The following is a 72,089-nucleotide window of genomic DNA, read 5'->3' on the forward strand; positions in this document are numbered from 1 at the left end:
GAATGTTATACTCGTACTATAGGTGCGAGATAGCATGAAGAGATCTACGGACGGTGTTGGAAGCCGATCCTATTGAAAAGGTGAATACGCCTCACTTTTACAAACTTGTTTTCAAACAAACAAACGTATTATGTGTAAAACTTTACATGAGGCTACGTGTCTCTAAAAACATTATAAATAAGAGTATAAGCCAGCCCTCAGGCTATGGTATACATTTGTCTGGATCCTTACATATGTGGAACACGGTGGGCACATCACACCACGCTTGGTCACGACCTCCAGCCACGATGGGCCGGACCTAAGTTACGTCCGAGTGGGGAATGGCCATGTGTATAATTATGGTACCTAAGTTATGTCATAAACGCTGCGGTGTTTCGCTGAGGTGACCTAGTGCAGAGACTCGAGTTTATGATGATTGTTTTAACTTGATTATTCCTAAGCCAAGATGGGCCGAGACTTACGTGGTCTCGAGGGGTAATTAAGTAAAGAAAATATTTTAGCGTCAACATATTCACCAGCATTCGTTGCTGACGTATTTTAATAACATTTTGCAGGTAATCAAGATTAGAGCTTGAAGGACGAAGAAGCTCTAGAATCCGATGGCTCGGATAATTTTGTGTAAATATTAAAATATGGTGGTTTTGTAAACTATAAACAAGTAAATACTAAACGAGACTTTTGTTTCGTCTTTTGTAATGTAAATATTTTATATTATTGATCCTTATGTTTTTATAAAGACTTCCGCTATAACCCGTTACTCTGATTTATTTATAAATATGGTACCAACTATGGTTCATACTTCTAGGCCTAGAATGGGGGTGTGACAATAGTTGTGGATAGTTGTGGGTAGAGACAAGCAAAAAAGATTGATCTTGTGGTGTGTGATACACTCATGGTGATGTTGGTGTATAGGTGAAGAGAGAGAGAGAAAGAGAATACAGAAAGAGAGGAGAAAGATAAATTGATTAAAAGAAAATTAAAAAAATAAGAAAAATGACTAAGTTACTAATTTACCCTTGACTTAACGGATAAATTAAACGGGGTTACGAAAAAGTATTAAAATAGCCAGTTTTTGAAACATGGAGTAGCAGTTGCGAAAAATTCAAAAAAAATATTAAAGTTGCGTAGTTGAAAAAACCACAAGTACTAAAATGACACTTAACTCTAAATTCTAATAACAATTAGAATAATTATATCATAATTACATTAATAAGTTACAAAATATAAAAGTCAATATCAATGATTTGAAATTTAATTACATTAATAAGTTACCAAAATATAAGCGTCAATATCAATAATTTAAAATTTATTATGAATATATGAAAATTATAAATATGAAAGGTGAATGATGTGGATGATATAGAGATAGCCTATAAGTAAGGCGTGTGGCTAATATGATATTGCTTTAATAGATTAGTTATAATAAATTTATATGACGATCCATTTACGTCCACTTTTGAGTTTTGCCGATAAAAATAATCACGCCTTTCATATAAATTGTACAACCATTCCAAGTGGTATCCGCTAGACACGTGGACTTGTGGAGTGACTCATAAAGATAAAAATAAATAATAATTATAAGTTATTATTATTATTATTATAAAAGTTGGTCGAATGATTACCGACTCATTGCGTCAGTAGAAAGTTATTAGATTGTTCTCTACGAGGGCATCGAAGCCCCTTCAAGTATCACGTTAGCGTTACGTGAGCACTGCGGGCATCAAAACCCTAACCTATAATGTTATGTTATGGTTTAAAGCACATTGACGTCCCATTGTATATATACACATATGTATGTACGTGTGTGTGAGAGATGGAGAGAGAGAGAGAGAGGGCGCACAAAAATTACCAAGCCCGCCCGACGTTCGAACGACCCCAACCTTCATCGCGCCCCACCAAGGGCGCCCCTTAGTGGTGTTCCTTGCCCATCGGTGCCTAAATTAGATCACATCAACGTTCATAGCGGCCAGTCTTAGCAATGATTTACCTTGTGAATGATTAGCAACGAGCTTGTTCCCAGTCAAAATTGGGTTTGGGTGGAAATCAGTTTGTAGGCCCGTGAAACATGAACCTGTGAAAGCATCTAGATTCCGTTCGAAGGACAATCCGTATAAGAATCGGTTTATTTAAAAAAATTATATTTTTTTTATCGTTTTCTAACAACTGTATAGGCGTTGGAAACCGACTACTGAGAAATGGTAATTTTTTAGCTGGAGCAGAAGTGGACGAACAACACCTCCTTTCCTTGCATTAGTGCCTGCTTTTCCACATCCACTTCTGGGAGAGAGCAGGTATAAATCATAGCTTTAGGCTTTCGAGTCTTTCTTCCTAGGACAGAAGCCTTTACTTGAACTTGAGCGGTTGTCTGGAACTGATGCTACACCTTGGAGCTGCAGTCCCTTCTTCTTAGCACGGATGTCCTTCTTCAATCCCCTGCTCCTACCATTGAAACAGCTAGGGGCTAGTAAGTCCTGCCAATATCAGGGAAAGAATAGCTCTCGAAGGGCTTCCTTCTTTATCTAAGCGACTAATAGGCTTGGGTGGCTAGGGCACATGCTATCGAGGTTACACGCCTGGTCCCGAAACCACATTTGGCAGGTGCGATTCCTGGATGTAGTTGGATGTGATTATCGGTGAAAGCAGAGAAGGATCTCCTGTCAATAGTCACAGGGAATTACATTATAGCTTTAGGACCTGACCTGTAATAGGTGGTGTAAATGTCCTTATTTATTATAAGATGAAGATGATTCACTCTAACCCCCAAATAAAAAACTTTGTTAACGCAAAAACACAATAAATTAACATAAAAAACATGCATTGCAGTTGCGAACCGATGACACTTCGGTTGATATCTTGTTACGACCCAAAAAATAAAGTAAACCATAAATTTGTCCACTCTTAAATACAACAATTTAACATATTTAATTTTTTAAAAAATGTGGCGAACAAAAAAACACGCACGTTGCAGTTGCCAGCTGATACGAATTCGTTGATTATGGAATTGAGGGACAAAAAAAAGTGATAAAAAAACCCACGCGATGCGTTTGCGAACTAACGTGAATTTAGTCGGAATCGACGTTGTCGAGACTAAATCATTAATAGAAAACCATGTGTTGAGGTGAACCGACACGAGTTCGGTTAGTATCAAGTTACAAATCCGAAATTTAAGCAATAAGTTAATTCGTCTACACTCAAAGTACAACAAATTAACATATTTACATAAAAACGACCACGGCGAAAATAAAAAATATAGGCTCGTTGTGGCCTTGACATGACGTGGTTCGTTCAGAATCGATGGACTAAAATAACTCACGATATCAACGAAAAAAAACACGTATTTTACGACAGCAAACCGACATTATTTAAAAATGTGTAAAACAAATCAAAAGTAAATAAGAAGTTTGGCGAACAATCACTTGATTGTGTCGCCAAACTTTTGAATTATTATATACCGAGTATAATAATAATAAAGGTAATCAATTAGCATAAAATATAATTTTTAATATATTATAAATTTATAACCTTCTAAAAACATCAAACGAAGTAACAAACATACTACAAACAACAGTCAAATCAAACATGGGCAAGACCAATCACCAAAGACGGATAGAATATTTAGCAGGCTAATTGCAAAGGTTGGATTTAAAGTTTTAAACACCTTGGTGAAATTGGATGCATCAGAAAGCATAAAAAGATGCATAAATAAGATCCCAAATGCATTATCCCAAACCCTTTGGTTCAACAATCACTATTGTTTTGACACAAAAGCAAATAAAAGGAAAGTAAGAACTAGCTAGGACTCTGATAGAAAGAGCTTGGAGGTCTGGACCGACGTAACAAGTTCTCTAATCGATCCAGCAGCCGCAATAATTGATACAAACAAGCACATCAAGCTAAGAGCTCTCAAGGAAATCCACCGAAACGAATACGTTTGGATCTTTGCCTGCACAATGTACATTTCTATGGGGAAATACACTGTCAATGGCCAAAACGTTGTTGAGCCAATTAGAGCAAGAAAAGCATTAAAAAATGGAAACATCATTGCTACTAGTGTTGCGAGTATAACATATGTCGACCTCCAGATTAACCTGAAAAGATTGATCCGAAAGTAACCCATCGTGTATTCCTTGTTGACGAATCTGCTTTCTGGCCACTTTCTGCGACTCAAGTTCTCCACGAACCCGAAAACAGGTTGGACTATTACCTGAAATAAAATGTCACGAAGAATAAACATATATATGAGTAATTGAGTAAATGAGTAATGAATTGTAGTAGATTAATTAAGTACCTGGTAAGCACCAAGAAGGTGTATAGCAATGCACAAATTCGCAATGTCAACGAGCCAAAATGGGTCATAGAAACCAAACCCAGTTAAGTAATTCCCTGGTGCGTTGTTACCGAATGCCGCATATCCAAGTAGCCCGCACAACATGTAGAAGAATGTAGACGCTGAAATCCCAATGGTGGTAGCCGTTTGCATGACTTTGTTTTCCGGAGGACTTTGTTTTAATGTATCCTGCATTCAAAAAGGAATCTTTTACTTATATTTCGTGTCTACACTAACGAGGTTTGTACACTAGTTCTATGTGATTTCAATAAAAATGTACAATGGTATATATAGATCGACTTAGACGACATCCTAACGTAAACCCCAATTGGCTAAATTGTAATGGGCTTAATCCAAATATACAAAAAGCCCAGATTACAATATTTATTACAACCTTGCGGTTACGAAGATGATTCAAATTGGAGCGAAAATTGGCAAATAAAGATAAACTTAAAGTAATTCTTAATACGTTTGGTGCATTGATGTTGCATCGGGTTAGTGGGCATGTAGTTGGCACAATTTATCAAATTAGGCAATGGATGGATGAAGTAAATGAACCTCAAGAACTAGAATATGGATCAAACATGTCTCAAGGAAACAATTAGCAAACCGCGATATTTTGCTTCAGCACTGGAACGAGATTCAATGGCTTTGTACCTAGATGACCAAGATAATAAGTTATCTCCCAAGAAAACACAAACTACCCATTTTGTGTATGAATAAGCTATGAGATACATATAGTTGTAGCCTATGATCTAAAATTCCTTTAATGTAATGGAGAATGTGCTTGAGAGCATTTAAGTGTGGTTCTTGTGGATAAGGTATGTATAGACGAGCATGTTGAATCGCATAAGAGATGTATGCATTAATGAACAGGAAATATTGTAATACACCTGTAAGACTTCGATATAACAAGAGCTCAACTATGGAGCTCGTAAGTTGGTGTCATCAGGGATTTGACCGACTAACACTTAGACACCTTTTCATGATCTAAAAGTCTTGAGTGGACGAGGGATCAGTTGGGGACTGATTCACCACCCTAGTATGGGATGGGGAGCTAGATGGTTGGGTGAGGGAGGGTTCATGAGTAATATGTCTAATGATTGCACCCCGCAGTGGATGTGTTGGGAATGTGAGACCCTAGAAAGGCATACGATAAAGACTATGGGGAAAAGAGGCAAACGGAAATGAAGACTCGTAAAAGATAACATGACTAGAAATGATAATTATATTTGTTTAAAGATCTAGACGTCGATAGCCATGATGATGAGATTGATAACCAAGAAAGATACAAGGCGATGTATGAACCAATATTGTTTACTATGGCCACTAGGAAACATATAAGGAAACTTATACGATTCATAAAGATGGAATATTCAGCCTTTTGTACTAACCGGCCAATATTGTCCATTTTACCAACTAGGAGCTTGTGTATTAGTTTTTGGCTACCCTGATGGAGATTTGAGATTTCCCAAGAGGTAACCTATCTTGATACTACTTCCGATTAGGTCTGCCCCAACAATGTAAATATAATGTGAGATAATTCAAATTTATTAAACTGTTAGTAAGTTATACGTAATTTCAACCATATCTTATATCAAAAAATATCGTATTATAATTCATAAAATTTCATTATTAACTATTTAAATTATATCTTAATCCATAATATGTGTGTGTTTAAAGAGAGATATGCCTGTATCTCAACGAGAACATCAGCGAAAGCATAGGAAAAGGCAATGTCTCCGATTGCACAGAAAATGTTCCATATATTATCCTTGCTTGACATATCTTCTCTAGGTGGCATTCCAATACTTGTTTTAGCAAGGCCACCTCCTGTATAGTTCAACATTTAAAAATTGATAACAAAAAAAATCAACTTATATATACAGAGTTGTTAATTATAAGTTTCTGTCATTCAAAAATAAAAATTATAAGTTTCGGCTATCACAATGTAAGCATATCTATTTGAAGAATGTATCAACTTTTTTCCTTTGGATGTCCTTTTTATGCTATAAAGCAAGTGTCTCTTGACCAAATTTACACTTATAATTAGCAATAATACAGATCGGCCAAATATTATTGTAGGATTTTGATATATAAATAGATAAAAATGAATTTCACATGATATTGATTAACTATCTAAATCATGGGTTCAAATCTTGTGGCAGTAAAAAAATATGTAACTTAATAGTATGTTAGATAGTATGTGAGTTGCCGCAAAAAAAAGTAAGCAACTGGTATAGCATAGTTGTACAGGGTATATCAACTTGAGTCAAGTGCGAGGCTTACGTGTGATTGTGATATGTTAAAAATCTATTATGTTTTCTAGGAACAATAAAGTAAATATACACTGTAAATTAAAATTTAAGTAACAGATAAAAAATATATGTTTATGAAAACAAAATTCGGTCTTCAATTATTTCAAACAATGCAATTAATATATAAAAATATATCCCCATAAAACACATTTTTATACTTGTTAATGTAATGGTTGAGTGAGAATAGATTGCTATACTCGTTAATTTAACACATATAAGTGATATAACAGATATTTCATGATGAGTTTGAATGATGTTTAACCTGCAAATTTGGCAATGGAGAGCCCCATTCCAATGGTTGAATACACAAAAGACATGATGGCCGCAATGATGGAAAGGAACGATAGCTTGTGGAAGTTAGGTAGTTGGCTCAAAATGAGTTCTATACCCGCAAAGATTAAAAGATAAGGACTGTTCAGCGTATGGCACCCCTTGTCGTGACCATATTTCTTAAAACAGTGCGACCTTTTAATGGCCCTATTCAAACGAATAAATGAAGGCATTAAGATACATCGACAGGTGAGCGATATGTGCTATGTATAGTTTTTTTATTCTTACCCCATACTGATCGACGCTGTGATCGTGTATCCGATGCTTACACCAATGAGAGTTTCGTATTGAGCTATCGCACAATATATGTGTTGACGCCCTCCTAAAAACTCGTGAGTAAAAGTTAGTTTAACAATACATCTTAATTAATGAAGTTTTGGTAATATAACTGGTTGTTAGGAGGTTCTAGGTTATTATATTTTTTGGAGTTCTAAGAAAATATAAACCTATATACATAATCCAAATATAATTAAAGCAAAATTAGCTAGAAAATAAACATGATTCTTACCTAGATTACTCTTGACGGCTTGCATGTAGGTATAGTTTCGAGCTCCTGTAGGAGATCTATAACAGTTGGTGAGTAAGGTGCATGTGTACCAGGAGATGACAGCAAAAATTAGAAGCAAAAATGTCCCCAAAGTCCAGCCCAACTGTGCTAAACACCATGTGAGTGACAAAACTCCCGATCCAACCACCGCAGTTATTATATGTGCACTCGCACTCAACCATGTCCCTTCAAAATCAATCAAGGGATATACGATTTTCTAGTTAAGAATTAAGACCTATAACAGATTCATGGTTTCTTTTTATCTTTGTTTGTTGTAAAAAGAATAATAATAATAAAATGAAATCAAAAGAACATATAAGGATGAATTCATAGCTTGATGCAATAATCATATAAAATGTGAATTCATTCTACATAACAATTAGGAAATAGTATCTATATATTTTTTGGGTTTGATTTTATATGAAAAGAGAGCTCCAATAAAGTGATTTTATAAATGTAATAGAAGAAGAAATGGAAGACAAAAGATTAAGATTGAAAGGGAATAATATTGAGATTATGTGAGGGGCTTTAGTTTCTAATCCTGACATTGGAGAGCATCATGAAAACAAGGCAGGGACTAGTCTTTTTCAGTCCGCCTATGTTTGGAGTTAAGACCCCAATTTTATCAGAATTGATGACAATTGGCATACAAAATTAATCAAGACACCAATTCTATATATAAATATACTTTTATTATTATTTTTTAGCGAGTCTGTTTATCCAGGATAACCCAATGACAAAAAGCGACCTCATATGGACATCATTAGGTAGCCAAGCCCACCATCCCCTACAATATTAGTTGAATTAAAGCTTATTGGTATTTGATAATCAATAATATGTTAAAAAACAGTGAAAACCGCATTAAAACTTGTATAATTTATTTTAATTCTATAAAATTAATTTAAATTGCAATAATTTTATAAATTTTAAGATTTATTTTAAAAAATATATAATATTAATAGGTTTATTAAATGCATATATACGCATCCATACATATTTTTATATTAAGAAAAATCAGAAGAGAAGATAAAAAAAATAAAGAAAGAGTGAGATCAAGGAGATTAACACAATGTGTTTAATAATTTTACCTTTTTAATGTAATATACACGTTACAAACTTTTCATATTCAATAATATTATATTAAAAACTTTAAGAACCAATATACGTACTTATATATAATGCTTTGTTGGTTTAATCGGAGAAAAAAGAGAACAAGATAGGTTGTTACAAAACTGGCTTATCTATTACATTTAAAACAATGTGCACAAGTATACTATGTGATATGATTCTCGCAGTTATCAACATTCATTTGGATTTAATTTGAACGTCACCGTGTAATTTACTTTTACACAATGCTTTGTTGATTATATATACGGTTTATTAATTGGATTTAATTTGAACGTCACCGTGTAATTTACTTTTACACAATTCTTGTTGATTATATATACGGTTTCTTAATAAAATAGCCAAAAGTAAGATGGATATGTACCTGTTCTTCTAATTTGTCCATCATCATCAAGCTCTTGAGCGGCTTCATGACCTTTCTCTAAAGCAAAACTATCTTGTTTCATCATATCAATCGCTCTTGATTAATGTAATTGAAAACACAAAGAACAAGAATGGTGAGAGTGAGTAGATCGAAGAAGGAAAAAGTAGCAACAGAATATTATGCTAACAGAAGAGGAGGTACTGGTTGATGAAGAAGTCAATAGCTCAAGTAAATTGTTACAGGAATTACTCAACATTTGTTGGGAGTCAATATTTATAATTTACTGCCATTTCATGCCACACATTCATTGGGACGCGTAAAGTAAGTATTTATCATTATTTAAATTTACAATAAATTAGAAAAGTCGGACTAATGTAATTTAATGATCAATGACAAACATTAATAAACTCAAAAAAATATATGTACACATTTTTTAAGAAAACAAAAAATTGAATGCTTATTTTGGTCAGACTAAGCTAGTATTAATTTTCATTAATTATGTAATATCTATAAATATATATATATATATATATATATATATAACAATGAGAACACTAGAGTTTTTTTTTACCAAAAGAGAGCTAGTATTAATTTTTATTAATTATGTAATGTCTATAAATATATATATATATATATATATATATATATATATATATATATATATATATCACAATGAGAATACAAAGTTTTTTACCAAAAGAGTGTAGTTAGAAATTTCATTTAATAAAATGGTGTAGTTAAAAGGGTATTTATCATAATAGTGTGCTTTTGTAAAATCCAAGGAGAATCTCATTTATTGTTAGTTTAGTTTCTCACTTGTATTTTTATTGTATAAGTTCAAATCATTAAATAATTATTGTTTTAGTTATTTTTAATATTGTTTTGATTTTATTTATATTTATTTATCGGGTGATTTTTTTTTATTGTATACAGTATTACTCTCTTCGTCACTTTACAGCTGTCATGGTTTAAAAAACACAAAATTTAAGAAAGTTTGAATGATTGCATTTTTTGCTTAACAAATAACTATAATGCCCTTGACACATATAAAAGAACAAAATTTAAGAAAGTTTGAATATTTCATTTATGTAGAGGTATACATGGAAATTACTTAATAAATTTTGAAAAGTTGACATATGTAATTGGATAAAATAAAAAGGAAACGTGGACGCTTTCAAATGAACGAAAAGAGTATTTATTTAACCAGTGACATATATACATTATTACTAATATTATAATAAATATAATACATTATTACTAATATTATAATAAATATAATATTCATTTTATTTGCTTAACGTGAAAAGAAATCTGATTTTTCTAATGTACCTAATAAAACTATATGAAATACTTATTTTTTTTTAAATTTAAAATAGAAAAGACTGTCGTTATTAAATTAAACGTGCTTCAATTCTTTAAATTTAAATCAATTGCCAAAATTTTGCTTTACTTATAGTGCCGAAACTTAATACCGATCGAATTCGTGTTAGTTTACCACCGTAACGAGTGTTTTTTTTATGTACGATCTGGTGCCCATACGATGTCGATTCTAGCCAACTTCGTGCCAATTCGTGGACGTGATGTGCCCTTTTTTGTTTGCCACGTTATTTTTCCGTTGATTTCAGCGAATTCCCCATCAGTTCGCAACTACAACGTGCGGGTTTATTTTATTTTGTTTGTTCACCGTTGTTTTTTGTTTTGTTTTAAGTATGTTATCTTTTTGTATTTTGATAGAACGAATTTATTTATTTAGCTTTACTTTCTATGTCGTAACTTGATGCTAGTCAATGACACCATCAAAATGCCCTCTGTGAAGGGTGTTTACTTATTACATATGCCCTACCAATGTGTTCTCGAATTCTTTATAAAGTGAGAAGCAAAGAAAAGTGAAAAGACACTACAAAGAAAAGTGAAAAGACACTACAAAAGACTTATGTTCCTGAGTTTTGCATGAAAGGAAGTGGAAATAAAGTATTTTAATGATATTCGCTCTTAACTTGCCTCTTAAAATGAATGGGGTTGGAAAAATGGTGATTTAAATGACTTTAATTAGTGTTAGTGGTTTTGATAATGATGAATTAACTTAATGTGACCTAAAATATTACTAGTTCATCAATGATCCTATATGTCACATACATATTCATAAACACTTGATTAATCATTTTTAGTCGACGTTAAACAAATAATTAAAATAACCAGGTGTTAAATAAAGATTTTACATCAAAGAATAAAGATAATGCAAACACAATACCAGCACATTGAAAATTAAGATAATTTTGTAAATTTATGAAATGTAGTTCTATTAACTTTAGTTAAACAAATTATTTTAGGAAATCAAATAATTTTTTAAAGGATAATTCCATGCATAGAATGTCTTTAAGAGTTTTTTTTTTTTTTTTACCAAAATGGGTGTATGGGAAAAACTATTTACTTAAATAGGTGTTTTTAAAAATATTTACCAAATTAGGTTTTTTTTAATTCCTTCTTTATTTATAGATAATTATATTTCTTTTGTATTCTTTTTTATTTTTCTTTATATTTGTAAAACTGCTTCATCACCTCTCAATCACCGTCACCATCGTATTTCCGGCCGACCACCGCCAGTCCATCATCATCGTGAATCACCACCATTCCTGTCACTCGCTATCTTCGCCGAATTTCGGTGCTCAAACTATTCGACAGTCGGCAGGAAGTCGAAGAGAGAGAGAGAGAGAGACGACGTAGATGGTGTGGTTCTTGCCTTGTCAATCAACAACCATCAATCAGAATTTGCAGGTTGTAGATATGGTGTTTGGTGGCGGTTCAGGTGGTTTTTCCGGCGATTGGATTTAATACTAATAATCCAAATCATTATTAGTATTACAAATATAAATAGATTGGTTTTTCAGGTTGTAGATATCCTGAACCGCCGCCAAACACCATATCTACAACCTGCAAATTCCGATTGATGGCTGTTGATTGACACGGCAAGAACCACATCATCTACGTCGTCTCTCTCTCTTCGACTTCCTGCCGACTGTCGAACAGTTTGAGCACCGAAATTCGGCGAAGATAGCGAGTGACAGGAATGGTGGTGATTCACGATGATGATGGGCTGGCGGTGGTCGGCCGGAAATACGATGGTGACGGTGATGAAGCAGTTTTACAAATATAAAGAAAAATAAAAAAGAATACAAAAGAAATATAATCTAACTATCTATATAATTGTCTACCATGATATCCTACGTGTCGCTCTCACATCGCTCCCCACCCTCTCTAGAGCTACCAGATTGCTTCATTCCTAAATGGTGAACTCTCGTACGCTTGACCCGTTTGAGCCAAATGGTCTCACCCAATCCTGATACGGGTCATAACACCTCCTTGCCACTTTCCCTTTTCTCAAACCCTAAACCTTCCTTGCGTATTCACAAACACCTTTTGCTTATCAAATTCTTCAATATACACAAAACCCATATCAAATTCGAAGATAATCAGGTATAAATTTTCTTATTAATCTATTCTTTTGCTTCTGTGATTCTATCCTCCAATCGATTGTCTTTACCATTGAACGTCTCAATTTTTACCTTCGTTTCTATCCATTTTTACCAGATCTTTCATTGATTTCGGATATGTCTTTGCTAATTGATTCGCTTCTTTCAAACCCTAACGTTATATGATATTCGATTTCAGTAATTATTTGTTCGATTTGGAGTTCCAGGGCTTCACCGCTATCTCTAATTCAATATAAAAAGATGTGATGGAAAGACTAGATTGCAATAGATTACATGAGATTTAAAGGTTTTCGTGTTTGATTTGGTAGGTGGGAAATTTGTTTATCAGACTACTAAAAAGAAGGCAACTGGACACTGTTTTCGTTTTTTACTCTGTTAATTAACTTTTGGTTTATGTATTTTTGTTCACAGATGAGTATCTAACTTAACGGGTAACAAGCTTAGAAAGAAAGATCTACAAACGAGTTTGTGTAAGTGGTTTATATAATGTATGCCCCTTTTCATTTGAATATCAAATTTTGAGTATGGGCCTATTGTGAATATGCTTAATCTAATTTCATTGCAGTTGGTTGGTGCCATTGCTGTTGAATTTGGTTGAGGGCCTGGTGCTTCTTTATCTTCAAAATAGTATGGGCTTCTATTTTGATAGAGATTATCTTCTTTAGTTACACACGATGCCTTGATCGAATCGTTTAAGGTTTGTTAAGAAAGCCTTTTGAAATATGTTATCTTTCTATGTGGGTCATGTCAAAATCATGTTGGATCTCCGTATGCACATCTAAATCGTGCACATTCAGGAAGCGCTGATCAAATTTGGACTTTGGTGAATTTGTTGATTTAGATTTATCTTTGGTTTGAAATTTGCTAACTGGATTTGAAAGTATTAGGGCTAATCAATTTCCTTGAACCTAGCTGCCTAGGTTTAGAACATGGTTGTACTATAAATTTCAACATGATTGGCTCTAAATCTGATGATGTTTAGATATGAGTGCTTTTTGGAGTAATATGTATGTATGAAGTATAATGTTTTGTTTTAAGAATATTTTTTAAGTTTGCAAATAATTAGTTGAGGTGTTAGGGTGTCTTTTTGGACTAAACATGTTAGTAGATCCCTAAGTGTTGAATGTTGGGTATGGGTGAATAATTGGTTGTTTCTAGAACAACCATGATGGTATACCCATAGGAGATAAATTTTAGTGTTAAGTTGATGATTCAACTCTAGAAGGTGAACGTTGCTTTAATGAAATTGTTTTTGAAAAAAATTTTTTCATATCATTAATTTTTGGTTTAATGTGGCTTCTAATAGTATGTAGTTCTTTCATTGATTGCGTTTGAGTAAAGTATATAAGAAGGCTATGTTTATGAGTTAATTGTTAATATATGTCAATTGGCTTTTTGACTTTACTTATTCACAATGTTTGTTCTTTGGTACCTATTCTCACATCATGATTATTTGTACTCTAAATTTGGTGTTTGATTATTCCTTTTAAGGTTTTTGTTATGAAACATGTTCATCCAAATGTGATTCTTTTTATGGGTGCGGTTCTTCTGTGTTAGACAGTTAATTTAAGTTTAGTAATAGAAGGATACAAAGTGTAAATATATTTTACATATTTGTTTTAACACATATGGCATTCTAGGAATGCAATTTGTTTGTGTTGAGATCAATTAAATCAAACTTGCAGCACGTTACAAATTTGCAGAGTACTCATTTGGGGTAGTCTGGAAAATTCATTGTACTTAACAAACATGCAATCACCGAGTCAGGTTCAAATTTTGGTTTAAATTTCTGCAGTTATTTCAAGTCCAGTTCTGATTTACGAGTCAAATTTGCACAACGGTTATTTTAGACTTTTTGAATCTGGTCATGCACACTTAATATCAATTGACACGTAAATGTATGTTTTGATATTTCTCTACACTTTGTAATAAGAATTTAAATATAGTCCTTCAAAATCTTACATTCCTAAGACATTCTGTTTTCCATCATATAATATGGATTTCTTTATACACTTCATATGTAAAAAGACTAAAAGACAAAAAATAAATAATAAAAAGTTTTTGTAGAACAGTAGAAGTTGGAAAAATGGCTAGGTCGGGTAACGGGTCAAAACAGGTGGTGTAAGTTAGACCGTTTAAGCTCAAAAAGTTCAAGAAAGCAACACACTGTACACATAATATTATTAGAAAGGTTTTGTTTACTAATATATAAGCTTTATTCCCTTTATACCCTTCATGTTTAAAAAATTTAAGACAAAAAATTACCATTATGTATGATTGTAACTTACTGTAATTAATATAAGATAAGCATTGCATGTACATAAGTATAATATGCTAACATATACGTTCTGGTTTGTAATTATATATTATCTAGCCCGTTACAAAAGAGCACCAATGGATATTTTACTTGATTTCATAGCTTTTGGAAGATAAGTGACGAGTTTGAAACAACTTTACTTGATTCCATATTTTGATTTTGTAAAGTCAAAATGCAATTTTGAATTATAATAATGGTGAAAGGACTTTGTGTTAAATCGAATAAAGGAGATGATGTTTTTGAGTGTCAAACTAAATTTTGCATAACTTTGACTTAACAATATATGAGGTAATATTTTCGCAGAATATTAAATTTTATATTAGGTACAATGACTTTTTTTTCTTCTCAAATATGACTTTTTTAGTGTCAAAAATTAATTTTGCATAATTGACTTAATTTTGTTAAAGTTGATTTTTATTTCGCGTTGACCATTCATAAATGACCTGAATCACTATTTGCATGACAAGGGTTTTTAGACAATGGGAATTATGCTAAGAATTTCAGAATATACATAATTTAAATGATTTTAGGTGAGCATAGGGGCATTCTGGTCCTCGCTGTAATTCTTGCCTTAGGGATCATTTTGGTTATGTTTGACTTCTTGGTCAGAATTGAGATAATCAAAAAAAGATAAGCAGAAAAAAAATGTTTTAAAATGTAGCAAGCAACAAACATATATCTGTTAATAGTTTATCCAATATTTGCGTATTTTTTTCTTATATGATGATATCTACTAAGAATCTAAGATAATAAGATTATTGTTCAATGGATCAAACTTGATGTAGTCAAGCTGCCATGTTTTTGCAAAGAAATGCATATCCTACTTTAAATTACCTTGAAATGTTTCAATTCTATGTTTTTCTTCAGTAAATTGGCGGTAGCTTGCGATAAATCAGTATGTTGTTTTTCCGGTTATATATAGGAGTTAGAACTATTAGAACAAGGTTTAAATTTGAATCTATGGTGCATGGTAAGGTTGGTAAGTTTTCTAAATTTCTAATTTTCTTTTTCTATAACATAATTTGGTTGTAGTTTAATTTTTTACATAAACCCGCGTAACACGCGGGCTAAAAGCTAGTTATCTATAAATAAAGAAGGAATTAAAAAAAACCTAATTCGGTAAATATTTTTAAAAACACCTATTTAGGTAAATAGTTTTTCCCATACACCTATTTTGGTAAAAAAACTCATGTCTTTAACTCGTCCACAAGAAATGTTTTAGGAAATCATATAATTTAAGAAATGTCGTCCACAATCAATTGAATCATCCAAAGTATTTAACAACTCGTCTCTCATGTTAGGCTATAAACGTTGGTATTGTGCAACCTTATTCCTCACCTCTTTGCTTTTACAGCATATACATACACACATTAAATATCTTTCGTAAACATAAGCATTCAATTGATGAGAAGATCAAGATCAAAGAAAGACCAGAAGAAGAGCACCCAATATACAATTCGCTAATCGTTCATGTAATATTGAGGGGCATCACTAGATAGTTGTTCTTGTGATTAGTTGATGAGCTAAACGTAAAACATTATATTAATATAATGTTATCATTCGCTTGGGAATTATATCTTGACAGAGGGTTATTTTAGTTGAAAATTTACACTATCTTGACAAAGTGCAGTAGACTATCTTGATCTGGTACGCTAAAGAAGACGATCATTAATTTCCTTTAAAGAGTGAAACGTGTAACTAGTGATCCTTATCATTTAAGAAGATGCCTAGTGAAAAAAACTCTCAACCTAATGGTTGTTCCTGTGATTAAATAATTGATTATCCGAAGGTAAAACACTATCTTGATATAGTGTTATAACATTGGGCTTGAAACTATATCTTGACATAGGGTTATTTTAGTTGAAAAATCACATTATCTTGAAATAGTGTAGTACGCTATCTTGGCCTAGTGTGTTGAAGAAGGTGAACACTTTCATTGAAGAGTGAAATGTGTAATTGGCGATCCTTAACATTTAAGGAGACGTTTAGTGAGGAAAACTCTCAATCGGAGGATTATGGATATGACCAGAGTGAATTAACTAACATTCAGCTGAACCTCTATAAAATCGATTGTGACATCTCTATCTCATAAAGTCTTTACGACTTTACATATTGCATTTATTATTATTATTATTATTGTGAAAAAAGTTTTAACAACTTTATTAGTATTGTTAAAACAAGTCAAAAACTATAAAAAAAAACCTATCCACCCTCTCTATCTATACTATATATAATACATCAAACAAGGACAAATTAAGACACCTATTTTTAAGTAATTTACAACACTTAAAGCATGAGTTACATGTGTTAGTAAGGGTAAACATGTCTTTTAAACACAATCCATTCAACTTACAAGTTTGGTCCCTCATCTTTAACCATATTATGTTTTTAATTTAACTTGTAAACTAACTTCTCACCCATGATTTTTAAACAACTATAGCCTTTTCATACGTTAATATTTTTATAAACAAATTGCACCATAAAAACGAGCATTTTATGTTACGTAGGGGTGTTCAGTGTCAGTTTTGATGGTTTTTAAGTTAAACTTGTGAGTCCAACCGTTAATACTTATTTTTTGTCGTCCAAAACCAAACTCAACCATTGAAAGTTGAAACCGAATCGTTACTAACGACCTGGTTCCAGTTTGGTTTCGCAGTTTAAACTTTAATAATAAATTTAGTTTAAAATAATTAATAATTTAAATGTACCATCAATTTTAACTAAAAACCAACATAACCGATTTCAACGGTTTCAAGGTTTTAACCGAACCATAAACACTTATATTTATACGTTATTAACAGGTTCAAACACCCGTTGTATCGCGCGGGCATCCTTCTAGTTTTTTACGTATGAGTTTGAAGAGAAACAAATACATACCATTACTATTATTACTAATTAGTATAATTATTACTAATTAGTATTATTGAGGAAGTTGGTGCCACAAAGTGGCATTCATTAGTTTATCTGATGTTTGTATAAATTATTTGGGTTTTGCATTTCAGCAATAGTGTTGGTGTAGTTGGATGGTTGTGTGAGTCATTGCATTGTTGGGTTGTCAATGGTTGGGGACTGAGGTTCTACTCACCGGAGGGAGTTGTAACTTTGGCTTTTTTTTTATTTTGTCAATGGGCAGGAGGTAAACACATAATAACATGTATAAAGAGATGTACGATAATGATAACACCTGTTGGTTCTCGGCATTTTTTTATTTTTGTTTTTTAGTCTCAGCTGCGTAACGAACGTAACAAAAACCGACCGGATGTCAATTTTTTTTGTTTTAGTTACGGTACCGTAAATTTTTTGTTTTTGTTCGTGTAGACTTTTTTGCTTCGTTTTAGCTTTGTTACCGTAACGAAGGTAACGAAAAACGGCTGAATTTCAATTTTGTTTTTGATTTTTTTTTCTTTTTAGTTCCGGTAACGAAAGTGTCGCAAGCCAACCGAATTTGCACCACCTATGGTCGGGACTGGCATTCTGACAACGCTCATGTTTTACAAACGCTCGAGTTTTATCGACGTATGTTACCTTATTGGTCCACTTATGTTTATTATTTTTCTTTTGTTTTATTTATTGTTTTAGTTCCAACACCATAACGCTTGTAACTGAAACCGGCCAAATTCGCTTCGATTTACCGCCTCAACGCCCGAAACTGACAATGTTTAGGTTTTACCATCCTAAGTTTTATCGACTAGCCCCGGCGCAACGCGCCGGGTAAAACTCTAGTTCTACTTAATAGAAAAAAATATGACAAAGTTTAATAAATAAGTATAGTTATAAATTGTAATTTTTTTTTTGTATTCCTTTCACCTTAAAAACGAATAAAATCTTTACTGTTTTTCATTCAAACTCTAAAAAAAACGAAACTATATATTTCACTCCCCCAATTTTCTATTATTGACACTTCCCTTTTAACGGCTTTTCTTTAGTCATGCTTTATTCATACGCCATCCCCTTATAACCAAATAACACGGTATACGATTCGTATAGACTTGTACAAGCCGTATAGATGACAAAGTGTGTCATAAGACGTTGATTAGTAAAATATACAAATCGTATAGAGCTATACAAGTCATATACTTGCCTACACGAGTTGTATATTTCTTATTTTTGTGTTTTAAATTTGTAAAAAGCTTTTAATAGGATTTCTTAATAAATTATAAATAACACATACCTAATTTTTATTATTTTTTACATAATAAGAATAAATTGGATGCGACTCAATGGTAGAGCACTCACTTTATTAATGAGAGGTAAGTTCAAACCTCACTATCACTAACTTATATGGGAGATATGAGAGATTACGCTTGCTTGCCAGAGTTCGTGTCCTGATCTCACCCAGTTTTATTGGCTCCTCGCTGTCATGCCGTTTGATGGGCATGGGGGTCGGGTTTTATCCGGGGAATCCCTCAATAGATGGACCGCTAAGGGCTCCGTTTGTCCGGACTCGTGGCCGACTCGGGCTACCTTTAGCCAATAGAAGGCGCGTACGAAATACCCGATATTACTTAGTTGGTCCTTTAAAAAAACATAATAAGTGCACCACATCTTCCGGAGTATAACCAGTCCAAAATCTCAAACACAACATATACAAACTCAACAGAGTATATATAGTCCTCGTAATATTAAAACAGGGATTCAGGGAAGACTGCAATAATATTATTATAAGGTGAGGGTGCGATTGGATCTGAGAAGAAGATGAAAGGTTTGGGATGGTGGTTAATGCTGGTGGGTTCACTCCGTCTGGCCTCCGTATGGTTCGGTTTCGTCGACATTTGGGCTCTCCGCCGTGCCGTATTCTCCCAAACCACCAGTTAGTAATTATCCAATTCCTTTATAATTATCTTCACGATCAATATTAACTGTTGGGTTGTGCTTCTAATATCTTGAATTGAAATTTTATGCCAATTGGAGTAACTATGATAGTTTAAGAAGTCTAGCAAATGGGACATTAGGGATGGGCTCGGTACGGATCCCCAATTTATTAAAAACTTGGTATGGTACTGAAATGCTCGGTTCGGTACTAGTACCCTAGGCAAAAAAGTACCAGTATTGATTCCGAATTACCCGATCCCGATTATTTTTAAAAAATAAACTTGATACAGGTACCAATATGCTTGTTTTGGTATCGGTTCGGTACCATTTGGTCATCCTAGTTCGGGTTAGAACGGATTAGCGCCGGAATGGGTTGATTCAAAAAAGGGTTATTATGGTACGGGTCGAGGGCAGGTTTCGGGTTCAAACAGGTTGGGGTCGGCACGGGTTTCGGGTTTGGGTCAGAACGGATTTCAGGTTCGAATAGTTTTGGGTTCAGGTCAAAAGGGGTCGGGTCATATTAGGATTTTGGTTTGAACTGGTTCGGGTCAGAACGGGTTTTGGATCAAAATGGATTGGTTTAAAAATGTATTTTTTTTAATATAAAATTACTATACAATTTTGGCTTTGCTTCTGGTTTACGGAACCGGTTACGTGCCTGACTTCGGTTAGGCGTGTTTAAAACAACACTTTTAAAATTTCAAGTAAGATACATCGATGCCCCATGAATATTGGCAAAACTTTGTAGTTAAATTCATGTATGTCAGTTAGTGGAACATCATGTTAACTGTATAAATAGTTGTATGTTATGCAGATATGCTGAACCGTCTTATGTATCCCGGTTAAAATAGCAATGTGTTGTGTTATTGTGGTTTTGTCACTTAGTATTTGTTTTGTGGATGAATTCTTGTGCAGTGTCTGAAATACACGGGAGGACGTTTGGGGTGTGGACACTTCTTACATGTACTTTGTGTTTCCTATGTGCGTTTAACCTCGACAACAAGCCGTTATATCTTGCAACCTTTTTATCATTCATATATGCGCTCGGTCACTTTGCTACAGAGTACTTGATCTACCACACCATGGCCATTCAGAATCTTGCAACCGTTGGTTTCTTCGCAGGTATTGTTGTCATTTAAGTTTTCGTCGTGATTATTCTCTTAATTCTAAAATTCAACCGGATTGAAGTGAAAGACTGATTGTGATGGTTCTTGTTATACTATGTTTTACTAAACAGTCACGTCGATAGTATGGATGCTGGTTCAATGGAATGATCATAAGCCTAAACTCCATTGAAGTATGATGAGTCTGTAGAAGATTTGATTGGTTTTCTGTTGGGTGATAATATCCATCGATTTGTATTCGAGAAGCCAGAAATCACTTATGAGTTGGCTCTTTTCGTGTATTTGTACTAGATATGTTAATTGTATCAGGTTTGTTTTAGTACCAGAAATAACTCTTGTTGGTTTTTTTTTCTTTGTTTTGTTACTTTTTATAGTCCAAACTATTGAATGGCCAACCTTTGCCATCATGCACTTGGCCAGCAAATTGTGTTGCTGATCCACTATGACAACCTTTAGTAGAAACATAGAGGAGTTGATCAACTGACCCGTTTATCATGTTCTTGAGCTTAGTGGTGATGTTTAGTACTAGCATTCAAGACTATATTAGCAACAATGTGCAATGCTCTTTGGATTAGATAGACCTGAACTCATCTTGCGTTTAAGAACGAAACACTGGTCTTTGATACTGTCTTCCAAGAAATCGAAGATTGGCCTTAAGAGGACACAATAACCTGTTACAGATCAATCTTCTGGCCACCTGTAGGGTAACTGATTTGGTTAAAGTTTGATGGAAGTGTTGAAAAACAATTCAGCACTTCCTGGGATTCGAAATATGAGACGACATGGTTCTACTAATGTTTTCAGAATCATATTAGATATTGAATCGGTTGCGTTGTTGGCCGGATAGGATTCGAGAACCCGAAAATGTCAATAAATTAACAAAATATATGCAACTTTGGTGTATAATTACAATTTTACTTTTATGTTTTCAGTGTAGATTTGGAATTACAATAAAATATGAAAACTTCTAACTATACTATTAAAGCAATAGGCTTTATGTTAAAATCCCCCATTCCTATTGGTTGATTTCTTAGTTTCCATTTATATCAAGACCTTCTCTAATTTCCAAATGAATAAAATAAATCAATAATAATTTAAATTAAGATTCATTAATGCTATTGAATTATTATCCTGAACTCTTTCCTTTTAATTTTAATTGATATTACATTTAGCTAAAAGTGTAAACTTATATTAATTAAATAAGAAGACAAAATATTATATTTAATTGATATTTTTAAATCGTATCTATAGTTTTAATTCGAAATATTAAAAAAAATTATTTGAAAATTTTATTATTTTTGTTTTATTTCATTCACCACCTTTGTTATATTTTTGGTTGATTTCATACACCAAAGGCTTCTATCTATTAGACTAACATATTTTGAATTAACCTATTTTTTAATATATGTTATTCTTCATGGCTTCTATATGTTTGTGGTCATTGACTTACTATATAATATATACATATAGCGATATAAAATATGTTAATTCTGTTAAAATAATTTATTATTGGTGATTAAATTAGTCAAATTCAATAGTAAATTACGGGTATTAGGAAAGGATGTTCAAGTGTATTAAGGAAAGGTTTAATTATGCTTTGTAAAATTTTAAATTTGTGTGTTAAGGAAAGATTAATTTACGGATTTGCAACACCAGGTCTAAATTTGACTAAATTATGATATTCCCTCCTTCCTATTCTTCATAATTTTAAATTTAAATTATGATATTCCCTCCTATATTAATTAATTTTGACTAAATTATGGTCTAAATTTGGATTACAATTTTTTTTAATTAACAATCATTAATTTTTCCTATAATTACCTTACTTGACCCATTGACCCACTGATTTAATTACATTCAATTACTTTTAATATCTAAAATTAGGGGTGCGCAAAAAACGGTTCGGAACCGTTAGAACCGAGGAACCGGAACCGAACCGGTGCCTCAGAACAGCTAATGTGTGTACCGGTTTGGTTCTCGGTTCTCAGAATTTGCATTAAACGGTTCCCGGTTCGGTTCCGGGTAAAACCGGCGGTTCTAGACTTGGAACCGAAGAACCGGAATATTCAAAACGTTTTAAATAAATTTACCAATCCCCATTTTTTATAGAGTAACTTATTAACCGTCATCCATTCAAATTTTTTAGTTCAAATCTTCTTTCTTTACGTTCAAGAACTAGCAATCATGATCAATTTTGATTTAAGCTATCGAGGTAATTTAATATAAAATGATATGATCCTCCATTAATCTATCGTTGCTAATGATTTATTTAACTTCAACACTTAGGTTTTAATAAAAAATATAACGGATGATCATGTTGTAATCTAAATTAGTTTTAACGTGAAAGAAGACATACAATTGTATAAACTTGTTTTACCATTTGCAAAGTTTGCATAACTCATTTGATAAATACATGATCGAACCGGTTCTAGCCAGAACCGATTAGCGAGAACCGGATTTAGCGGTTCTGGAACCGAACCGATTTATTATAATAGGTTCCGGTTCCGGTTCTATTTTTCACTCGTTATCGGTTCCGGTTCGGTTCTCGCGGTTCTGAACCGTTGCACAGCCCTATCTAAAATACAAATACATTGACTATTATTTTTTAATAATAAAGGTGTATGTATGAATTTTGATCCAACATTGACTATTATTGTTTTTCTTTTTCTCGGTTTTATTTACTGCAATTTTTTTTCAATATAAAAATATAGACAATTTTTATTTTCACACCTTATATGAATTACAATTACAATACATACTATATTATTAATAACTTACATTTTTACATTATCTAACATTCTATTTTACATGTCTAGCATTACATAAAATTAAAACATTTGGAAATATAATATTGGTATTTCGAATCTCAGTTTGTAAGATTGAATATTATTTGAAAATACATTAATTAATATATCAATTCTATTCATTCTTACTATTATTTCTTTTTAAATTTGTCAAAACTTCCTAAATTTACGTTTAAAAATCAATTACATTTATACCTTCCTTGTATAATTTTCGATAACCCTAATTCATATCCTATAAATATGTACATTTCATACACCAAAGCTTACACCAACAAAGCCTTTTAAATAAAATCGAGTAGCCTTGTGCCTAGGTTTTTAGTTTTTGTTTGTTATATATCTTCCATTTTCGTATTTTATTTTTGAGGATTAAAAGTGTTGTTGTTATTTAATTTATATTTTTTGGTGTTTTTGTTAAATTTTTGTAGCCAGATGGAGCCAACCAATATCACCATGTTGAACCAACTCGATGTTCTTAACAGTGAGTGTATCCTAAAGGTCCGTATCTTGCGACTTTGGCGGCTGAAGGACAACTCAAAGCCCGCCCAAGATTGGTCCATCGAAATGATTATTCAAGACGAGATTGTATTCTTATTACATTCATTTTAATATGTTATATTATTCATATAATAATTTTCTAATCTTAATAATAATGTTGCAGGGCAACAGAATGCAAGCCTATGTGAGGAAGCCTTGCATTCCCAAACACGATGTTTGGCTTGCAGAGAATAAATCTTTGATTGTTCGGAAGGCATCGCTCGGTGCAAATATGTCTACTTACAAATACATCGATTGCCCACACAAACTTTGTTTCACAGCCGAGACCCATCTCTCTAATTCCTATGAATTTGAAGGCCACTTGTATGGGCTTAAGTTTGTTACTTTTGATGACATAAAAGCCAAAAACTTTCCACAAAATGGAACTATAGGTTATTTGAATTTATTTGTTACCACCTCATTATGATTATTACACATTTTCTGATTAACTTTAAACATAATAACACTCATTATATGTATAATTATTTATATATTTATTTCTAGATGTCATCGGACATGTTACCAAGTTTTTTAATAATAAGAACTCATTCTTAAGGGAAGCTCAACATCAAAACCGAAGAACAATGGAGTTTTCTGATTTGCGGTATAATTATTATATTTATTGATTTTATTTTGTTATTATATATATGTGTAGTTGTTTTAATTTACTACTTTTTGATGCAGTGGTAACACTATCTATCTCACTTTGTGGGATGACTACCTTAAGCAGCTTACCAAATATGTTTCCGAAAACCCTAATGAGGAATATCTTATTATTGTTCTCCAGTTCGCACGAGTCAAGTACTATGGAGGTATTATTAAAAACCTTAAAGCGTGTAGTATTGTTTTAATATTCATTGATGGTTTTCATTATAATAAATTTACTTATAAATGTTTATTTTTAGAGAATGTTTATGTCAACAACTCTTATGATAACGTTGTGTCACGGTTACTGATTAATGATTACTTATATGAGGTGGTGGAATACAAGAGAAGGTAAAAGTTAAAACGACATAACTAAAATTATATTACTACATTATTTTCTTGACTTTTTTGATGATATTGTGACTACCTGTTTGTATACATAAGTTTGTTGGAGGTTTCTGGTGAAGTTAATGTGGAAGTAAAGAAACCAGTTGGTTTGTCGATGTTGTTGACTGTGAAAGATGAGTTTCTGAGGAAGGCACCGTTCTATTCTATAAGTGATCTTTGTACTATTATCGAGGTAATTATGAGTATTTGCAATATTATATCAAATTATTTATTGTATCATGTTAATTCTTTTTGTTGTATGTTTTTTAGGCCAAAAGCGTGATTATACTTGGTACTGTGAAGGCAATTGTAACCAACAAAGAATGGTATTATGTTGGTTGCAAACGGTGTGGGCGTAAGGTTTCTTCCTCATTTGTTGATGGTGTTAAGGTCTATGAATGTAAGATTGCAGATTGTAATTCTCAAGGGGTAACTGCTGGACCAAGGTAATTATTAATTATATTTCTAATTTCGTATCATGTATTACTCAATACTTAATGGTTTGTTTTATGTATTTTTCGCAATTAAGTATTGACAACATGTTGATTTATTCAGGTTCCGTATTCCACTACGGGTTCAAGATACAACCGGTGTTGTTTCTCTTACCTTGTTTGACCGTGATGCGAAGCAGTTGTTCAATAAGACGGTCGAAGAAGTTGTTAGTGGTGATGCTAAGGTAACATATTCAACTTCAATAATTAAAAATTTTCATACTGTATAGTATATATTTTTTCCTGTGAATTTTTTACTTTTCAATTAATCGTTGAGTGTTAAATGTATGAGTATTATAAGAATGTATTTATTTGCTTTCTTTTTAACCACTTAACTTTTACACGTAAATATGTCAGTTTTAATTATTTCCTAATATTGCATATTTGTTATTATTCACCCGCCATTATTTATATACAATGTTTTTTTATTTTTATAAATGCAGCTTGATGTCATACAACCTTTACCTGATGATATGAACGTAATCTTAGAAAAGAAATTTGCTTTCGTTATTGATGTTACTAACTACAACATTAAGAATTCGTATGATGTGTTTGGTGTCTCGAAGCTAACTGATGACCACGATGTTATTTCTGAGCTTGAGACTAAGCTTTCAGTTGGTGAGGTAAGATTTATTTTTACTTGTGTTGCAATGTATTACACGTTACATACACATTTTTTGTATATAGGAAATTGTGTTTTTTTATTTACACGGTTTATATTGGTTGTCCAGCCAAGCGAACAACCATCTTTAACAGTTGGTTCACTTTCTGGCCTTAACTCTACCGAGACACCGAACGATAAGGTTGGATTATTTGTGTGTTTACTTAAAATTATCGTTTGATGTAATAGATGTTAAAATTTATAAATATTAAAATGTAAGGCCCCGTTACCGGTAGCCCTACTCTCGTGTTGGATTTACTCATAAACGCAGTTCTAAATATCAGAGTTAATTAAAACATTCGCGGAATATAAAAACTTTCGTAAAACATTTCATAGCAAAACACATCTTGTCTAAAAACAACATCTTGTCTTTCAAAAGGAACAAAACATTAAACTTAAACGTCTTGAATCTTCCGATGCCAGCCTCTTATTCAGTGCCACGTGTCTCCTCAAGCGAGCTGCCTCATCCTACTCACCTGTGTGCATACTAAAAGTCAGCTACGCTGAGTGAGTTTGTTGGTGCATAAATGTCAGTAGTTCATAGTCTAGTGTCTGTAATCGAGTCTGTAATGTTATTTATGTTTTTGTTTAAAGCGAAGTTGTTAACAAGTTCGCCTAGGCGAACTTGTTGAACAAGCGAAGTTATGGACAACTTCGCCTGATCATATCAGGCGAAGTTGTCGTGTATTTATAATACAGTTTACGGCTTGGTTTAGGGTTGTTCAAGTTAGTCGTTTGAGTTGATCGAGTTGACGAGAGTCTGTATCAGTGATTCATATCACGTGAGTTCGGTTATTAATATATAACGTGTTTCGTTTTGTTCGTGTGTGTTTGTTTGGTTTGCTTTCTACGCTCGTAACGATCTACGCAGGGATTCCGCACCTGAGTAGACCGGGATATCTCGTGTGATCCGTCCAGGGAACCTACAATTGGTATCAGAGCGTTTGCTCGATTGTGTGGTTCGGGATATTCACGCGGGTGTAGAAATCGTCCCGTTTCGACTATTCGCGGGACGTGTTTTCTGTGTTTTTGATCATTCTTACCTCCTACCACCGTGTTCAAGCCTTTACACCGTCAAAAACCTCGTTAAAATCCGATTTACAGATCTGCAGAAACTTCGTGTTCATCAGGCGAAGTTGCCGTCACTGTTCGTAGGGTTTCGGCGAAGATATAAGGTTAAGAGAAGTTATCCACAACTTCGCCTACCTTCTCAAGTTCGCCTAATTCAAGCGAAGTTCTCTACAACTTCGCCTACCTCTTAAGTTCGCTTACCTCAAGCGAAGTTAAGAATCAGCGAAGTTAATCAGCAGTGTTATCAGCGAAGTTCTTCAGCGAAGTTCTCTACAACTTCGCCTACTTCAAGCGAAGTTATCCGTAACTTCGCCTACAGTACTTTAATATATAAAAAAAAAAAAAAAATTTAACTTTTCAGGTTTCTTACTTTTCGGGAAAGATGTCGTCGATCAACATCTCTGAGTTAGTGAAGATGGAAGTTGAAGCAGGGTCAGCTACTAAGGCCCCAAGATTGCTGAAGGGAACCGATTTCGTTGCATGGAAGGATCGGTTCATACAGTACGTCAAATACCAGGATGCGAAGATGTGGGTATGCATCCAGGATGGTTATATTCCACCAATTATGGAGTATGAAGGTCGTGACCAAATCAAGAAGTATAGTAAAATGGAAGAAGAAGAGAAAAAGATGTATGAGGCTGAGAGCAAGGCTCATGCTGCTATTACTATGGCTCTTCCACAAGAGATCCTTCATACGTTTAGAAAGTACACATCAGCAAGAGAGCTTTGGGAAGCTCTTGAGAGCAGATTTGAAGGGAATGTAGGAATCCGGGCTTCAAAAATAAAATTGCTCAAAACCCAGTTTTCAGTCTTCAAGTATTTGAAGAATGAATCTTTAGATGATATTATCACTCGATACTACCATCTGATGACTGAATTGAGCAACTATTCCATTTCCTACCGAGAAGAAGAAATAGTTGAGAAGCTTCTAGATGCTCTCCCACCAAAATGGGAGATGTACACTGTGCTGATGAGGGAAGACAAAGACTTTCCCACATATGATCTAGAAACGGCAGTCAACAAGCTCAGAACCTTTGAGCTTAACATGGTCAGAAAAGAGACACCTATGGATCAGGTTCAAGATCCAGGTATGTATGGAGCTAAAGTCAACACTAGCTCAGGATCGAAGACTGAATCGGCTGCCTACTACTCGAAGGGAGAGTCGGGCACAAACTCATCACATGAGGGTCATGTGTCAGTCAACACAAATGGTGATGTTTGCTATGTAGCAGCTGGATCGAGTGGTTCTCAATCCCAGGTAAGCAAGAGTAGTTGCTCTTCAAGTGTTCCCAGCAACAACTACTCCAAGATGCCTATGAGTGTCAAGTCTGCTGAAGAGCAGTTTGGTCTCTATGCTTCTTTTATTGCTTCCTATGAGAACTATATTCAAGGGAAGATTGTTGATCCAGCTATGTTGGATGAAGATTACGATCAGATTGATGCTGACGATATGGAAGAAATGGATCTACAATGGCAGATGGCCATGATTGTGAGGAGGGTGAAAAGGTTTATGAGTAAGACTGGAAGGAAGTTTGTCGGTGGAAAGCCGGGGTTTGACAAGGCAAAGGTGAGATGCTACAATTGTCAACAAAACGGTCACTTTGCAAAAGAATGCAGGAATGAGCGTGTGGAACGAAGTCAGGGTAGGTCTCCACAACAAAGTGAGGGTAGAAAAGATTACAGTGCCATGATGTCTAGAGCAGATGGTGAATACAACTGGAACCTGCTTTCTAAAGAAACTTTTGAGCAGGCAAATTTGGCAAAGGTAGAAACTGAAGAAAGTGAGAAGGTTACCGGAGAGGAAAAAGCTTTCATGGCAGATGTTAAAGATCAGCTCTCCGAGGTATGTCCTAAACCAACTTGTTCAAAATGTGAGAACTTGTCTGAGCAACTAGCAACCATAACAGATCAGTATGTTAGGTTGGATGCTGAATTTAAAACCTTAAAAGAAGATCATCACTTTATTAAATCAAGAGAAAATAATTATAAAATTAAAATAAAAGCTTGCGAAAAAGATGTTAAAAGTCTAAAAACAAAACTTGCTGAAAAAATTGAAGTGATTGATTTAAGTTATGAAGTTTTGGAAGAAAAGACCAAACTAATTGCTGAGAGAGAAAAACAGATTGCTGACCACCAGGTGAAAGTGGTGGAACTGAATCGAAAACTGGAGCAGTTCAGAAATTCCTCTGCTATTCTTGATCACCTTGTTAGTGATCAAGGTTCCTCTGTCAAGAGGGGAGGAATCGGTTATCATGAGGTTCCACCACCGTACAATCACAATTACACTTTTAACCCTAGTGTTCAGAAATCTGTTGACTTTGAGGTTGCTCAGACAGTGCCAATTAAAGTAACTGTTAAAGAACCAAATGTTAGTAGAGGCGAAACAAGTTCGCCTGTTTCAAGTGTTGAAATTTCTGATCAAAGTCCAGTCTCGTCAGATTCGGATAAGTCATCCGAGTCTGGTAAGGCAAAAGAGGAGGTTGTGTTACCCAAGAGTGGAGAAAAAGATAAAACAAATAAAAGGAGTACTCCACTAAACCCGTACGTCCCACCATATGTGAGACGAACGGACGGTAATATAGCCTCGACATCTAAAACACCGGTTGATAAAAAGGTTGAGCATAGGTGTTGTTTTAGATGTAATCAATTAGGACATCTTGTTGCAAATTGCCCTCTGAAACAGCGATTCAGAGGTGTAAGGCCTACTAAAGCTGAGAATAAACCTAATAGTAATTATCATGCTGCTAAAAATGAAAACCACTTAAAATTCAAAAATGTGACTAATTCAGGTTTTCATAGAAACAAATCTCAGTTTTACACTGCTAATAACCAAACCACAGGTTATAATTCTTTCAATTCACAAAGGTTTGTTAGGCCTCACTATCAACCTTCAATGAGATATTCTAATGGAACTTACAGGAATGATCGAGATACTAACTTTGGAAAGCCAAAGTTTGGGATGTATAGATCCAAGACCAATTGGTCTTGGGTCCCTAAATTCTAATCTTTTGCTTTATTGTGCAGGAACAGTTGAACAGGGCTGCCAACAATCTTTGGGTTGTAGATAGCGGCTGTTCCCGGCACATGACGGGTAACAAATACTTGTTACACGATTTGAAACCTGTTCAAGGAGGGAGAGTGAGCTTTGCCGGTGAAAGTGGTGGCAAGATTACTGGAATGGGAAAGTTGATGAGGTAGTGTATGTTGAGCAACCTCCGGGTTTTCCTGACCCAGACTTTCCTGATCACGTGTACAAGTTGAGCAAGGCATTGTATGGACTACATCAGGCACCTCGTGCCTGGTATTCAACTTTATCAGATTACTTGCTTGAAAATGGTTTTGAAAGAGGGAAAATTGATAGCACGCTGTTCGTTAAGAGAGAAGGAAGCGACTTCCTGCTGGTGCAAGTCTACGTGGATGACATTATCTTTGCTGCATCTAAAGTCTCCATGTGAGGACGTCATGAAGAAAAGGTTTGAAATGAGTGCTATGGGTGAACTAACTTTCTTTTTAGGATTGCAGGTTGATCAAAAGAAGGATGGGATGTTCATTCATCAGACGAAGTATGTCCATGATGTTCTCAAATGATTCAAGATGGAGGACAGCACTCCATTCGACACTCCAATCTGCGTCAATCACAAATTGGGTGCTGAGTCAGACGGTGATGCAGATGTGGACCCAACTCAGTATCGGGCTATTATAGGTTCTTTAATGTACTTAACTGCTTCTAGGCCTGATATAATGTTTGCTGTTTGTCTTTGTGCTCGTTTTCAGGCAAACCCAAAGGAATCTCACATGAAGGGTGTGAAGAGGATCTTGCGGTATCTCAAGGGCAAACCGAAGCTGGGGTTGTGGTACCCGAGAGGAGGAGACTTTGAACTAGTCGCTTACACAGATTCTGATTATGGAGGGTGCAATCAGAGTCGGAAGTCAACAACTGGAGGATGTCAGTTTCTTGGTGGCAGATTGGTGTCGTGGCAATGCAAGAAGCATACTTCAGTCGCAATTTCAACCTGTGAAGCAGAATACATGGCAGCATCCAACTGCTGCTCCCAGGTTCTTTGGATTCAACAACAATTGCGCGACTATGGTCTGAATTTCTTACTTACACCTATTTGCATTTATAACACAGCTGCTATCTCAGTAACTAACAATCCCGTGAAACATAGTAAAACTAAACATATTGACATACGTCATCATTTTATACGGGATTGTGCTGAGAAGAAACTGATTTTGCTTGAAAAGGTGGATACGTTTGATAATTTCGCTGATCTTTATATTAAAGCGTTTGACAAAACAAGATTTCAAAACCTTATCGAGTTTAATGGGATGATCAATCCCGAGTAACCATGCTTTTCTTGTTATATTTAAAAAAAAAAAAAAAAAAAACGTCACTATCGCTTAAAATATGTCGGTTACCTCAGTTTGAAGGACTTGTCTTCGGATTTGTTTTGGTCCTCATTTTCTACTTGTAGATTTTGAGGATAGCCATTAACCAGATGACTGAAAGTGACCGGGGCGGTTTATGATGAGTTTTCATTTTTTCGCTTAAAATTAGTCGATCATACTTAGTTAGAAGGACACATACTAGTATGTGGTCGGTCCAGCTGATCCATTGGATCTTCGGGATAGCCGTTCACCTGAAGACTTGATTTGATCGGGGCGATTGAAGTCAAAATTTTTTAAGGGAAATGAAATTATTTTTCAAGTCTACTACTTCGTAAGAAGTACGTTTGCTATGTTAATCAGAAAATTGATCCAACCTTGGAAAATGATAGATATACTAATTCTGTGTGCTTAACTAGTGAAGTTATTAGGCTTAAAAGGCTTTAGGACAGTCATTGTATGTCATGGTAACTTTTTATGGTGCGTAAAAGTATATGTGATACAAACTAAAACTACTTGATTTTACGTGGAAACTCCTTACGAGTTTTGCATGTCTTCATATATATCTTTCCGAATGATAGGCAGAAAAGCGATTACCCAGTCATACACGAGCCCGTAAGTGTTCTGATTCCCGTGAGGATAGCATTTCAAGAAACTGCAGTGATCCAGATTCGGGACTTGCAGTTGGTTACTACTCTGAAGTCTATGTAAATGTTTATCATAAAAAAAATAAATAAAAAAAAATAAAACTTATGAGTTATTGAAACATTCTAGAGTTCAACATATCAAGACTTCTTAATCATGGAATAAGAAAGAGAACGGGAAGGAGATGAAGAGTAATTACAAACTTAATCAGACACTAAGGGTCGAAGTCAATTCGGGGTGACTTGGGGAAAGCCAAATACGCTTTGAGAATAGATAGGAGGCATCATAATCTCTGAGTTGTTGCCCACTTAAATTTTGAGGCTTAATTGAACCTATATCGTATCACAGAAACGATGAAAACCATCTTAAGTTATTTACCTGCTTACAACCTGTCTCTATATGTCATAATACAGCTAAACACGGATCTATGTGACAGTCACGTAGTTAGTATGATTCCTGTTCGGATCTTTTCTAAAACCGTAGTGATCCCTATCGAGACTGAAATTTGATCCCTTATACTTTAATTTTAAAAGTTTCTTGTACTTAGTTAGATTTATGATTTTATAACTGGTTACTTGGACTTGATCGTGTTATTTGATTCTTAAAGGGAAGTTTTAAAAGTTAATTGCAAAATGTTCAAATTAAAATGGTTGATTTTGTAAATATAGGCGATGTTGTTAAACATGCGAACTTGTGAATAACTTCGCCTAGGCGAAGTTAACCGTAACTTCGCCTGTATAACTTCGCCCCTATATAAGGATTTTTAAAAGTCATCTGTTCATAACTTTCAATATCAGCGAACTTATCTCGATTATCACAGCGAACTTATTTCATTATTATCTGATTTTCTTTCTTCGATTTCAAACTGATTTAAAGGTTGGTTGGGTCATTACATCGTGTTATCTGTTCTTTGACGTTAATCTAAGGTTGTTTCGATAACCAGTTGATAACCTCGGCCGATCGATCCTTAAACCCGATTTCAAACCTAGTTTTCACGTGGTCATGTACAAACTGGTCGTCTAGTTATCCTTAAAAACTTGTGTTTCAGAGTCCTTAATCTCCACAATCGTTAAATTCACCAACGGCACGTCGTTCGAAATCCTTACTGTCGCCGATTCAGATTCAGGCGAACTTAAGGTTTAGGCGAAGTTATCTGTAACTTCGCCTGAGGCTCAACTTCGCCTGAGGCGATGTTGTGGTGAGGCGAAGTTATCATTAACTTCGCCTGGATCCTTTTAACTTAACAATAATTAGACGAACTTAAAGATGAAGCGAAGTTGTTCCCAACTTCGCCCCAACTTTAACTTCGCCTATACAGTTTTTATCACAACTTCGCTCATGGTAACAAGCGAACTTGTGTTATGTCTTAATGTTTATCTAACTTGGTTCGTTTGTTGCAGAGATGGCTGCTGTTGCCGGTGCTGGAGGTGCTGGAGGAGATGACGGAGGAGATAATCAGAGGCAATTCTTCCCGGGTCACAACATGTTCATCACCTTAGACCCGGAAGCGAGTGGTGTGGAGGATTATCGCGAGATAATCACATTCCTCCTACGCTCGAGGATATTCCACGCAATCACGACGACACTGCCGATATCCTTACCCAATATCGAGGACTTCTGGCAGACGGTGGAGTACGATTGTCGTGTTGAGCCCACAGTTATGAGAGCAACAGTCAATAATCAAGAAGTTCAGTTCTCATCTGAACAGATACGGGTGGCTTTACGATTCGGTGAGGAGACTAGGGATGACCCTACGGAGTTTGTTGCTCCGTTTCGCGATGGGGCATTTCTAAGAATGGGCTATTCTGGTCCATTGGGCGATACCCAGAGACGGAAAGGGTTCCTACTTGATCAGTGGCGCTTCCTCATGCACGTTATGATAGTATGCATGTCTGGGAGGAAGGCGGGCACTGATGGTATGGGTGCGACCATGCAGTCAGCAATGACTGCTCTGACTTATAACAAACGTTATAGCTTTAGTCAGATGGTCTTTTATGAGATCGACAGACAGAGGAGGGCGATGGCTCGTGAGCGGTTCATAATGTATCCAAGATTCATCCAGATGATCTTGAACCATGTGGCTCCAAATTTGCCACAACGACGCCCGATAAGATACGTGGAGAATATGAGCAAACGTATCTTTGCTCAATGCCGTACATCCAGTGCGAGGAGCAAGCCTGAACTGCGTCCAAGGCATACTCCACTCTTCGGGTACTTGATAAATCCGGGGTATGTGCCAGCTCGGGGGGACGAGTTCAGAGACCCTCAACCATAACAGGCAGGAGCAACTCGAGATGTACCTACTGTGCCTGTTGTATCGGCTGAGGAGGATGTTGACCTTGATGCTGCATTTGGCGGCCAAGGATTCTTCGACATGGATCGTTTTGATCCACATGAAGAAGTGCAGGTCTCTGCTGCACAGGTTAGGGAAGTGAGTGTAACTAGAGCAGCTACGACGGTGGCTGACTCAGATCTTGACGATGTTATGGATGAGGCGAGGAGGATGTTGGTGACTAGAGAGAGGACCTTGGGGAAGAGGAAGAGGACAGTGGATGATAGTGAGTCAGAAGAAGAAGAAGAGGAGGATATACACAAGTTGATCAGACGATCAAGACGTGAAAGGACAGGTGCTGGTATGGGAGCTGGAGAGACTTCACGAGTTATACGTTTTGCTCCATCCGCACTGTCAGGTATGTCGATTGTTCCTACTTCTGTACAGGTTACAAGCGCCGCAGATGTTCCTGTGGTGGCTACATCAGCTGTCGGCATCCCATCCATCACACTACAGACGACGACTCCGGAGATTGTGTCGTTACCACCTCCAACGCTTACTCCTTCAGAGGTGGTGGCACGGTTTGTAGAGTCGACGGTCGTCGCAACTGCAGGGTTGTCGGTCACGATACCACCTGCGGTTACGTCCACAACTGCTTCTGAAGTCCCGGTTACATTCGAGATCCCTCCTCAGTATACTCAAGACACATCTAACATGAGGTTTGATTTCGATGCAACCCTCTCAGAATCGGAGAGAATAGCTGCACTTGAGCGGGTCGTGGCAGAGCAATCGAGGATAAACTTTATCCAGACCCAGGCTATTCAGCGCCTTGTAGCAGAGAATCAACTACAGTCGTCCCTCCTGGTTGAACATGGGCGAATTATAGATGCTATGAAGGAGTTCTTGGCATCTCAGGGGGAGACAGGCTGTAGAGGCGACGAGTTAAGGACGAAGAAGAGAAATGACAGAGACGATGATCCCAATGCACCGAAAGGTGCAGGTGGTGAGTTGCCAAGAACTACTCAAGCTCTTGGGACTTCCACAGCTCAGGGGGAGTCTTCAGGTGCAGTTGGTGGTGATGAGGTGGTGATGGTTGATGAAGATGATGATGTGATAGATGCGTTGAAAGAATTGAATGATGATATGCTAGAAGATGATGATATGTTTGATGATGATGTGCTGCCGATTGAGGAGATTGAGAAGATTGGCGCACAAATTGTGATTGAAGATGAGATTGAAGAGGGTGAGATAGTAGAAGAAAATGTTGAACACGAGATCCCAGATGTTGAGAAAGCCGATATTGGTACTGAGATGGAGAATGATGAGACAGAGTGGGAGGAGCAGCCTAGGTGGAAAGAAGGATATGCTCATTGGTTTATTAAGACTAAAAAGCCTGCTGTTCCAACCATGTTCAAGAAGAATTATAATATCAAAGGCTATGCTGAAGTGAAGAAAGGGATTATTTGCTGGATCTATGATGAGCAGTTGAAGCTCTTTGTGCTCAAACGGTATGACGGCGTTCAGTATTTTAAAAGAATGTTAAGGTCGTTGAATACACTGCCGGAATGTGAAGGGAAAGACTTAGCCAGATTGGGGTTAATCAATCGAAGTGACGATAATATGGCTAGAGTCATTGAGAAAATTGTTTGGAGAGAGAGTATAAAAGAGAAGAAGTTTGAGCTGTTAAAGCCACAAAAGGGAAAACTTGTTGAGGACAAGGATAGAGGTCTAAGAACTGATGGAAAACCTTGGATGGTAATGAAGTATAAACCGATCCGGTGCCTGAAAGAAGTACCGATGAAGCTAATGCCCAAGGATGTGCTTAAAGACCTAAAGTGGTGGTACGTGGATTGTGAGACAGCAGAGGCGGTGATGGAAGACGAGGATGAACAAGAGCTCCTTAGAGTTTACGATCCGATGCATTTGGTAAACTTATCGCAAGCTGATCTGAAGGTGCTTAATGAGAAGAAAATCTTTTATATTCCTGCTTGGAAGGATGAAGCGAGGAAGTATCAAAGAGTCGTGTCAGTTTGTGTTAGAGAAGGAGTGCATGCGTGAAGATACAGGATTACAAGACAAGAGCTTAAAGATCAAGATATGAAGCTACTGCCAAGGGGGAGTCTGTTGGTGCATAAATGTCAGTAGTTCATAGTCTAGTGTCTGTAATCGAGTCTGTAATGTTATTTATGTTTTTGTTTAAAGCGAAGTTGTTAACAAGTTCGCCTAGGCGAACTTGTTGAACAAGCAAAGTTATGGACAACTTCGCCTGAACATATCAGGCGAAGTTGTCGTGTATTTATAATACAGTTTACGGCTTGGTTTAGGGTTGTTCAAGTTAGCCGTTTGAGTTGATCGAGTTGACGAGAGTCTGTATCAGTGATTCATATCACGTGAGTTCGGTTATTAATATATAACGTGTTTCGTTTTGTTCGTGTGTGTTTGTTTGGTTTGCTTTCTACGCTCGTAACGATCTACGCAGGGATTCCGCACCTGAGTAGACCGGGATATCTCGTGTGATCCGTCCAGGGAACCTACAGAGTTCTAGTTAATCATACATTATACAATACACACAACTTATATTCTTTCATTCATACTTTCATACTTTCATACTTTCTTTTGTATTAACTTGCTTTCGTATCTTACGTTATAAAGAGCATTACGCCCTACATTCCTCGAGTATTATTAGGGCTCGGTACCCTCCTTCCTCGAGTATTATTAGGGCTCGGTACCCTCCTTCCTCGAGTATTATTAGGGCTCGGTACCCTCTTTCCTCGAGAATTATTAGGGCTCGGTACCCTCTTTTCTCGAATATTAGTAGGGTTCGGTTCCCTAGTTCTCGAATATTAGTAGGGTTCGATTCCCTCTTCGTTACCATACAACCATACATCATACCTCGAGTATTATTAGGGCCCGGTACCCTCTTCGTAACCATACAACCATCCTTTCCTTCTTTTATTAACTTTATCACATTCATACACATAAGCATACATATCATACTTACCTTATACATAGCGTCACAACCTGACAGTACGTGCAATATCCGAAGATCGTTCACATACCATCAGGCAATCATTCATACATTTCACATTATTCACATAAGGCATACACTTATCTCTTAGGATAAGCGTATTAACAAACATATTGAGTATGCACACAGCCCCGAAAACATAACACATAAATGGGGCTAGAAACTCACCTGAATCCTGTTACGCTCTCCGTTAATCGTTATTCCCTTCTTGAGCTGTGCACGGCTAACTGTATAATATTTACACGTATCAATTAACTACTACTACTCACATTGTATTTCTATCTTTATATAACCCACAACGAACGGGGGTCCGGGGGCAGCGCCCCTGGCAGCGGGGTCTAGGGGCGGCAGCCCCTAGCAGGGTCCAAGGGGCAGAGCCCCTGGCTGGGGTCGAGCTATTAGGGTTAATGTAAAATTTTATTTACATTAACTGTCTTAACACATTTTCCATTAGGTTTTTAATTTACTTTCTAAGCGAACTTAACTTTAGGCGAAGTTAACTTGGCGAAGTTAAACTTAAGCGAACTTAGCTTTGGGCGAAGTTAACTTGGCGAAGTTAAACTTAAGCGAACTTAGCTTTGGGCGAAGTTAAACTTAAGCGAACTTAGCTTTGGGCGAAGTTAACTTGGCGAAGTTAAACTTAAGCGAACTTAGCTTTGGGCGAAGTTATCATGGGCGAACTTATCGCCAGGCGAAGTTACAGTTTGGCGAACTTGTACCTCAGCGAACTTAACATCAAGCGAAGTTAATCAGTTAGGCGAACTTGCTTGCAAGCGAAGTTAAGCTTGCAGGCGAAGTTATGGCTTGGCGAACTTAGCTTGCAGGCGAAGTTGCCCAGCTGCGCCTCTGTTCAATCTTAATCCCCCAAAATCATCACCGTTTTACTGAGAAATCCATGGGTATGGTATTTGACTAACCCGCGATCATTCCTATGGTCGTTTTTGGATAAGGTTTGACCCGAAAACACGTAAAGTTTGGACCTTTAAGTTCAAAAACGCTTAATACAAGATTTACGGTTTATCCTATACGAACAGTATATGTTTATGGGTTAATTGGATTCGTCCTAGCATCAAGTTCGTTACTTTACGTTTCGTTTAGACCCGATCTATTATAGTTTCAAGTTTCATGGCTAACCGTCTATTAAAACATGAACTTTAAGATCGAAATCATACCTTTATGTTTTCGTTTTGGCCTCGGTTAGCTAGCTTATGAACTTTGGATCTTGTATAAATCTTGAATCACGTTTTCTTGCTCGGATTTCACCTCTCTCGGCCGCCGGCCGTGTTTGGTGGTGTGTGGTGTGTGTGTTTTGGATGTATAGAGAACAAGATGGAAATGAATAATGGTTTAGGGTTTAAGGGTGATTTAAGGAGGTATTTATACCCCTTAAGGCTCATGGACCTAAGGCCCATTACCCTTAACCCATCTTAATTAAATCCAAGTCCATGATCTTTTCCATATTAGACGTTAGTTAATATTATTAACGCACGACAATTTAACGCAACTTTCTTTATTTATATTAGAATATTTTAGGATGTTACATAAAACTACGTAAACTCAAATAATGTTTCTTCGCTGTATTTGTAGGTTTCATGTTCTCCTTCATCTGAACATGTTACTCCTATTCATGACCGTGTTTCCTCATTTCACGAAAATGATGATTGTCCTACTGTCATTGATTTAAAGCTCAAACGGAAGTTGGATGAAGGTTATGATATTCAGGCCGAGACGGGCATGTCATCAACCAAATCAAAGAGTGGTGAAAAAGGCAAAAAAAATACCAATGCTGATGAAGTGGTTACCATTGTGATGCCTAACAATTAGTGCCATGGAATTTTCAAGACTATTTTGCAATCCTCTTTATTTTATTTATGTTTCAGTTTGGATGATTTTATTTACTATGGTATTTTGTGTTGACATTTTTGGTTATTTTTGGTGACTTGTTTTGAATTTTGAATGGTGATTTTGGTTTGCTACTATTTAATTTAGTGTTCCAGATTTTAATATAATGTTGTTTCCTTGGTTTATATTGTTTAACTTGCATTTCATATGTTTATATTATATTTAGATAGTTGACTATACATATTGTTATTGATTTAGATAAGAACTATATAGTTCATTTAAGATTTGTATGACAACTTTAATCATTTCAATTTATATACTTTTTACATTGGTAATTGTAACATGTGATGTGATTGATATTAATTTCTTTTTATTTTTTATACATTTTATATTTTTATAAATATCTTACCTTATCACATTTAGTATTTAAATATGATAAAGTATTATTAATAAAAAAATATACATAATGTTTTAAGGTGTCATATATATATATTTGTTGTCAATAATGTATTTAAAATGTTTCCTTTTAGTGATATTCATTGAAGAACTACTTTTTTTTATTCTTTGGACTTATCAATTAGATTTACGTATTTTACCTTTTCACATAACATATAAACTTGATTGACATATAATAAAGACTTGTTTCCACTAATTTTTTTTAATAATTTTGAAGTTTATTATACCTATTATTCAAATATAGGAAACGTATTATTAATAAAAACATACTTAGTTTATCACATTTAGTAATTCTAGTTTTACTAAACGTATTGTTAAAAAAAACAAACATAATTACTTTAGATCATATGTAGTTATTTTTTAGTTTGTATCAATGATAGATATCGATATTTGATATGTTTAATTTTCCATATCAAAATATAAGTATTCTCATATAGGTTAATTAAAAAAATAACTAATTACAATTATAACTAATTTTTATATTACAAATTTATTTAAACATATTCATGGTTAAAAAATTTCCATCATATATAAAGATGTCAATTTCAAATCTAGACCATTTTTAAATATATCAATTTTGCTTTTTTATGTACATTATAATTGGTGAATAAAATCTTTAATACAGTTATCAAAATCTTTTGGCCAAAAGAATCTACAATAATATTAATATAATATTAACATACTTAATACATACCTTTTGTATCATCATCATTCAGTAGAAGTTAACCAAACCCTTCAACTTCCTCTCATCCACCGCACAAAATTTATCAGGTTAGATCTTCTTGAGAATTACTGTTGTTATGTTTATAAGTATCTGCAATCCCGGCTCTTGCAATATTTTTATGTCACCATGAGTTATGAAACTGATCCTCCAATTATCTCTACATTTGTTGAAAATTAAACCAACGGATTTAATAGGTTTGAAACTCAAGTTTATCAACACGAATGTTTTTGAAACTATTGGTGACTATTATTGTTATTATTTTGAGTAAACACATACAATTTTGGAGATTATAAAGTAATTATGATATTTCATTAACCATTTACTTCAATAAAACCTACTGCTACTTTTAGGTACTATAAACCGTAAATATAAGTTTGTTGTATACTTTATGCTATCTTATATGCTCGTATATTCTGTTATTCCAAGTTATTCAACTTATTCATAATGATTTCATGACCAGACAATGATAATGGACGTCACTGCCGTGACCAAATGTTATGATCCAGCGGAAACACATATGGTGTGGCCTTGAAATCATACATATACGTTTTATTGAATACTTTCAATTTTGTAAACGAGTATTCCATTTACATGTTTTTGTTATTTGCATATCAGGTTCTTCCTCCCTCTGGTTGTGAACATTTATTTCAAGGTGAACCAGAGGATCTGTATTTTTATCTTTATCGTTCAAATGATAACGGTCATATCATACGTATTGAGTATATCGACGGTAAATATGTTTTAACTTCCGGATGGAGACAATTTGTTCGGCGACATAATATTATGGAGGGTGATTTTTTTTGTGTTTGTTCCGGATAATTTACATGAATGGAAGTTTCTTTTTCTTCCGTATCAGCCTAATGATAACGAAAAGCATTTGGCATCATTTGTTAAATACCCGACTCTAACGTACCTTGTATGTGTTTTTCGTTTTTACTTTTTATCCTTATTGTTGTTAATATGTTTTCAATTTCTTATGTGTTAGTTTGATGTATTTAATTTTTGTTTATTATGATTTTCAACTTGTATTAGCCGTTGAAAGACGATCAGGTTACTTGCTACTTTGGTAATGCGGCCGATGGCATAAGTCTTCATATATATATCGCTGGCGGACCGTCATGGGATATACCGATTCGTATCTTGAACACCGGTAATTCTACTTTTGCACTTTGTGATGTGTGGGAGGAGGTTTCATTTTATGTTAATTTATCTGTCGGTGAGAGTGTTGTCTTCCAACATATTCGTGATACGACCTACAGAATGTATGTCTTTGACGTCTATGGCATTGAACGCATTGAGTTTAATCCTTTTATGGTGTATTATGGTCCACATTTGAATGCACAAATTGGCATTTTTCCGTTTCCTATTGAAGATGATAGTGATCAAGAAATTCAATCCGTAGACATTATCGATGGTTTGATACTCTATCCTTTGCCGTTTTAAATTTTTTAAAACCATTTTTACAAAATGTGTGTTTCTAATTGTTGGTCTCATTTAACATTCAGTTGGTGATGACGAGTTGGAAGTTAGTGATGAGATGGTTGAAGACATTTCTGATGATGAATTTGATTACGAGCCCAACAACTTTGTAAATGTTGTTGTTAGCAAGAGATGGGTAAGTTATTGGTAAATTATCCGTTTCTTATTATAAATGTTTTTTTTCCACCTTATATTCTGTTAATCTGAAATGTTTTTGACACCTTCCAAACTTTTATTGTTAGCGTTTGCCCGTTCAATTTGCACGTGAGAACGGATTGGATGCTGAACAAAGAATCATTCTCATAAATCCCTCTGGATCAGATGTTTTTACCGAGATACGCATTGAAAAAAATGGACTTGAAGACCGCTACCGGGTTCATGATTGGGAACAGTTTAGGGTTGCTAATCGTATTCCAATTGGACGGCGTTGTGTTTTCGAGTACAACCGACACACCCGTTCGTTGATACTTTATGAAATTCAATGATCAATCCTAACATTTCCTGGTAGAATCCTAAAGCATCTGTTTTTTGCAGTTTGAAGGTTTATGTTTTGGTAGCTTTTGACTTTTGTTTTTCATGTTAACGTAATGACTAAGAACTAACATGTTTTCTTTTGGTTGTTCATTTAATATTTCGAACTTAAGGTTTGATGTGGAATTTTTATTTTACCTATGTGTGTTTATTGAAGCTTTATCTTATTTTATACGGAGTATTTACTTTTTGTTTTAAATCAAATGGTGGTTAAGTGTAACTGTAACATGAAATGGTTTAATAATAAATTATTCAATAAGTATTTTCATGACTCATTATATTTTCTACCATTAATGTACATAATTATTTGAGTTCCTATTATTAATTTTTAAATGTTAGTAACATTATTTTGACTATATGACATGTTATTTACTACTATTTGAAGTTTTTATCAACCTTCACACTAGTTCTTATGGTTAGAAATTAAATATTATAACAATTGTGTAATGTATCTTTATATTTGAGCATACAATTACACTAATAATCTCCTATATCTGTTATTTTAAAACATATATGTTTGTATATACTAGCGAATAATTATATAAGCTGTTAGCATTAGTTTATTAAAATTAGTGATACACCACACATTTTTAGTCTATAAATTATAATACATAATTTTACCAAATTATATAAAATAAAATGTCTATATAAATTCCCTTTAATTCAGACTTTTAGTCAATAATTATCCAGTTGTTAAAACAAACAAGTAATCCTATAAATTAGCCCAAATATTATGCACATGTTATTATATTACGAGCCTCTTTGATGAAACTTCAATTGTATACATATCGATTAATTCCACTAATACTATATACTATAGTTTATTTTATAGAATGTTCAAGAAAAGTTACAATATCAAGGGCTATGCTGAATCAAAGAAAGACATTATCTGTTGGTTGTATGATGAACAGCTGAAATTGTTTGTCATAAAGCGATATGATGGGGTTCAGTATTTTAAGAAGGCATTGAGATCGCTCAACACCTTGCCTGAGTGCGAGGTAAAAGATCTGGCTCGCTTGAGATTGATAAACCGAAGTGATGATAATTTTGTCGACTGCAGACTGCTGAAGCCGTGATGGAAGATGAAGATGAACAGGAGATCCTAAGGGTGTATGATCCAATGCATTTGGTTAACTTGTCTCAATCTGTTGCATGTACTTAATGATAAGAAGATTTTCTATATTCCTGCGTGGAAAGATGAAGCAAAGAAGTACCAGAGGGTGATCTCTGTCTGTGTGAGACAGGGCGTTCATGCTTAAAGACGGTGGGTACGTGATTTTTGGATTACAAGACACGAGAAAGAAGATAGTGATATGAAGGTACTGCCAAGGGGCAGTCTGTTGGTGCATGATGCGAGTAGTTCAGTATCTCATGTTTATTTGTGTCTGTAATCGTTACTTTGTTTTTGTTAAAGTTGTTTGGTTTACTTTTATGTTTAGCGATCTTGTGTTGAGGGAAGTTATGACAACTTCACCTAGCCCGTTTACATTAGTTTTTATAATTATACTAGCGAATAATTATATAACCTGTCAACATAAGTTCTTTAAAATTAATGATACACCACACAGTTTTAGTCTATAAATTATAATACATAATTTTACCAAATTATATAAAATAAAAGTTCTATATAAATTCCCTTTAATTAAGACTTTTAGTCAATAATTATCCAGTTGTTCAAACAAACAAGTAATCCTATAAATTAGCTCAAATATTATGCACATGTTATTATATTCCGAGCCTGATATTGTGGCTTAATTAGTGATATTTTCCTTTTATACCTAAAATCACATTAAACCAATAATATCATCAAGTCTATAAATTATTATTCTACTATTACAGTATTCAGAATGTACTGTTGATTTCTTAGAAGGTACATCATTGTTATTCATGTAGTTTATAAACAATTTTTTTTGTTCATTACTACTTTTTGAATGTGATTTAGTATGTTAAATACCTATATGATTGTTATTCAGTCCTATAGGTATTGAGAATGAGATTTCGTTTTTCACTATCTTAAAAACAATTTCAAATTTAACATTTTACATTGAATTTTAATTAATACACATTCGTTTTTTTAATTTATTTACAATGATATTAAAGTTGTGACTTTTTGTTCATTTAACATGTAACATTTATAATTTTTTTTGTAGATGGATTATCCTGGGTTTTATATATGTTATGATTCTTCTTTACAAGCTAAGGTAATCAAAACATCTTTAATGAAACTTCAATTGTATACATATCGATTAATTCCACTAATACTATAGTTTATTTTAGACAACAATAATATTATTCGAATAATCGATTAATTATGGTTTGATTTGTTATAACGAATAGGCCTTACCCAATAACGCAAGTGTCCAAATATTTGGTCCTACCTTTGATGTACATCATGTTCTTATTGAACGTCTATGGGACGAATGGGTTCTTGAAGTTCAATTAGTTGAAGGAAATTATATAATCATATCCGATTGGGATCGTTTAATTAGCGAATCAGGCTCTGAATTTGGTGACGTTTTGGTATTTATACCAATGGAACAAAAACGGTGGAACTTTATATCCATCCATCAAAAACCACGTATGGATTTCTGGGTTTTTGACTCATTTGTTGTCGACCCGACTTTAAAGTATCTGGTTAGTATCCTTTTATTAATAATTGTTATATTTATATTATGTTATTAAATCATTATTTAATTTGTTTTGTTAATTTTAATTATTTTACCATATAAATTCTGTAGGCTTTGAGGGATGATCAACTAAAGACATATCGTACCTTAAATCACGATTACCAATGTGTTATAAGTACTGTTGATAGAATGTCATGGTATGTCATTTTAACAGTTATACCCAATACTAACAAACATGGATTTACAAGTGGATGGTCTAAGGTTGCTCGTCATGTTAAGTTACAAACCGATGATTACATAGTGCTTGATACCAAACATTACAATGAATTAATAATGCATGTGTTTAGCAAGGACCGTATTGAGCGCATCGATTTTGGTGTGCAACCTGTGTATGGTAAAGCATCCTTAAATCCAAAGTCACAAGGTCAACAATAATTGCTCTCAAATAACGTCACATAAATTGTCAAACATGAGCACGTACAATCAAATGGTTAGTGTTTTATTATTTATAATAATTTTGTTTTTAAACACATTGTACATAACAATATGTTACATACCTAATATAATTCTTTTTTATTACGTACATGACAACGTTTATCCTCTTGAAGATTATCATACCTAAGTTAAGCATTCCTTTATATGATGATGGCGATGGTGAATAAGAATTTTCCATATTAATTTATGTTTAATGTTTTTCTTTTGGTATTGGATTGTAAACTAAAGGCTCACGTTTATTTATGGTATTTTGGTCTTTGTTTCACAGCTCTACTCATAGTATAAACTACCTTTTCCTCCTATTTCCGTTTATTGTATGAATCTGCAATTTTTTTAACATACTACAAGAATTATTAATATTCTATTAGTTATTACCATACAATTTGTACAATGGTTTTTTTACTATAATATACTGTTTAGTATGATATAAACGCGGGATTACACGACTCTTAAAGCAAAGATTAGAACTTTCATACCGTCTAAATTAACACGTACTCAAATTTCCGGAAATTTGGATAAAAAACATAACATTGGTCATTGTCTACATATTCTACTTTAAAATTTACAATATCAAACATCAGTTTTTAAATAACAAAAAAGTATCCCAAAACACCCCAACATCACCTTTTATATTGGTCATCCATCTGCTTCTTCAAACTTAAAAACCATAACTTACTTAAATCCCTTCATCACCTGAAAATATAAAAAATATAAAAAAAATAATATCATTCCAATATGATAAACCATTTACTATATTATCAAACATCCTCATATTTTTAGTAAACTAATTCTGCAAACATACTATCATAAACAATAAAAATAATAATAAAATTAATATAATAAACTTAATCTTAAAACATTGTTAAACGGCATTACCTGATGTTTCATTATCACAATCGAAAAAAGCACATCATCAAAATCGCTTTCATAGTTATCACATTCCGATAACCATTTCACCTTCTTCATCAGTTCATTTTCCAGATCCATGTGTGCAATATCCTTACTTCCGTTCCCAAGTTTCAACACATCCAGCTCTCTAAGCATAATCAAATCATCAGATTCTAACAGTGATTTAGGAGTCATCAACTTGTTTTGTCCATTTTCAAACTTGATCAACACTTTGTTTTGATTTGAGTAGTAAAACCATTCCCTCACATTCACATATGGGACAACCGGCTGGTTTTGCTCTTCAAGAAACTCACGTAAAACAATAATCAGATTGGTTTCTTGTTCACATGGTATCTCTTTCCTAAGTCCTATTTGATGTATTTGATGCTTCCACAGATTGTTGAACAAGAGAACCAACTCGATATTGTCTTTTTGTACCGTCATGAAATCACTTAATACAAATTCGTATTTCCTCAAATACGAACGGTATTTCCAACGAACAATGGTCGTCATTATCAAAATGGATTCTAAAAGGTTTTGAGAGATGAAGAAACCCTTGAAATGCAACTATGAAATATAATAATGGGTGTTCAATTTTACCAAATAAAGCAAATGACGGTTTTATGTTTCCAAGGTTTTATAATAATGATACCTATCTATTAGATTATACTAATAATTATTAACCCTATTTTTCTGATTTCATATTATATAATATGTGTATATTTTAGATATTTTCACTAAGTCTAATTGAAATACTACATATTAACTAAATATAACATATTATCAACGTTAAGTTTATCACAATGGATTGTATTTGAGATGATATAAATATTTTTCATTGTTTTTGAAGATATTATTGGGTTTACATTAGATTTTGAATCATGAAGTATTTGTTTTGTTTGTATGTAAATAATTTTTCAAAACTTTACATATGTGAATAAAGTAGTAACAAGTTTCCCTCTAAATAAGGCTAAATTGGAGCCTTATGTTATTATATTTTTAGAATCATGAAAATTAAAATATTAGGTAAATATACTAATATAATTTTAAGTTATCATATCTTTGATTGCCACAAACATAATTTAAGCCAAATTGATAGCTTGGTCTTCCCTTAACTTATGTTTACCATAATACATAAACTCTAATACGTAAATTATATATATTCCGTTACTTTCATGATTTACCTTTGAAACTATATATATCATAACACCCAATACATTATTTGTTATCAAGTTTCTTATTGAAGATTGTTAATGACTTCCATTCCATGAAGATTTAATCGTATTATACAATTGTAGTTCACAAAGGTATGAACGTAAAGTAGCCAATCTTACCTTTCAGTTTATATATAATAATTTTTTATAACCTTTTTGAAATAAATGTTTAGGTATAATTACATACAAGTTTTATAAAAATCAAGCAATCTATGTTTTAAACTGAACTATGTGTTTTCTAAATGAGTTGTTTTCGAAAGTCTCTTTTACTAATCAATTTCTTTAACAATCATTTCGATGGGCCAATCAAATCATCTGAACGTAAAGTAAGAATCATTTCGATGGACCAATCTAATCAATTCATATGTATTTTCATGCATATGAAAGTAAAGTACCCAATCTTAGATGAGTTAAAGAATTTTCATTATTTTTGTATATATTATTTGTTTTACATTAGATATTGAATGATGAAGTATTTGATTTGTATGTATGAAAATATTATTTAAAAAGGTTACATTTGTGAATTATTTGATATGTGTCTCGACGCTTTTGTTGTATGTTGCAATGTGTTGTTAAAAAAATATAACCATCCGGCATTCTAATTTTTAATTTGTTTATTTCATTTAATTTCATATGTTAATGTTAAGTTTTTTTTTCTATTTTAGATGTCATCGAAGAAACGCAGTATTATAGAGTCACCCTCTTCCAACAAGAAAAATCACCCAAACGGTTAGTCATTGTATATGGATTTTGTTTACATATAAACGTTACATTAATTCGTATATTGTATATATACATTTTCTTCTATTGGAAATGTTATATTAATTCATATTTTAAACACATGAAGTGTCATCGTTAAGAGAACCATTGAGTATCATATCAAACGGTAATGTATTTATGTTTTTTGGCGTTAATATAGTTTCATATATCCATGTTAATATGTAAAATATTATTCGACTGATAAAATATTTGTGATTATGTTAAATATATACAAACTGACCATAAATAGTGAATAATTTTGTGTACTACATTTTTTTATAAGGCATTTAAGAGTCACACCAAAATAATTTTATTTACTCCATTTTTTAGGAATACCTCTCAGTTTATATATAATAATTTTTTATAACCTTTTCGAAATGAATGTTTAGGTATAATTACATACAAGTTTTATTAAAATCAATCAATCTATGTTTTAAATTGAACTATGTGTTTTCTAAATGAGTTGTTTTCGAAAGTCTCTTTTATTAATCAATTTCTTTAACAATCATTTCGATGGACCAATCAAATCATCTTAACGTAAAGTAGCCAATCTTAGATGAGTTAAAGAATTACTAATCAATTTCATATAGTTTTCGACAATTTGATTATTGATGTTTATATATAAGCAAATGGGTTTTTGTTAATTTGAACACTTACATAATCATTGTTGTAAATATGTTAACACATATACCTTACTTTGTTATACATTTTAATTATAAGCCTGTATAAATTTTTTTACTCTAGGGTTACATTTCTGTACTAACAAATAAGTATTTATAGTTTGCTGTCCAATCACATCAACTAATGTTACTCAATCACACTTTGGAAAAGAGAATCACAATCCCACCAATCAAGAAGGTTCCATATGTACCAACTCCAATAACACAGGTTACTTATTTCTAATCATTTACTCATTTGGATGTAGTACTTCTACATATAGTTGATTTGATATGTTATACAAAAATATTTATTTAATATTTGTTTTGTTTTAAATATAATAGTTGTCACCATACATACGAAAGAAGCAATTGCCGCTGACAATCGAAGACATAGAAAGATGATTATCGACCAAAGGAGAAATAAAAGAACTAACTCAAATAGAGGTTCTACATCAAATGGTAACTATCTTTCCCAATCATAATAATAGAATAAATTATTTTAAAATTTATATTGTTAAAAACAATTTCCTTAAGTAGTAATTATTGATTAATAATATTGAACAGTACAATAACAAAAGTCATGTCAAAAACGATTTATATTTGATACAATATATATTAATATAATTTATTTTTAACTTATACATAGACAAATACTTTTTCTAATTACTTTATTTTGGCAGCTACCGATGTTAGCAGATCAAATAAGACGATAAGATTAACTAATTCAACTACTTCACAAATTGGGCAAGACTATCAACAATCGGCATTGTTATCCACATTTAACGCCACCGGTCAAAGTGGTTTAGGTTAGTAATATTTTACTTATTTAATGTACATCATCATTTTAGTAATTTTATATTTTCGTAATTAATTGATTACATTTATAGTTAACTTATAACTATTTACTAATTTTGTAGTTTCTTCTATCCGCACATTACATGGTCCAAATACAAATCAACGACAACGAATAATATATTCAGGTAATACAACTAAATACCAGCTCCAATGGTCTTTTAGTAAACAAAATTGGTTTGTAATAGTCATCAAGGATTTTATTTGTTATAAAATAATTAAACTACTTTTTTATGATAGGTGTCAATGTCTCATCCACTTATCAGTTGACGCCATTGTCTAATATTACGAGGAAAAATATTAGCTCTTCTTCAAATATATCAACCCCTGGATGTTCGACCACTTTTAATACATTCAGTGTTGGATCGTCATCAACGCAGCGTACATCTCACGGAAATGTTCACATAAATGAACCCATACGTATGCCAAACTTAGATGAATTTGAAGAGAATGACGCACCAGCCGATCATGGCAATGTTTAAGAAAGGATCTCTATATGTATGCATAAAAATAATAATCTATATCATTGTTGGTGTATTTTTCAGTACATGTTATTTAGACAATTTTTCTATAACTTTTATATTGTTTTTTTATAAAATTATTTCATTTCTTTTTTGACAGCGTATTTAGATCATGGTGATCAAAAATTCATGTGTGGAATGTGAAATGCATTATTATGGGAAGCCGAGAGCAAAAGAGGAAAAACAAACAACGGGATTACAACTTACTCACTTTGTTGTAGTTATGGTGACGTGCAACTTCCTGAGATGAAGTCGCCACCATTGAGTTACGTAAATCTGTTCCTTGGTCATGATAGTACGAACAAGTATTTTTTGAAAAACATCAGGCGATATAATTCGATGTTTTCGTTTACATCTCTTGGTGAGAAGGTAGATAATTCACTTAATAAAGGAAATGCGCCTTACAGTGTCAGATTTGGTGGAGAGAATTATCATTCCTTGGGAAGTCTTCTTCCTATGTCTGGTGAAGGCCCACGTTTCTCTCAACTATACATTTACGATACGGAGAACGAAATATCAAATAGACGATCCATTTTTCGGTAAGTATTTTTATTTTGTAAATATTGAAATCTAAATTTTTTATACCTTACTAAATCAACTTAAGTTTTTCTACATATGTATATGTTAACTGATGTTTATTTTGTTATTTAGGGATACGGAATCAAATTCAAAAGTATTAGATAACCAGATAATTAATTATCTTAAAGACATGTTGGATTCTAAAAATCCATTGGTTAAAAGTTATCGGATGGCAAGGGATTGTTTTCAACAAAATCCAAAAATGGATTTAAAGTTGAAAATAATTGGAACACGACAGACAGATGCAAGGACTTGCAACTTGCCAACAACATCTGAAGTGGCAACGCTAATAGTTAGAGATATTGGTGAAGCAATTGATAAATGATATATAATTGTTACAACTCAAAGTGGAGCTTTACAACGTATCAGTGAATTGCACCCTTGTTATGTTCCTCTTCAGTATCCTATATTTTTTCCATATGGTGAAGATGGTTATAGAATTGACATAGCTCATCGTGAACTTCGAGGGTCGACAAAGCGCAAACGCAAGAAGTGCACAATGCGTGAATTCTTTTCATACCGGTTTCAAGATAGGCTACATTGTTTTTCGTTGACTTTAAACGGCGTTAACTCAACAACTGTTTGTTGATGCCTATACAATGATAGAGACTCAAACGTTGCATTACATCCGCACACAACAAAAAAATCTTAGGTCAAAAACTTATGAGAACCTACGAAGCATACATTCGGCTGGGACCTCCGATGTTTCTAACGCCGGGCAACGTATCATTTTACCATCATCATTTACCGGAGGTGCTCGCTATATGATGCAGAATTATTTGGATGCAATGACTATATGTAGATGGTTTGGTTATCCAGATTTCTTTCTCACCATAACATGCAACCCAAACTGGCCAGAAATCAAGAAATTTTTACTAAACAAAAATTGAAAATCCGAAGACAGGCCAGATATACTGTGTCGGTTATTCAAGATGAAGCTTGATTCATTAATGAAAGACCAGAAAGATAGGGCTCTTTTTGGAAAGCTGCAAGCCGGTAATGTTTCTTTATATTTGTTGATCATAATTATTTTTTGAAAATTATGTTAATATGACTAATATTATTAACTTATATAATATTTGTAGTCAATATTATATACTAATCTACAATTATTTGTTATTTTGCAGTTGTTTATACTATTGAATTTCAGAAACGCGGATTGCCACATGCACATATTTGCCTTTTTTGTATTCCGAACACAAAATTCATAATCCTGAGAATATAGACAAATTCATTTCAGCCGAAATTCCAGATCCGAATGAAGATCCAGAGATGTATTCTCTTGTAAGCGACCACATGATGCATAGTCCTTGCGGTGTGGCTAATCCAAAATGCGTTTGCATGGTCGATAATTGTTGTTCAAAAAAATTCCCAAAAAAATTTCAGAACGAGACGTCAATTGATTCGAATGGTTTTCCTGTTTACCGAAGAAGAGATTTGGGTAATGTTGTTGTCAAGTCTGGTGTGAATTTAGACAACATACATGTTGTTCCATATAACACCAGATAGTTAAAAAAATATCAGGCCCATATCAATGTTGAATGGTGTAATCAAGAGGTACAAGACAAGACTGACAATCAAGGAGAAGTGGTCGATGAAGTTAAGGCGTTTTATGATTGCAGATATCTCTCTGCATGTGAGGCTGCATGGAGAATTTTTGCTTTTGATGTCCATTACAGGGTACCTTCTATGACTCGGCTTCCGTTTCATTTACCTGGACAACAAACTGTTGTTTTCGCAGATGACGACGATGTGGAAGACGTTTTAAACAAACCGAGTGTTGGTTCTTCAAAATTCATTGCTTGGATGGAGTGTAATCAGCAATCTGCTCTTGCTCAAACACTAACCTACGCTGAGTTTCCAACAAAATTTGTTTGGAAAGCAGATGAAAGGGTTTGGGACCTACGTAAACGAGGTTTCTCAATTGGTCGTGTTCATCATGTCCCCCCGTCTTTCAATGAAGCATACTATCTTAGAATTTTGTTGAAGAAGGTTAAAGGGCCTATGCGTTTTGAAGATATCCGTACTGTTGATGGTGAAGTGTGTGACACTTACAGGGATGCGTGTTATAAAAGAGGGCTTCTAGACGATGACAACGAGTATATAGAAGCTATAGAAGAAGCAAGTCATACTGTAAGTGGTTATTATTTACGTAGTTTATTTGCTACAATGTTAATCACTTACAGTTTATCTAGACCGGACGACGTATGGAAAAAGTGTTGGCATTATTTAATTGATGGAATTCTTTACAAACAACAAAATGACCAGAAAAATCCAGGTACAAATTATTTTTTAATTTCTTATTTTTTGAACTTCTTTCCCACATTCATTAAATGTTTAGTTAAATACTTAGTTTTAATATTTTATATTTATCGTTACAGATTTGGTGCTCTAAGAGTCTCAACTAAAGAACCTAGCGTTACTTGAAATTGAGAACTTCCTTCTCAGAAATAATTGTACTCTCCGTTGTTTTCCTACAATGCCTTTCCCTGATGATGATAGTGTTTTGTCATCAACAAATCGTTTTATGAATGAGGAGCTAGCGTATGACACAGAAGTCATGACTGGTGAGTTTGAACGTCTTTTTATTTCCTTAACGGATGAGCAGCGAGATGTATATAATCAAATAATCGAAGCAGTTGATCAAAAGAGGGGTGGTATTTTTTTTGTGTACGGTTATGGAGGGACGGGAAAAACATTTTTATGGAAGACATTATCGGCTTCCATAAGATCAAAACATAAAATTGTTTTAAACGTTGCCTCCAGCGGTATAGCATCTTTGTTACTTGAGGGAGGTAGAACCGCTCACTCTAGATTTTTAATTCCTATAAATCTAATTGAGGATTCTACATGTTCAATAAAAAGAAATCCAGATATTTGCAACTTAATCAAGAAAACTGATCTCATTATCTCGGACGAGGCTCCTATGATACATAAACATGCTTTTGAAGCCTTGGATAGGACTTTAAAAGATATTATAAAAGATGGTAACCGTAACAACTGTCAGCATCCATTTGGTGGTAAAGTGATTGTTTTTTGTGGTGATTTCAGAAAAATCCTACCCCTGGTACAAAATGGGTCACGTAGTGACATTGTTAATGCTTCACTTAGTTCATCCCACATTTGGACCCAATGCAAGGTTCTTAGGTTAACCAAAAATATGAGGTTAACTGTCGGATGTCAATCATCAAATTTGGAAGACACCATTAGATTTGCTGAATGGTTGTTGGAGCTCGGTGAAGGAAAACTTGGTGGTGACAATGATGGTAACGCCATTATAGAGATACCGGATGATCTTTTGATTCGTGATTCTAACGATTCTCTTTCTGATTTGATTGATTTTGTTTATCCAGCATTATTGAAAAGATGTAATGATATTTCATATTTCCAAGAAAGGGCCATACTTGCACCTCTAAATGAGGTTGTCAAAGAAATTAATGACCGATTTTTGTCTATTTTTCATGGCGAAGAAATTGAATATCTTAGTTCTGATAGTTTAGACAACTCTGAAAGTGTCGATCCTGGTTTTGATTCAGCATTACACTCACCCGATTTTCTGAATGGTTTAAAGATTTCTGGTATGCCTAATCATCGATTGGTTCTAAAAGTTGGTGTGCCGATAATGCTACTAAGGAATATTGATCAAAAGAACGGTTTATGCAATGGGACCAGATTACAAGTTATTAGTTTGGGGAAGCGTTTTATCGAAGTCAAGGTCATTTCAGGTACCAATATTGGGTTTCGCACTTATATAACTCGTAGTGGTCTAACTCCTACAGATAAGAAACTGCCATTCAAATTAAAAAGACGACAGTTTCCTGTTTCTGTTTGTTTTGCAATGACCATTAACAAAAGTCAAGGCCAATCACTAGCAAGAGTTGGCATATACCTACGAGCACCGGTGTTTACGCATGGTCAGCTATATGTTGCTTTATCACGGGTGAAGAGTAGAGACGGTGTTAAAATGCTAATATTAGACAAGGAAGGAAAAGTGACAAATAAAACTACAAATGTTGTTTATAAGGAACTCTTTAGTAATATATGAATTTGTTATTTTTAATTTATAGAATGATTGTAAAATGCATTTTTTTTGCTTCATAAGTTATGTTTAGTAAAGTTTTTTATTTTGTTACCCACGTTATTAACCATTGTGTATTATCTTTATCCTTTCGACATGTATGTATGAACTTATGTTTAGCATGTTAATATTAACGGTTCATGTTAAGCAGTTTATATTTTTTCACCCGTGGCGCCCACGGGTCAATAACCTAGTTAATGAATAAAATAATAAATAAATTAGTAAATGAATGCAAACATCCGAATCAACACTACTAATGAACAACGATTGATATTTAAATTTGTTACTACAAACTTAAGTGAACTTTTAATTTCTTTTTCATTTACATTATTACATATCTAAATGACACATTTTTATTACTTGCATAAGTCAAATCTTCAAAATATAATCACCTCAACTATAGCCTTCCACCCGATGAAACCGACCCATTAGACAACGACTGGTAACGATTCTTAATTATTCCGTTGCATAACAAATACCTTAACACGCATTGTAAACCGAACTAGAATCAGAAAGGCTTCTCTCCAGCAATATTACCGGGCGGGTCATATCTGCAAACAACTATCAAACCACCATCGCTACACTTACTACTACCACACCCTAATTTTGTGGTGTTTTTCCAGATAATTTGTGTGTAATGGCCACACATACCCTTCACACATTTGTTTTCGCCATAGTCATAATTACGCTTCTCATCAAGCCACATTTGCACTGCATATGAACCATTGAGGGCTTGTCCAGCCGCCATGCTCTCACCGCACTTATCAGAGTGGATCATTTTGCAATCCTTCCTTTGATCGGCATAAGCTTGTGCGTCTTTGGCTAATTTTTCATCCCATGACAAAGGAGGCAAATCCATTACTCTTCTGATACAACTATGCGCGTTAAGGTAGTCGTCGGGTGAGTTGCCAGTTGCCGCTGCATCTTGCGCGTGAGATACATGTAGAATTGCTATTGATACAACAAGAACGAGCGCAATGTTACATGAATATCCCATGTTTGGTATGTATGTATGATGAATGGGTGTTCTATATATGTTTTGAAGAATATAAAAGGGTACTTATAGTCTTGTGAATATGGAGGAAGGAAGTGAAATGCAGAAAGTAAGGAGGAACAACAGGAAAGCAGTATTCAAGGGGACACTTTGATGGAGGAAAATGTTTCATATTATTCCACTATATATAGTAAATCCTAAATATAAGGTGTATTAACTAGGTCCAACAAACATCATGAGCCTCTCGCTCATGATACTCAAATGAAATTTTGGAGTGACAAACTTTAATTTGTTAGTAAATTTTGCGATACTCAAATGTTATATGTAATGCCAACGAATAATATGAAACATATATGTAGGTTACTTGTTTGTGTCTAGCGTAGCATCATTTGCTAATACATTATCAAACAAAGTGTAGATGCATTTAGATATATCTTCCGCCTAGAATAGTAGTGACATTGGCACAATACTGCTAACATCGGAGTTCAAAAAAGAGGTTATCTAAATGAAACATATGATCGTTCATCTAGACTATAACCATTTGAGCATCTCCCTCGGCAATATAATGATATCTCGAACTACGCTTTTGTAATCAATCTTTGTACCTCTTACCAAGTGTTGTCCACCCTTAAAAGAGATTTGCACACGGTGAGCTACACTTGCACCCACTGATCCAAGCTCAGAGATTGAAGTCCGTGAATAAATTCCTAATCTAGAAATGATAAATGTCTTTTACCTCTTGATATATCAATATTGTCTGTGACACCCACTTTTAAAAGTTTAATATAAGTTGAAGGTTTAGTTAACATTCAAATTAAAACTTAAGAATAGTTATAGGAGGAATTTATATTAGCTTGGAGGAGCCACTATGAAACATTGAATGATGAGTGCTGGCCAAGTTTTTCTTGAATCATATCTTTATTTGTTTTAAATGACCAACAAATGAATCATCATTTTTGAAGCCACAAAGCAACATCCCTTGTGAAGCCACGTAGGTGTATAAAACCTCCCCTGGATATTTAACACCTCCCCCAAATATGCCTTTTTTTATTATGAAGCTCTCGTCCATATCACCATATTATGTGTACATATATATCACCATATTATATGAATATACATACCATCACATATTCATTGAGATATAAGGCTTTCATTTATTCATCTCATCTCAAAATAATCATAATAATAATATAGAGAGAGAAATACAGTAAAAAGAAAAAGGGAGTCAAGAGTGAAAAAGAAAAGGGTAGCCAGCGACGATCGTCACTGCAGTGGTAAGATGACGGGTGCCATCATTGTTTGAGGGTGATGGGAACGGTAGTTAAAGGCGGCCCAAGATGGTGATCAACGATGGTCTTGGCAGCGGTACTATGGTGACGGTTTTACGTAACAGAGGCGTGACGGTGATGCTATGGCGGAGACACAACGGTTATGGTAAAAATTGTAGGTTCCCTGGACGGATCAACACGAGATATCTCGATCTACGTAGGTGCGGAATCCCTGCGTAGGTCGTTACGAGCGTAGAAGACACGAATAGATCAAACACAATACGATAAACAAACACGTTATATATAACCAAAACACGTGATACGATATCACTATTACAGACCCGAACTCTCTGGTTCAACTATCGTTCAACTAACAACTGTTTCAACTACTCAACTCAAACAAAACCGTAACCTATTTAAATACACGACAACTTCGCCTGGCATGTTCAGGCGAAGTTGTCCATAACTTCGCTTGACTAACAAGTTCGCCTAAACAGCGAACTTGTCAGTAACTTCGCTTAAGACATATAAAACATAATTAATCATTACAGACTCGATTACAGACACTAGACTATGAACTACTGACATTATGCACCAACAGACTCCCCCTTGGCAGTAGCTTCATGTCTTGATCTTCAAGCACGTGTCTTGTAATCTTCAATCTCTTGGTCTTCATGCATGTACTCCTTCTCTCACGCATACCGTGACTACTCGCTGATATTTCCTCGCTTCGTCTTTCCAAGCAGGAATATAAAATATCTTCTTTTCATTTAACACCTGCAGATCAGCTTTCGATAAATTAACAAGATGCATCGGATCATACACTCTTAGCACTTCTTGTTCATCTTCGTCTTCCATCTCGGCTTCAGCAGTCTGGCAATCAACATACCACCATTTAAGATCTTTCAACACATCTTGAGGCATAGTCTTCATTGGAACCTCTTTCATGCATCGAATCGGTTTGTACTTCATTACCATCCATGGCTTGCCATCTGCTCTCATTCCTCTTTCCTTATCTTCCACTAGCTTTCCCTTCTGTGGCTTTAATAACTCAAACTTCTTTTCTTTAATACTTTCTTTCCACACGATCTTCCCAATAACTCTGGCCATGTTGTCGTTGCTTCTATTAATCAACCCCAATCTAGCCAAATCCTTCACCTCACATTCAGGCAATGTATTGAGAGATCTCAACGTCCTCTTAAAGTATTGGATCCCATCATATCTTTTCAACACGAACACTTTTAACTGTTCATCATATAGCCAACAGATAATTCCTTTCTTTGATTCATCATAGCCTTTGATATTATAACTTTTCTTGAACATGGTTGGAACAGCAGGCTTCTTAGTTTTGATAAACCAATGAGCATAGCCTTCCTTCCATCTAGGCTGCTCCTCCCATTCTGTATCATCACCTGCTGTATCTTCACATACATCTGACTTTTCAACTTCAGGGATCTCGTGTTCAACATTCTCCTCAACTATTTCACCCTCTTCAACATCATCTTCAATCACTATTTCAGCACCAATCTTTTCAATCTCTTCGACTGGTAGAACATCATCTTCACACATAAACTCATCATCCAACATATCATCATCTAATTCCTTCAAGGCATCGATCACATCATCTCCCATCTCCTCGTCATCTACCGTCACCACCTCATCACCACCAGAACCGCCAGCTGCACCTGCAGACTCCCCCTGAGCTGTGGAAGTCCCAAGAACTTGAGTAGTTCTTGGCAACTCACCACCTGCACCTTTCGATGCATTGGGATCATCGTCTCTGTCATTCCTCTTCTTTGTCCTGAGCTCGTCGCCTTTACAGCTCGTCTCCCCCTGAGATGCCAAGAACTCCTTCATAGCATCTATAATTTTTCCATGTTCAACCAGGAGGGACGACTGTAGTTGATTTTCTGCTACTAGGCGCTGAATAGCCTGGGTCTGGATAAGATTCACCCTTGACTGCTCTGCCACGACCCGTTCCAGTGCAGCTATTCTTTCCGAGTCTGATAGGGTTGCATCGAAATAGAACCTCATATGCGATAAATCGTGAGTGTACTGAGGAGGGATTTCCGATGAAACCGGGACATCAGAAGCAGCTGTGGACGTAACCGCAGGTGGTATCGTGACCGACAACCCTGCAGTTGCAACGACTGTCGACTCAACAAATTGTGCAACCACCTCTGAAGGAGTAAGAGTTGGAGGTGGTAAAGACACAATCTCCGGAGTCGTCAGCTGGAAAGTAGTGATAGATGGGATGCCAAAAGAAGATGATGTAGCCACCACGGGAACATCCGCGACGCTTAAACTTGTAACCTGTACTGATGTAGGGACAATCGACATACCTGACAGTGCGGGCGGAGCGAAACGTACGACTCTTGAACTCTCACCTGCTCCCATACCTGCACCTGTCCTGTCCCTTCTTGAACGTCTGATCAACTTATGAATGTCTTCTTCTTCTTCTGACTCACTGTCGTCATCCGTCCTCTTTCTCTTCCCATACGTTCTTTCTCGAGTCACCATCATACGTCTTGCCTCATCCATTACTTCATCAAAATCTGAGTCAGCCACTGTCGTAGCTGCTCTAGTAACATCCACCCTCGAAACTTGTGCTACCGAGACCTGTACATCTTGTTGAGGATCAACTCGGTCCATATCGAAGTAGCCTTGACCTCCAAACACTTCATCAAGGTCCACTTCCTCCTCCGGTGACACAACAGGCGCAACAGGTATATGTTGAGGTGCTCCTGCCTGTTGTGGTCGAGGGTCTCTGAACTCGTCCCCATTGGCAGGAACATATTCCGGGTTGATTAAATACCCAAAGAGTGGAGTATGCCTGGGACGGAGCTCAGGTTTGCTCCTCGCGCTCGATGTCCTGCACTGAGCGAAGATACGTTTGTTCACACTCTCCACGTATCTGATCGGGCGGCGCTGAGGTAGATTTGGAGCTACATGGTTCAAGATCATCTGGATGAATCTTGGATACATAATGAACCTCTCACGCGCCACTGCCCGTCTTTGTCTATCGATCTCATAGAAGACCATCTGACTGAAGCTATAACGTTTGTTATAAGTCAGAGCAGTCATCGCCGACTGCATGGTCGCACCCATCCCGTCAGTACCCGCCTTCCTCCCTGACATGCAGACAATCATTACGTGCATGAGGAAGCGCCACTGATCGAGTAGGAAACCCTTCCTTCTTTGTGTATCGCCCAACGGGCCCGAATAGCCCATCCGTAAAAACGCTCCATCTCGAAAAGGAGCCACAAAGTTCGTCGGGTCATCCCTGGTCTCATTCCCGAAACGTAAAGCCGCCCGGATTTGTTCAGAAGAGAACTGAACTTCTTGATTGTTGACGGTTGCTCGCATAACCGGGGGCTCAACGCGGCAATCGTATTCCACCGTCTGCCAAAAATCCTCAGTATTGGGTAAGGATATCGGCAGAGTAGTAGTGATCGCGTGGAATATCCGTGAGCGAAGGAGGAAAGTGATGATTTCGCGGTAATCCTCCACACCACTCGCTTCTGGGTCTAACGTAATATACATATTATGCCCAGGGAAGAATTGTCTCTGGTTATCTCCCCCGTCATCGCCACCAGCACCTCCAGCACCAGCAACAGCAGCCATATCTGCAACAAACGAACCAAGTTAGATACACGTTAAGGCATAACACAAGTTCGCTTGTTACCATGAGCGAAGTTGTGATAAAGTCTGTATAGGCGAAGTTAAAGATGGGGCGAAGTTGGGAACAACTTCGCTTCATCTTTAAGTTCGTCTAATAACTAATAAGTAAAAAGGTCCAGGCGAGGTTAATGATAACGTCGCGTCACCACAACATCGCCTCAGGCGAAGTTAAACCTCAGGCGAAGTTACTGATAACTTCGCCTAATCCTTAAGTTCGCCTGAATCTGAATCGGCGACTGTTAGGTTTACGAAACGACGTGCAGTTGGTGATTTTAACGATTGTGGACTCCGTAAAACTCGATTTTATGATGGTCTAGACGTTCATGCAAATTACTATCACGTAATATCAAGCTTGAAAATCGGGTGTTTAAGGTTTCGAAAGACGAGGTCGATAATCGAGTCGAAACGACCGATGATCAACCTCAAAAACATTGATTATACGATACTAGAAACCTTACACACCTTGAATCACGGAATGGAATCGAAATAAGAACAACAGAAGATCGATAAGTTCAGATCGATAACTTCGCTGGAATTTCGGAGGATAAGTTCGCTGGTTTTGAGAATTATGAAACTGTTGACCTTAAAAATTCCTTTATATAGGGGCGGAGTTATACAGGCGAAGTTGTGGATAACTTCGCCTAGGGCGAAGTTATTCACAAGTTCGCCGATATATCAAATTTTACAAAATCAACCCCTATAATTTAAACAATTTGCAATTAAGTTTTAAAACTTCCTTAAAGAATTAAATGACACGATCAAGTCTAAGTAACCAAGTATAAAATCAACAACTACATAAATAGGAAAAACTTTTAAAAATTTAAAGTACAAGGGATCAAATTTCAGTCTCGATAGGGACTACTACGTTTTAGAAAAGATCCGAACAGGAATCATACTAACTACGTGACTGTCACATAGATCCGTGTTTAGCTGTAGTATGACATAAAGAAACAGGTTGTAGGCAGGTAAATAACTTAAGATGGTTTTCATCGTTTCTGTGAAACGCGTTAAGTTCAATTAAGCTCAAAAATTAAGTGGGCAACAACTCAGAGATTATGATGCCTCCTATCTATTCTCAAAGCGTATTTGGCTTTCCCCAAGTCACCCCGAATTGACTTCGACCCATAGTGTCTGATTAAGTTTGCAAGTACTCTTTATCTGCTTCCCGTTCTCTTTCTTACTCCATGATTGAGAAGTCTTGACATTGTCAGCTCTAGAATGTTTCAATTACTCATAAGGGTTTTTTTTTTTTTTTTTATGATAAACATTTACATAGACTTCAGAGTAGTAAACAACTGCAAGTCCCGAATCTGGATCACTGCAGTTTCTTCACACACTATCTTTACGGGAATCAGAACACTTACGGGCTCGTGTATGACTGGGTAATCGCTTTTCTGCCTATCATTCGGAAAGATATATATGAAGACATGCAAAACTCTTAAGGAGTTTCCACGTAAAATCGAGTAGATTTAGTTTGTATCACATCTACTTTTACGCACCATAAAAAGCTACCATGACATACAATTACTGTTCTTAAGCCTTTTAAGCCTAATAACTTCACTAGTTAAGCACACAGAATCAGTATATCTATCATTTTCCAAGGTTGGATCAATTTTTTGTTAAACATAGCAAACGAACTTCTTACGAAGTAGTAGACTTGGAAAATAATTTCATTTCCCTAAAAGAAAAATTTAACTTCTATCGCCCCGACCAAATCAAAGTCTTCAGGTCAACGGCTATCACGAAGATCCAATGGATCAGCTGGACCGACCACATACTAGTATGTGTCCTTCGAACTAAGTATGATCATCCCATTCAGCTCAATAAGGTTTTGAAATCTTGATTTGTCAAACGCTTTAGTATATAAATCAGCGAAATTATCAAGCGTATCCACCTTTTCAAGCACAATCAGTTTCTTCTCAGCACAATCCCGTATAAAATGATGACGTATGTCAATATGTTTAGTTTTACTGTGCTTCACGGGATTGTTAGTTACTGAGATAGCAGCTGTGTTATCAATGCAAATAGGAGTAAGTAAGAAATTCAGACCATAGTCGCGCAACTGTTGTTGAATCCACAGAACCTGGGAGCAGCAGTTGGATGCTGCCATGTATTCTGCCTCACATGTTGAAATTGCGACTGAAGTCTGCTTCTTGCATTGCCACGACACCAATCTGCCACCTAGAAACTGACATCCTCCAGTTGTTGACTTCCGACTCTGATTGCACCCTCCATAATCAGAATATGTGTAAGCGACTAGCTCCAAGTCTCCTCCCTTCGCGTACCACAACCCCAGCTTAGGTTTGCCTTTGAGATACCGCAAGATCCTCTTCACACCCTTCATGTGAGATTCCTTTGGGTTTGCCTGAAAACGAGCACAAAGACAAACTGCAAATATAATATCAGGCCTAGAAGCACTTAAGTACATTAAAGAACCTATAATAGCCCGATACTGAGTTGGGTCCACATCTGCGTCATTGTCTGTCTCAGCACCCAACTTATGGTTGACGCAGATTGGAGTATCAAATGGAGTGCTGTCCTCCATCTTGAAACTTTTGAGCACATCATGGACATACTTGGTCTGATGAATGAACATCCCATCCTTCTTCTGATCAACCTGCAATCCTAAAAAGAAAATTTAGTTCACCCATAGCACTCATTTCAAACCTTTTCTTCATGACGGCCTCAAACTCCTGACACATGGAGACTTGTGATGCAGCAAAGATAATGTCATCCACGTAGACTTGCACCAGCAGGAAGTCGCTTCCTTCTCTCTTGACGAACAACGTGCTATCTATCTTCCCTCTTTCAAACCCATTTTCAAGCAAGTAATCTGATAAGGTTGAGTACCAGGCACGAGGTGCCTGATGTAGTCCATACAACGCCTTGCTTAACTTGTACACGTGATCAGGAAAGTCTGGGTCAGGAAAACCCGGAGGTTGCTCAACATACACAACCTCATCAACTTTCCCATTTAGAAACGCACTTTTCACATCCAACTGAAATACCTTCATCTTCTTATAAGCAGCAAATGCCAAAAACAATCTAATGGCTTCCAATCTTGCCACAGGAGCGAACACTTCATTATAATCAATCCCCTCTTGTTGATTAAAACCTTTAACGACTAGCCTCGCCTTGTTTCTTATAATAATCCCTTTCTCATCTCTCTTGCACTTAAAAACCCATTTTGTGCCTATCGCATGCACATTCTTTGGTTTTTCAACCAAAGTCCAAACTTCCATTTTCTTGAATTGAGCCAGCTCTTCTTGCATGGCTTCGACCCACGAGCTGTCCTTTAGAGCCATTTGATAATTCTTTGGTTCAATCTGGCTGATAAAGCAGGTGTACAAGCATTCGTTGATTATGCCTGTCTCCTTAATGCTTGTGTAAACACAGGTGTGCTCATTCAAGCTACGTCTTGTTTGTACACCGGAGGACACATCACCAATCACATTCTCCAAAGGGTGATCTTTATGAATTCTCGTGGTCGGAACAGAACCGACATGCAAATTGTCTTCCAAGTTAGAAGAGAGCTCGTCAATGGTTGTTTCTTGCTGAGAGTGAAACGGATTGAAAAATTCTTCTTCAGGGGAGGCAGCAGGGGTATCGATAGCATTTGATGAGGAAGGTTGACATTTTTCAAACAGCTGTCTTTGCACTAGATTTTCTTCCTCATCAAGGATCATCTTCGTAGCAACTCTCTCTTCTTCTTCTGCACTATCCAAAAACGGTATGTTAAAAGACTTAAAAAGTCTAACATAGTCGAAAAACTCAGCAGGTCCGTTGCTTGGTTTTGGCGGTTGGTAACTTGTGATATCGGTGTTACACACCACCTCAACCTTGCCGGTCGATGTATTAAAGACACGTCTGTTGGGAGTCCCAACAACATAACCGACTAAGATTCCTTCATCGGCTACTTCACCAAATTTAGAATTCGTCTTTAAAATCGAACAAGGGGACCCGAATGGTTCAAGACCACTCAAGTTGGGCTTCCTCCCATGCATAAGCTCATAACACGTTTTATTAAGTCTTTTAACAGTCAAGACTCTATTCAGGATATAACAGGCTGTAGCAACAGCTTCAGCCCAGAACACCACAGGAAGCTTCGAATCAGCCAGCATAGTTCTGGCTCCTTCAATTAACGTTCTATTCTTCCTCTCAGCCACTCCATTCTGTTGCGGAGTATACGGAGCGCTGTACTGGTGCTCAATCCCTTTCTGAAGGCAGAAGATCTCCATTTCAAAATTCTTGAACTCCGTTCCATTGTCACTCCTGATGAACTTAACCCTTTTATCCATAACGTTCTCAACTTTGGTAATCAAATTCTTCACCATCTGAGCCGTTTCATCTTTTGATTTCAGGAAATATACCCACGAATATCGTGAGTAATCATCAGTGATCACCAAGCAATAAGAAGTACCTCCTAGACTTTTTGCATTCACGGGACCGAAGAGATCCATGTGAAGCAATTCTAGAGTACTGACAATAGAATTGACCTTCTTGGTGTGATGGGATTTCTTGTGCTGCTTTCCCTTCTTGCACGGTAGACATTTGTCTTCAAAGTTGAAACTTTTCAAGGGAACACCCAGCACAAGTCCATTCTTGACAATGTGGTTCATCTTCCGAAGATGAATGTGCCCCATTCTCCTATGCCACAATTCGGACTCCGATTCGCTCGTTTTGTCATAAGGCATGATTCTTCCGTGGCCATTTCAGTCGACCTCATATCCATAATATACGTATTTCTATCACATGGAGCCTTCATCACAATCCACTCCTCTGGTATCTGAAAACCAGGATGTAACACAATCGCCTCATTCTTTGTAAAATGTACAGTGTACTCCTTATCACAGATCTGCGACACACTCAGCAGATTGTGCTTCAATTCTTCGACAAAGTTTACTTTTTCTAGAGTCATCTTTCCATTAGACACCGTTCCCATTCCTGTAATCTTGCCTCCACTTTCTCCTGCAAAGCTCACTCTCCCTCCTTGAACAGGTTTCAAATCGTGTAACAAGAATTTGTTACCCGTCATGTGCCGGGAACAGCCGCTATCCACAACCCAAAGATTATTGGCAGCCCTGTTCAACTGTTCCTGCACGATTAAAGCAAAAGATTAGAATCTAGGGACCCAAGACCAATTGGTCTTGGATCTGTACATCCCGAACTTTGGCTTTCCAAAGTTAGTCTCTTTATAATTATTTCTGTGAGTCCTATTAGTATACCTCCTTGTAGATTGATTGTGAGGCCTTCCAAACCTTTGTGAATTGAAAGAATTATAGCTTGTGGTTTGGTTATTAGCAGTGTAAAACTGAGATTGGTTTCTTTGAAAACCTGAATTTGTCACATTTCTGAATTTTGAATGGTTTTCATTTTTACCAGTATTATGATTACCATTAGACTTATTCTCAGTTTTAGTAGGCCTCACACCTCTGAATCTCTGCTTCAGAGGGAAATCTGAAACTAGGTGCCCTAATTGATTACACCTAAAACAACACCTATGTTCAACCTTTTTATCAACAGGTGTTTTAGATGTCGAGGCATTATTACCGCCCGTTTGTCTCACATAAGGTGGGACATACGGGTTTAGCGGAGATTTCTTTTCAGATGTTTTCTTTATCTCTCCACTTTTTGGTAATACTTCCTCTTGATTTGTCTCACTCGACTCAGAAGACTTGTCCGAGTTAGATGAGACAGGACTCGGAGCAGAAATTTTAACACTTGCAACAGGCTTACTAACTTCTGGTTCTTTAGTAGTAACTGGAATAGGAACTGTCTGAGCAACCTCAAAGTCAACAGATTTCTGAACACTAGGATTAAAAGTGTAATTGTGATTATAAGGTGGTGGAACCTCATGATAACCAATTCCTCCCCTCTTAACAGAGGAACCTTGATCACTAACAAGGTGATCAAGAATAGCAGAGGAATTTCTGAACTGCTCAAGTTTTCTATTCAGTTCCACCACTTTCACCTGGTGATCAGCAATCTTTTTTTCTCTTTCAGCTATTAGCTTGGTTTTTTCTTCCAAAACTTCATAGCTTAGATCAATCACTTGTATTTTTTCAGCAAGTTTTGTTTTTAGACTTTTAATATCCTTTTCACAAGCTTTTATTTTAACTTTATAGCTATTTTCTCTTGCTTTAGTAAAGTGATGATCTTCTTTTAAAGTTTTAAACTCAGCATCCAAACCAACATACTGATCAGTTATAGTTGCTAATTGCTCAGACAAGTTTTCACATTTAGAACAAGTAGGTTTAGAACATACCTCGGAGAGCTGGTCTTTAACATCTGCCATGAGAGCTTTTTCTTCTCCGGTAACCTTCTCATTTCCTTCAGTTTCAACCTTCGCCAAATTGGCCTGTTCGAAAGTTTCTCCAGAATGCAGGTTCCAGTTGTATTCACCATCTTCTCTGGAAATCATAGCACTATAATCTTTACTACCCCCATTATGCTGTGTAGACTTGCCTTGACCACGTTCTACACGCTCATTTCTGCACTCCTTAGCAAAGTGGCCGTTTTGCTGACAGTTGTAGCATCTTACCTTCGTCTTGTCAAACCCTGGCCTTCCACTGACAAACTTTCTTCCGGTCTTTTTCATAAACCGTTTCACTCTTCTCACGATCATAGCCATCTGCCATTGCAGATCCATTTCTTCCATATCATCAGCATCAATCTGGTCATAGTCTTCATCCAACATAGCTGGATCAACAATCTTCCCCTGAATGTAGTTCTCATAGGAAGCAATAAAAGAAGCATAGAGAGCAACCTGCTCTTCAGCAGATTTGACACTCATAGGCATCTTAGAGTAGTTGTTGCTAGGAATACTTGGAGAGCAACTACTCTTGCTTGCTTGCGGTTTAGAAGCACTAGATCCACCTGCTACAAAGCAAACATCACCATTCGTGTTGACTGACACATGCCCCTCATGTGATGAGTTGGCACCCGACTCTCCCTTCGAGTAGTAGGTAGCTGATTCAGTCTTCGAACCTGAGCTAGAGTTGACTTTAGCACCATACATACCTGGATCTTGAACCTGATCCGTAGGTGTCTCCTTTCTAACCATGTTAAGCTCAAAGGTTCGGAGCTTGTTGACTGCCGTTTCGAGATCATATTGGGGAAAGTCTTTGTCTTCCCTCATCAGCACCGTGTACATCTCCCATTTTGGTGGGAGAGCATCAAGAAGCTTCTCAACTATCTCTTCTTCTCGGTAAGAAATTGAATAGTTGCTCAGTTCAGTCATCAGATGATAATATCGGGTGATGATATCATCTAGAGATTCATTCTTCAAATACTTGAAGACTGAGAACTGGGTTTTGAGCAATTTGATCTTCGAAGCACGGATTCCCACATTTCCTTCAAACCGGTTCTCAAGAGCTTCCCAAAGCTCTCTTGTTGTCTTATACTTTCTAAACGTATGAAGGATCTCTTGTGGAAGAGCCATAGTGATAGCAGCATGAGCCTTGCTCTCGGCCTCATACATCTTTTTCTCTTCATCTTCCATTTTGCTGTACTTCTTGATCTGATCACGACCTTCGTACTCCATAGTTGGTGGAATATAACCATCCTGGATGCATACCCACATCTTTGCATCCTGGTACTTGACATATTGTTCGAACCGATCCTTCCATGCAACGAAATCGGTTCCCTTCAGCAACCTTGGTGCTTTTGTAGCTGAGCCTGCTTCTACTTCCATCTTTACTAACTCAGAGATGTTAATTGATGACATCTTTCTCGAAAACTAAGAAACCCGAAAGAATTTTTTTTTTTTTTTCGATAAATACTGTAGGCGAAGTTACGGATAACTTCGCTTAAGTCTTAACTTCGCTGGATCTTTCTTAAATTCGCGTGACTTGGCGAAGTTGAGTGTAACTTCGCTTAGGGTAAGCGAACTCAGGAAGTAGGCGAGGTTGTAGAGAACTTCGCTTGAGTTAGGCGAACTTGAGAAGGTAGGCGAAGTTGTGGATAACTTCGCTTAACCTTATATCTTCGCCGAAACCCTACGAACAGTGACGGCAACTTCGCCTGATGAACACGAAGTTTCTGCAGATCTGGAATATGGATTTTTCAAGGTTTTTGACGGTGTAAAGGGTTGAATACGATGGTAGGAGGTAAGATTGACACAAAAACACAGAAAACACGTCCCGCGAATAGTCAAAACGGGACGATTTCTACACCCGCGTGAATATCCCGAACCACACAATCGAGCAAAAGATCTGATACCAATTGTAGGTTCCCTGGACGGATCAACACGAGATATCTCGATCTACGTAGGTGCGGAATCCCTGCGTAGGTCGTTACGAGCGTAGAAGACACGAATAGATCAAACACGATACGATAAACAAACACGTTATATTATAACCAAAACACGTGATACGATATCACTATTACAGACCCGAACTCTCTGGTTCAACTATCGTTCAACTAACAACTGTTTCAACTACTCAACTCAAACAAAACCGTAACCTATTTAAATACACGACAACTTCGCCTGGCATGTTCAGGCGAAGTTGTCCATAACTTCGCTTGACTAACAAGTTCGCCTAAACAGCGAACTTGTCAGTAACTTCGCTTAAGACATATAAAACATAATTAATCATTACAGACTCGATTACAGACACTAGACTATGAACTACTGACATTATGCACCAACAAAAATAATGGGTCTCGCGGTGATGATCAATATTGTAGTGGTTATAATGTCCGGATGATTCTAACAAGCTGGTATAAACCTTTTTATTTATGAAATTTGGTAAAAATATTGAATAGTTAATAATGACTAGTGATCAAAAGTTTAACTTTCGATTATATATAGTTGTTAAAAATGAGTTTTATAATATTTAACAATGGTAAAATCCATCAAGAAGATAATTAAATAAATATGTAAAGAAAATATATTGTATCACACATAAAAGTTACGTGGACACCAAACTAATATAAACATGTTTTATATATGAGAAATAAGTTCATATGTATTCAAGCGGTTTATAAATAAGAAGATTATCTTTACGAATTGTGTCAACTAGTTAGTAGGTTATCTTAGTATTTAATGACTCGTTAGATAACTTAGAGTATTCCTGGTATATATTCAGGTATGCCAACTCTGACGACATTTTTGTAAAAATAAAAGACGATACTAATTTACAAGGACTGGACTATACTAGCGGTAACGTCTAATAGGTGAGTTCTTTGACCTTGCCCCTTTTTAAATATTATCTATGGGCTGAGATACATGCTCGTGTAGTATCACGTAATAAAATTACGATCTTCTAAGACTCCGCATTTTTAATTATTTTTAGTCGAGATACACACCCTTATATTTATATAAAATAAATAAATGCTTAAAACAATTATTTATATAGACGGTATGCTTTTCAAGTCCCAATGGTCTCATCTTCACTTGTTTTAAATGTTTGTTTAAAGTTATAGAATGTTTTTAACAAAACTAGCACTGTTACATACCAACAATGATTTTAGAAATGTATAAAAACAAATTTAAATGACTTGGCACGGTCATAAGGAAATTAAATTGAAATGTTTTTATGAGTGGTATTATGCCACGGGGCCTACGGGCTGGGAAACTCTATGTAAGACCTTATGGGCATTAGAGGGTGGTTTCATACCACGTGCCTGCGGGCTGGATAACCCGTATGTAAGACCTTAAGGCTTTGGGGTATTTGTGTACCTATACAGTGTAACACTGAGAGCTGAAGAGCTCTCCAGACTTCAGTAGCTGGACTACATTGGAATTGACGAGTAAAGGGTGAGGTTATCGTAGAGCTGGTGGCTTTAATAGATAACCAAAATCCAACAACGCTTAGGTAGAGGTTACCGTAAAGTGGGTGACTCTAATAGGTAGCCGAAACCAGACGAGCAGCTTAAGAATCTATAACTGTGACCTTGAAATAAATTTCAGTGCCAAACTTATTTTACATATTAAAGCATTTTATATTTTATTGTTTATTAATACTAAACTTAGAACTCACCAACGAAAGCTGACTTGTTTTAGCATGTATTTCAGAATAAAGTAGTAAGTGTCGTAGAAGGCATCATGTGGCTATTTGGCACGAGCAGTATTTGGCACAAGGAACTCTGATAAACATAGCCTCGTTCAAGTTTGTTGTACATTTGTTTCTAAATAAATACTTGAGACTTCCGCTGTGCTTATCAATAAAGAGGCTCTGTTTTTGTGTAAATCCAACTTTTCGTTGAGCCCCAGTTTTGGGGTGTCACATTGTCCTCACTAACTAGTCCATGATTCTGAGGTCGATGAAATCATATACAATGTATCCTATTGTACCTTTAACTATTTTCAGTTTAAATCATGCCTGGAAATTTGTAACCTTAACATGCGTATTGCGTTGCTAGGAAGATGTTGATGTCGTATCCATGGTGTCTGAAGTGAACGGATATTTCACAACTAGAATTAGTAAATCAAATTTTTATTGAATTAACCAAATCTCTGTTGTATTCATCGAAAGATTACAAAATAGAAAAATCAAAACTGATTAAAAACTAGGAGGATGGGAGGACATGTTAATAGAGTATTGGATGAGAAGAATAAGCCAAACATTCTAACATTATTCATTCATGATCTTTTACTCTAGTGTTCCCGGCTTATATCACGCATCAAGGTTTATTGGACCTTTAGATTGGGCTGCTGAAATGGGCTTTGTCATTGGGCTTAGATGAGTTCATAACAGTGTCAACAAATTTGAAACACGTGTTACCATATTTGTTGCAAACATACCTACGAGTTGAGAGAT

At 35.4% G+C, this 72,089-nt stretch overlaps 6 protein-coding genes and 1 pseudogene across 7 annotated transcripts; 5 read left to right on the forward strand and 2 right to left on the reverse strand.

The window, feature by feature from the left end:
* Positions 1–3,793: 3,793 nt before the first annotated feature.
* LOC143629376 (amino acid permease 1-like) lies at positions 3,794–9,093 on the reverse strand. The gene is made up of 4 exons (XM_077098669.1): positions 9,012–9,093; positions 6,021–6,160; positions 4,289–4,516; positions 3,794–4,204 (listed from the first exon to the last, which is right to left on the reverse strand). Exons 1-4 carry the CDS (start codon positions 9,091–9,093, stop codon positions 3,794–3,796), a joined length of 861 nt encoding a protein of 286 aa, XP_076954784.1.
* A 10,370-nt stretch (positions 9,094–19,463) lies between these two features.
* On the forward strand, positions 19,464–21,125 carry LOC143629426 (ergosterol biosynthetic protein 28-like; annotated as a pseudogene). Its single transcript, XR_013152950.1, has 3 exons — positions 19,464–19,629; positions 20,547–20,753; positions 20,869–21,125. The product of XR_013152950.1 is annotated as an ergosterol biosynthetic protein 28-like (transcript).
* A 2,863-nt stretch (positions 21,126–23,988) lies between these two features.
* On the forward strand, positions 23,989–25,979 carry LOC143629377 (uncharacterized). Its single transcript, XM_077098670.1, has 9 exons — positions 23,989–24,141; positions 24,218–24,485; positions 24,598–24,697; positions 24,778–24,905; positions 24,999–25,089; positions 25,183–25,318; positions 25,396–25,571; positions 25,681–25,801; positions 25,974–25,979. Exons 1-9 carry the CDS (start codon positions 23,989–23,991, stop codon positions 25,977–25,979), a joined length of 1,179 nt encoding a protein of 392 aa, XP_076954785.1.
* Positions 25,956–39,849, forward strand: LOC143629427 (uncharacterized). Its single transcript, XM_077098704.1, has 3 exons — positions 25,956–26,239; positions 26,348–26,419; positions 39,267–39,849. Exons 1-3 carry the CDS (start codon positions 26,054–26,056, stop codon positions 39,501–39,503), a joined length of 495 nt encoding a protein of 164 aa, XP_076954819.1. The 5' UTR covers positions 25,956–26,053; the 3' UTR covers positions 39,504–39,849.
* A 12,388-nt stretch (positions 39,850–52,237) lies between these two features.
* On the forward strand, positions 52,238–53,700 carry LOC143629378 (uncharacterized). The gene is made up of 5 exons (XM_077098671.1): positions 52,238–52,301; positions 52,456–52,589; positions 52,692–52,790; positions 52,863–53,583; positions 53,687–53,700. Exons 1-5 carry the CDS (start codon positions 52,238–52,240, stop codon positions 53,698–53,700), a joined length of 1,032 nt encoding a protein of 343 aa, XP_076954786.1.
* An 84-nt stretch (positions 53,701–53,784) lies between these two features.
* LOC143629379 (ATP-dependent DNA helicase pfh1-like) lies at positions 53,785–55,377 on the forward strand. The gene is made up of 2 exons (XM_077098672.1): positions 53,785–54,868; positions 55,373–55,377. The coding sequence occupies exons 1-2, from the start codon at positions 53,785–53,787 to the stop codon at positions 55,375–55,377; spliced, it is 1,089 nt and encodes a 362-aa protein (XP_076954787.1).
* Positions 55,378–55,583: 206 nt separating this feature from the next.
* Positions 55,584–56,399, reverse strand: LOC143629428 (basic form of pathogenesis-related protein 1-like). The gene has a single exon (XM_077098705.1). It carries the CDS (start codon positions 56,378–56,380, stop codon positions 55,892–55,894), a length of 489 nt encoding a protein of 162 aa, XP_076954820.1. The 5' UTR covers positions 56,381–56,399; the 3' UTR covers positions 55,584–55,891.
* Positions 56,400–72,089: the final 15,690 nt, after the last annotated feature.

Source organism: Bidens hawaiensis, unplaced genomic scaffold (assembly GCF_021521415.1).
Source record: "Bidens hawaiensis isolate Kalapana, Puna unplaced genomic scaffold, B.hawaiensis_p1.1 tig00005195_1, whole genome shotgun sequence".
Lineage (NCBI taxonomy): Eukaryota > Viridiplantae > Streptophyta > Magnoliopsida > Asterales > Asteraceae > Bidens > Bidens hawaiensis.

Excerpts from the sequence above, each read along its gene's own strand:
- LOC143629379 (XM_077098672.1), top strand. The coding sequence starts at position 53,785 with ATGCCTTTCCCTGATGATGATAGTGTTTTGTCATCAACAAATCGTTTT.
- LOC143629427 (XM_077098704.1), top strand. The coding sequence starts at position 26,054 with ATGCAGCTTGATGTCATACAACCTTTACCTGATGATATGAACGTAATC. Across the intron at positions 26,240-26,347 it reads CTAAGCTTTCAGTTGGTGAG|CCAAGCGAACAACCATCTTT; the intron begins GTAAGATTTATT and ends TTGGTTGTCCAG. Across the intron at positions 26,420-39,266 it reads CCGAGACACCGAACGATAAG|GTTTCATGTTCTCCTTCATC; the intron begins GTTGGATTATTT and ends CTGTATTTGTAG.
- LOC143629377 (XM_077098670.1), top strand. The coding sequence starts at position 23,989 with ATGGAGCCAACCAATATCACCATGTTGAACCAACTCGATGTTCTTAAC. Across the intron at positions 24,142-24,217 it reads TGATTATTCAAGACGAGATT|GGCAACAGAATGCAAGCCTA; the intron begins GTATTCTTATTA and ends ATAATGTTGCAG. Across the intron at positions 24,698-24,777 it reads ATGGAGTTTTCTGATTTGCG|TGGTAACACTATCTATCTCA; the intron begins GTATAATTATTA and ends TTTTTGATGCAG.
- LOC143629378 (XM_077098671.1), top strand. The coding sequence starts at position 52,238 with ATGAAGCTTGATTCATTAATGAAAGACCAGAAAGATAGGGCTCTTTTT. Across the intron at positions 52,302-52,455 it reads TTTTGGAAAGCTGCAAGCCG|AAACGCGGATTGCCACATGC; the intron begins GTAATGTTTCTT and ends ATTGAATTTCAG. Across the intron at positions 52,590-52,691 it reads ATCCAGAGATGTATTCTCTT|AACGAGACGTCAATTGATTC; the intron begins GTAAGCGACCAC and ends AAAAAATTTCAG.
- LOC143629376 (XM_077098669.1), bottom strand. The coding sequence starts at position 9,093 with ATGAAACAAGATAGTTTTGCTTTAGAGAAAGGTCATGAAGCCGCTCAA. Across the intron at positions 4,517-6,020 it reads ATGTTCTCGTTGAGATACAG|GATACATTAAAACAAAGTCC; the intron begins GCATATCTCTCT and ends TTTTGAATGCAG. Across the intron at positions 4,205-4,288 it reads ACCTTCTTGGTGCTTACCAG|GTAATAGTCCAACCTGTTTT; the intron begins GTACTTAATTAA and ends ATTTTATTTCAG.
- LOC143629428 (XM_077098705.1), bottom strand. The coding sequence starts at position 56,380 with ATGGGATATTCATGTAACATTGCGCTCGTTCTTGTTGTATCAATAGCA.